The sequence below is a fragment of the Lichenostomus cassidix genome, chromosome Z (genome assembly GCF_008360975.1).
Source record: "Lichenostomus cassidix isolate B80296 chromosome Z, HeHo_3.0, whole genome shotgun sequence".
Taxonomy (NCBI): Eukaryota; Metazoa; Chordata; class Aves; order Passeriformes; family Meliphagidae; genus Lichenostomus; species Lichenostomus cassidix.
Window position 1 is genome coordinate 47275471 of NC_139511.1, and position 72089 is coordinate 47347559.

Consider the following 72089-nt stretch of genomic DNA (forward strand, 5'->3'; position numbering starts at 1 on the left):
TTTAGTCTCCACACATGTTGCTGGAATCTCTCCACCACTTCTGTCCCTCTGATGATGACCCTCCACCTTCAGCTTGGAGTGGGACTTAGACAAGATGAACACTATTCCTGAGATCAGTTATTAAAGAAAACACAACACAGCATTCCTTCTGTTTTCCAGCAGGACATACTGGTCCTTATGGTCCCAGTACAAGAAAGGCATTCAGACTTCACAAAGTATAATTTCAAATGCAATTTTTTATAGCTAACACCATAAGGAAAGAGACAACTGTTATCCTACAGCATTTCAGATTCCACATACCATGACTAGTGCACCACCAAATGAGTCCCTAATGAGGGCACATCACAGAGCCTTGTCTGTGGCAGGGCTACCCATTTTGGTAATTCAAGCTATTAGAGGATTTCCTTAAAAGATCACAACTTTATTCATCACTTCTACCGTCAGAGAGGATATTTGCACAAGGACTTCTTGCTGCACTTTTAGATAGAGGCAAGGTCATAGAGGTGCCAGGACTGCGTGGGAGCTGCTGATAGCTGCTGTAACAGTGCGCTGGCTGTATTTATCCTGTGGGATACGCACAGCACAACCCAGACCTGAAAGCCATCCTGTACGTGGCTACACTCGGGTTAACTGTTGCATGCATCACTACAGTTTCAGTGCACAATGGTCCTTCCAAATAGGTTCCCTTCCTCCAGTCTGGAGGCATTTATTCCTGTCAAGAGAGCTCCTTTGCGAGCTGGGTCTCTGAAGTGATCTCTGCAGAACAAAAATGTCGCTGCAGAAGTTGAGGTTTTTTTCCCTCTGCCTTACTTTCATTCTCTCTCACAGCAGGGCGCCCCGAGCTTTTCGTACAGTTAGGAGTGCGGAAAGTATAAAATGGGAGCCACACACACACGTCTATCTCCAGGTGCTTTGCATTACTGTGGAGACAACTACTGGTGTGGCGTTCCCTGGTGCCCAGGCAATGTCCCTCAGGATCTCGTACACGGACTGGAGGGTGCGTGAGGGCAAACGTGACAGAACTGCAAGTGCACGCCAGGCCAGGTCAGCGTCGTTAGTAGCAGCCTGCCCCGACAAGGCACCAACTCCTGAGGCGAGAGGAGTTCTACTCAGTTCTACACCTGAACCGAGCGCAGAACTGAGCGCTTTTGTGAGCTGCTGCTTCGCTTCGACAGCGGAACACTCGTGGTGGCGCACCTCAGATACGAGAGATCAGACCCGTACCCTGGCGGAAAGCTCTCAGCCGCAGCAGAGCAGCAGAGCTCTAGGGGCCGATGTGCGGTGCCACAGACGCGCACAGCGAGAGCACGCGGCGGCAGCAGCCCCGACAGAGCACTGAGCACTGAGCACACAGCACAGAGCACAGAGCACAGAGCCGCCAGGCCCCGCCCCGCCCCGCCGCCAGGCCCCGCCCCGCCCCGCCGCCAGGCCCCGCCCCGCCCCGCCGCCAGGCCCCGCCCCGCCCCGCCGCCAGGCCCCGCCCCGCCCCGCCGCCAGGCCCCGCCCCGCCCCGCCGCCAGCCGCCCCGCCCCGCCGCCAGGCCCCGCCCCGCCCCGCCGCCAGGCCCCGCCCCTTCCGCGCGCACCAGCGCCCGCCCCTGCCTGGCCCCCACCGCCTCCGAGCCGGGCGCCCTCTGATGACGCCACGTCTCACCCGGCGTACGACGCCACCGCTGGCGCGCCGCCGCCGGCCGGGCGCGAGCATGCGCGCTGGGGTGAGAGGCGCCGCGTCCCTTCCCGGCCGGGGGGACCGCGCCCCCTCCCTCCCCTCCGCTCGCGCCGCCGCGCGCGCCGCCCGTTACCCGACGGCTGCCGCGAGGGGCTGGCACGCGCGGCCCGGGCGGCGGGAGCGCGTGCGCGGCGCGGAGGGAGGGCCCGGCCCGCGTACGGGTGCGCGCGGGGGGCGGGATGCGCCGGTGCCGGCGGCGGCGGTGAGGGGAGAAGGGGGCGGGCCCTGAGGGCGAGGGCGCGGTCCGCGGGCGGGCGGGGCCGCGCGCCAGCCCGGTCGGTGCCTCCCCCGCGGCGGCCGCGTCCCGCCCCCCGGGCAGGGGGCAGGGCTGGGGCCGTGGCGGGGCGGCGCGGCGGGGCGCTGAGCGGTGTCTCTGTGCGCAGGTGAGCCCGGCGCGGATGCGGCGGCCGGGCGAGGCGCAGCGCCGCGGTCCCCGGCCGGTGCCGAAGAGCCGGCCCGGGGCGGGAGACATGGACTCCGGCGAGGATCTCCCGGCAGATCAGCCCTCGGCCCCTGGGAGCGGGATGGAGGAGCCCGAGACGGAGGGAGATGGTGCAGGGGGGAAGAGTGCCTGGCAGCAGAGCCTGACTCCCGAGCTGCAGCAGGGGTACCGCATCCTGCGCGAGTTCCTGCTGGAGAAGTACCGGCCTCTGACGGCGCCGTTCCTGAAGCCCCTCGCGGATCAGGCGTTTTTCGGGGAAGAAGGCGCTGGCTCCCTCTCGGGCCGTAAGAGCAGCCAGTCTTTCCAGCAGTTGCCAGCTGGAATATGGCTATTGAAAATGGAAGAGAAATTTTCCAGTGGGCAGTACACAGGGATAGCAGATTTCGTGTGTGACTTCCGGCTGATGCTGGAGACTTGTTACCGGCTGCACGGTGTAGATCACTGGCTCTCCAAACAGGCCCAGAAGCTGGAGATGATGCTGGAGCAGAAGTTGGCGCTGCTATCCCGGTAGGTGTAGAAAACTCTATAGGGGCCGTTGCGCGTCTTGTTTATGTAAGGTAGAACAGGAGGGTGTGTTTCTTTACCTAAAAAGTTCCGTTAAAAGGAAACATCAAACAAAACCCCCCAAGAGAACACTGGAACTTTCAATACTTTCATGAAGATGAACTTTTCCTACTGGGAACTATTCAAATCTTAATTCAAAACGCTTTGGAAATTCCAAACCTCAAAATGCTAAAATGCCAAATAGAGCACAGCATTTCCTGGCTAAGATTTTCCTTATGAAAGAAGCCTTTTTTGAACATGGAGGAGCACTTGTTTACACAAGATGTCAAATACTTCTTTCTTTATTTTATTCTGTCGTGAAAGTGCCTAGGTTCTGTCTGAATACTTGGCTCTTTGAAATCGTTATTTTTACAATCTGTGAATTTTTTACTGCCCCTTAAAATACGTAGGAATAAAATGTTAAGCCAAAGTTACCTGCTTTGAAATGGTTTATTTTTTGATAATCGTAAAATGAGAGACAATGCTTGGCATACTATAGTCTTAAAAGGCAAAATGGAAATTGTGGTAAGTTGAAATCTAAGTGCCTATCAGGAGCTTGCTTATCAGCCAAAGCAGCTGAAACAGAAAGCTCCCGAGCTGTGTAGTACAAAGTCGAGTTTAAATCACAACTGAAGTAAATGCCTTTTCATGAGCTTGTCATAGGCATAGTTAAGTCATTATCAGAAAACCGTGGTGGTTTCTTACAGTCAAAGGCCCACTGGTCTTCTGAATGACATGTGAAAACCAAGTAAATGTAAAAACCAAGAGGTTTTTTTGGTGAAGGACGATGGTGCAGTGTGGGGAAATGTGGAAAGTTGTGCATGTCCATCAGCTCTGAGTTTGCTAGTGTCACATAAAGCATGAGCAGCCAGCTGGTAAGAACTTTGCTGGTGTAAGAAGTACACTTGTGGAGTGTGGTGCAGAAGTCACCTGAAAGCAGAGTGAATCTATTCAGTGCTGCTCTAGCAACAGTATATTTGAAAGTGTTTTTGTATAACAGCAGTTTTGGGACACTGGTAGTAGAAGGGAAGGAGCTGAACCTTATGGAGCACGAATGTTCCTCATTTGCTTGAGGAAATCCTGATTAAAAAAAAATAACAAACCCAGAATTCCTGACTTAATAGATTTACTGCTGGCAGATAAATAACCAAATGCAACTTGGAAGATTAGTGCTGTGTCCTGTATATTGTGTGACTGTAGTATTTCTACTGTGTTGAAGGGTATTTTATTGAAGGGTCTTTGTTGAATTAAATGGCTACTCACTGGATTCAGTAGGACCTGAGAATTTTCAGTGCCTTTTTATTAGAAACTCTGTTAGAAAGTGTAGTTAGTTTATTCACTGTCTTATCAAATAGGAGTATAGGTATTCACTAAAAAAATTAATTCAGTTGTTCTTTTCATTCTTCCATTTAATGCGAAGTCTTTTTCAAATAAATATTTCAAAGAAAATCTGTCTAAAATAATATTGCCTCAGTATATAGTGAATTTGTCTTATATTAACTCTTCAGAACTTTGTAAAGATTTATTCAATATATCTGTGTGCACTAGTGTAGTAAAAGCTTCTAGGAACTGTAAGTATAAGGGTTATGGAACCTAGAATCTCAACGTTTTTTACAATTTTTGATCAGACAAAGTTTTTTGAAGTGTTTAACATTATTAATTTTATTTGTAAAGTGAAATTGAAGAATTACTTCTTGGAATAATCATTTTTACATCACTACAGAGCAGTGTTTAGCTCAGGGATCTCCTTCAAGTGACTCAAGGCAATCAATTAATATTGGTTGTATAGTTCCTGGATACTACAAGCCACAGAAAATTACCTTAGAATGGAAGTTCTTTTTGAATGGAGGGAGACAGAATTTTTCTCCTCTGTCCATCAAATGTTTTCATAGGTTGTGAGAACTCATACTAGTTTTAATGGAGTCTTTTGAAACAATGTAAGAGGAAAAGTAACTTCACAGACAAATTTGTTGTATTTTGGTTTTCGTATTTTGTAGTTTTAAACAATGACACTGGTGTTTTACATATGCTTCCCCAACCTATACCTTTCCCCCTAGCCCTCTATTTTTAGGTATTTGCTAAAAAGGATACTTTCTTATCTTAGGTCTTGTGGAAATTTTTCTTTCCAAATAGTTATGGATTAAGATATAAAATTAAATCGCCAAATAATATTTGGTAACTCGAGGTAAATATACCCTGGTTTTGACTGGTGTGAAAATATAGGTCATATTAGCACATTGGGTTTAGGTTTAAAATTTCATAAAGGAACTCTAGAAGCGGAAAAAATGGCAGGTGAAAAAATAACTGCTTTTTTCTGAGTAAACGTGCTTGATGCATGATTAGTAGGCTAGGCATTAAAGTGCCACTAGTATGGAAGTACATAATTGTGAATTGGCTTGCTTTTTTCTTCTAGGCATTTAAGAGAGAAAACATCATTAGCTGTAACATCTAGAGGATGCTGTGGGCAGGAAGACGAGAAAGCAACAGCATGCATTTCTACAAGACGTCGTTCCACGTCTCGCAGTTTAGCAGGCTTATCAACAGGCATGTTTGAGTCTGTGATGGTTCAGGTTCTAAGACAAGAGGAGCAACTGAGAGCAAAAGAGGAAAAGAGGTAATAAGAAAAACTGTTTTGTTTTAGTTTTAAATAGTTATGTCTTCCTAGTTTTCTAAAGAGGGTAGCTCCTTATGACTTTTTTAGGTAAATAAATGATGTGCTCTTGTGGTCTGAATTTCATTACTTCAGTACAGTACGTCCACAAAGCAAAAAATTGGTGCCACTCTCTTGAAAAATTGTGGAGGTCATTTAAGCTTTAAATTAAGTTATAGCTGCTCTTATTTTAGTTTTGTGAATCTTTTAATACTAACTAAAAGCATCCAGAGTAATTTCCTGCTAGCCCACTCATGGTTTATCATCCTTGGACTGTTTTTCAGGCAACAATGAGGTTAAGAAGTACCAGAATGCTTAACTACAGTCTAATTCTGTGATCTTGCCACTGCTTCCCTCACTGATAGCCAGAAGCAAATTAGTCTCTGCCAATGCCACTGCTGTTACCTCACTGATGTGGCATTTCAGCTTGTCAGTTAGGTAGCAATTTTAGAATGCACGTATAAATAACGCTGAGGTTTTGTGGTCTTCATACATTTAAGAGGTATATAATTCCAGGCAGTGTTTAATGTTAATATGCTTCACTGTGAGGAAAATGAAGTTTATAAGCTTGTATACTTAAACAGTAATTCAAGTGACTGTGTCTAAACATGGGGCACAATGGTAAGACAGTATTTGCTTTAAGAAGCAAAGCTTTACTAGCTTTTTTCAGAGTTTCAGAGCTTAGTAGACTTTTTCCCGAATTTTGCAGGTAATGTTCATTTTCAAAAGATTTGAAACTAAATGGCTGACTTGACTGTTGGATAGTACTTTTTTCCCTAGAACCTTCTTCATTCTTGAAATCCACCAGTCTTCTAATCACACTTGGCAAAAAAAAAAAAAAGAAGAAACCAAAGATGACTAGGGTTATTGTTTTCCGGTAAAATTCTCTTGATTTTTGCTCAACTCTATGTTCTAGAACTCAGAACTTGGTAACTGTTTTGAAAAAGGACATTTTGATTTGGATTTTAATTAATCTATAGAATCTGTAGAACAGTTTACCTAACTAAGTAAAAATGCATATGCCTGTTTTAAGCACATTCCTGTAAAACTGTAGTAATTAACTGTTAGATCCATGTATCTGGATATACTCAAAAAGTCCCCAATCCTGTGCAAAGGGTAGTTGATTCTACACAATGTTATATGATAATGGAAAAAGACCACAACTTGCTTGCCTCTTTACAACCTAAAATTTTGAACTGTGCCACTTATTAAGAAGCAGTAAAAATCTGTCGGTAGATAGCTGATTTGATATTTCTTTGACTCTATTGGCCTCCTCAAATAATCATGCTTCAGATATCGTCTCTAAGTTGTATTTCCTAATTGCACCATGTTTTCAAAGTAGTTTGGACCTTTCTGTACCAATTGTTTCCCAACTCACCAAAAATGTTCCAAAAGTACCTTTTTTTCAAGCTATTTTATGAAAAAGGCTTGGAAATTGGAAGGCCTATAAAATTAGTCATATATTACCAGTGAAGATCACATTTTATAGTATATATAAATTTTCAAAGTTGTGCCTATATAAATGCACATACTTTCAGCACTGTTTTTATTTAAAAATGTATCACAATTTTCTAAACTTACTTTGGCTTATTGCTAAAGTATATATTATATTATTAAGAGGAGAAAATGGTTCTTCTGCTTCTTGTTTTCTTTTTTTTTTTTTTAGAAATCTGATACACTGAGGTTGGCGCAGAAGAGGTACTTTTTAAACTATAGAAAGTTCACAGCCTTGCATATTTTAGTTGGAGAACAGAGTGCTGGCATGTCAGTTGTGTTTGGATAGGCAGCATCTGGTCTTCACTGACCTTTCAGATGAGTTATCAGGAACACAAAAAAAAGTGCACAATTTCTGGCCATCTAGTGGGACACTCAGTGTGCTTGTACTTACGAGCCATAAATTATCTAAGTTTAGAATGTCTAAGAGTTGCATACTTTCAGTCCCAAATAAGTAAGGCTGTAAATGCAAGGGCTTTTCTACAAAAGTTAGCCTCATATTTAAAGAAATTGACTGCTGAAGTCCAAGTTTATATGTAAATCTTTGCTTTAGGTATTTTGATGCTTTTGTGAGACACAGACATCTTATGACAAGAATTAAATAAAACTAAAATGAAATTTAAAATATTCAAACATATAAATATGATCATGTATATTGTGTAGAGATAAAAATAATATACACATTAAATTAGTATGTTAACTCCTTAAAATAGTTTTTGATTATTTCCCACAAAATCCTTAAAATTGATTTTACAAGCTTTTTTTCAACTGCATATTTTGGAAGAACATTCTGAAGTGAGATTTTTATCTTCTCTCTGTAGTTAACCTCAGGGAAGTCCTGCTCCAGACCCTTTAATTACTTTTGTTATATAAGTATCCTTAGTTGAAAGTTCTCTTTTTCTTGTGATTTATCCATTTCTTGCACACTTGCACAATCAGTTTCAATTTTTCTTTATGTAATGTTTTATAACTTTCCCCAGCTGACACATTCATAATGGTAGACTCAACATATAAAAACTGAGAAGATATCATTGCAAAGCTGATTTCACTATTTTGCAGCTAATAGTTTTTGTACAGCGGCAAAGTGCATATATGACAACATCTGATTTACTTTTTTATTGTCAATATTGTTTATAAGCATTCCTTTTGTTCAGTTGTTGTAATTATCAGAATATTGACTATCTTCTTTGAATTAATAATTACATTTCTGTGAGCTTTTACTCAGCCGCTTTGGTTACATGCTAAATAAGTAACAAATGAATATATTAGTTAACAACAAGTAATTGTGGAATTATTTTATAATGGGATATGCTAGACTAGTTACATACTGAAACATGAAGGTAGATTCCCATTGAAATTTTTAAAACCACCACTGAATAGCAGATAGTTAACTGGTTGATTTCAGTGGAATAAGTGGCGGTATGGCTTTGGTTTGTTGAAAATTGTGCTAGGCAGTTCTGTGTCTTTACCATCTCTGAAAACATGATCCTGGGATAAGTTTCAGACATGTTCATTAAAACATTTAAAGAATTGAATTCTGGCTGCAAGTTAGTAATTTAATTAAGGAAATTGTGGAATAAAGTATGCTTATATAGTCAATATTGCTTTTTATGAGGATGTTAGCATGGAATTAACTGGATCCTATGGAAAAATATAGAGTATGTAATAATATAGAGAATTAATGTTATATGGACATCTCCAAATTTAGTGTCTTCTGACTACTAAATCCTGGCTTAATTTAGAACAATCCCGAATATTGCTAATGTGTATGTAACTTTCTTTTTTATTTTTTAAAAGGAAGTTTGTAGAAAGAAGTTATTGAAGAATTAAAACAGTTCTCTGTGTCTTGTCACAGTTCCAGTGTCTGGCCTTTTTCCTGTGAATCAACACCTAAGTAGGTTGGAAGTAGTAATTAGAAGAACAAAGTAAAATCTAGTCTTTGTCTCCTCTCCCTGCCAAGAAATCTCTTGTTGCAAGTAAGAAGGAATTCGCTGGTGATATGTGTCTGCTGTCTTAAGTAAGGAAGGAAATTATAAGACGAGTAGGGAGCTATGCCTGGACTCTGGTTTAGGTGTTATCTCTACTTGGGTATCTACTTGGGTATCATGTTTGCTGAGTTTGCCACTCAGGAGCTGCAAAACAACTGCTGCAGATGTGTTCTAGCAATATGGCCGTTGTTACTCGAGAAATGTCAGCTTCACCTTAGAATAGTTCTGTTACTGCTGTAAGTCTACATGTCTGCAAACATATTTCTGTTAAATGTAAATAAAAGTATGAAAGAACAGGGCTTTTTACAGTTGCTGTCAGCATAAAAGCAAAATATGTATGTCCAGTGAATTTCTCAGTATAAGAATATTTGTGCCACTGAAGTATCAAATGTCTCTCTTACCCACCCCCAGTTTCTCTTTTCCTTCACCCCTGCTGCCTTGCCCTGTCTCCTATTTCTTTACTCCTCTTTATCCTCTCAAAAAACAGCACCCCAGGAAAACACTGTGCCCTCCAAAAGATGCTAGCAGGAAGACCTCAATAATGATGATATGAGAATATGCTATTATTTACATTTTTTCTTGAATGTCTGCTGAGAATGGAATGACAACAGATACTGCGATAAAACAACAGCTTAAAAACAAGGCAAACTTTTTGCATGTGAAACAACACATTTTTTTTTTTTAAAGAACCTTTTTAAACATTCTTAAAAATGGTCTAATTGTCATTTTATGCAGACAGGTGAATCCAGGGTATTTTATTTATTTTGATAATTCTGCCTTGATTTAAATTATTTCTTGGTAAGAAGTTGAAACTGCTTGCAAAGAATTTTTTGGATCGCCAACAGGATTTTTTAATTAACTGATACTGAAATGCTGTTGTTTCTACATATGTTCCTTCTCACTGTGTGTTCATTATTTAGTCTTATTTCCATACTGTATTAGTAGAGTTCACACCTTTTGGAGGCAGGAGATTATTAGGAAGAATGTTTTACATTTAGGAGGAATGAGGGAGTGGGATCCAAGAGTGCTGTGAAATTTATATTTGAGACCACTTTTTGCTTAGTGTCATTTTTCCTCTGCCTCTCTTGGACATTAGTTATTTTTATTTGTTAGTTTCTGCTGGTTTTATTTATTATATCAATGCAATATTAGCACACTGAAATAGAGCATAAATAATAATAAAAATAATGCTCACTTTACCTATTGTAAAGTAGTAGTATCCTTGAATTTAGTGGTTCATTCACCAAGAATGGCTAATAGAATTTTGTGCTGAAAGGTGGGATTTTGTCTTTGTATTTCATTCTTCATATTTTTTAATTAATGCTGCATTGGGAGACTGATGTTAAGAATTTACCGACCTGTTTGCTTTTACCTTTTATGTTCTACACGAGTATGTCTTTCTGCATTTACTAGATATATAAGTAACCGGAATGCATATATGTGGTGTTAAAATTTTCTCTTAAAATTGTAGTAACAAGTCACTGAACATTTAATTTGGTTATATAAGATAAAGTATTCAGTGGAATCATACTGTGTTTTTTGTTATTTTGCATACACATAGCTTGTTTGTCCCATGCTGGTACTAAAATATGGACTAAGCTAGGTTTGTTGCATTTTTTACATTGTTGAGATAGCTAGTCAATGTTTAATGCTTGTAATACATGCTCTTCAAGCTAGAAGCCACTATTAGCTTCATGTTGTAAAAGAAACATTTTAATTTATCATTACTCTTTTTGAATTTTGGAAGGCATTGATGCTTTGAATGGACATGTGACATTTGTTTGCTACTTGTTTATGAAGAAATAAAATTGGAGGCTAGCAATTTGGAAATAAGGATATGTAAATTCTGGTAGCAGGTCACATTTTTGTTAGAGGCAGGTGATAGTTTCAACCAGTGGTAGAAGCTTCAGAGAAAAAAGACAGGAGAAGCTTAGGATGAGCTCTAAAAGAATTTTCTGTAAGTACAGCTGTGTCCTAATCCTGTCTTTTGGAATCTGGTCATGCCTTCAGGCAAAGATGTTGGTTTATTATTTCAGCATTAAAGAAAAATTCCTTTTGTTAGTAACCTTTGATGTTCATGTGATTCATGCAGGTATCCAATTTTATGCTTTGGAACTAAATTAACTTATCCTGTATCTCAGGTGGTAAACTATGTGCAATAATTACATGAAATGGAAGCATTTCTTTTTCTAACACTTGTTGCCCTTAAATTTCTCAATGAATTTACAAATAAAAGCAAATAGAAGTTCCCAGTCTATCATATGAGGTTTGCATATTGCGATCATGTTTACTCTTGCTGGTATTTTATGTGGACTCTCAAATTACTCAGTCTCTAGTTATTGATAACCTCTTTCTCTGAATATACGTTATTTCTGCTCTATCCTTTTTTTAGATAGGGGACCAGAACTGAATACATTTTTTCAGGTGAGGGCAAACGAATTAATGTAATGACATTGTATTTCTGGTATTATTTTCCATCACATTCTTTGTGCATCCTGATACTTGTTTCTTTTTTGACCACCATTGCGAACAGGCTGCACGCCTCTGGGTGGGAGGGAAGATTACTCTTGTGCCTGTAAGTGAATCACTTAACAATTAGGCATGTACACTTGTGTGCTGAGGAAGGGAGGTACGAGGCAGGTGACACGAGACACAGGAGAACCATTTGAAAACAAGATTTACCTGGAATTTGTTTCAGAGACTTTTGTATGGATAGTTTGTTGGAAATACTTAATTCTGATAAATAGGGATTGGGAAAAGAAATGTGTGGTTTTTTTAAACAAAAAAATCTAAACAACTCAAACTGTTGATACATGCCAGGCTTTCTTCTTACCTTTTCATTTTTTTAAACTAGTGGTGATAGAAACACAAAAACATAATTTCACATTTTGGTCCAGTGATGTGTTGTGCACTGCAAAGTAAGACAAATTGTGTAGAACTTTATGCACTGTCCTCTTTATTACTTCAAGATAAGTATGTTTGTCATACAATAATTCGGTTTATTTTTTCTCCCTCATTTCTTTTTGTTCACCCAATATCTGAATTTTCATGAAATTTCTTTTAATAGGCAGAGAGATCAAGAAAGAAAAGAAGCAGAAGAAGCTAGTCAGAAAGAAATAGAAGAGTGGGAAAAATCACTTTTAGCTCAAGCAGCACCTACAAGGATGGAGACAATGTGGGAGATTCCAGCTATTGGTCATTTTCTTTGTTTAGCACAACAGATTCTAAATTTACCTGAAATAGTATTCTATGAATTGGAGCGTTGTCTTCTGATGCCTCAGTGTAATGTTTTTTTATCTAAAATAATGACTTCTTTATTAAGTCCTCCTCATCGTAGATCTACGTTACATCGCAGGCCTACATTTTCCTACAGGACTTGGGAAGCAGCACTCAGAAAGAAAGTGCAACACTGGTATACCGTTGTAGGGCAGACTGACAATCCTAATGGTGCTGCAGAAAAACTTGGATTGTGTCCCCAGTTTTTCAAAGTGCTTGGAGAAGTTAATCCTTTGGAGGAAAAACCATTTCATGAGCTAACATTCTACCAAAAAGTATGGCTGCTAAAAGGCCTCTGTGACTTTGTGTATGAAACACAGAAGGATGTTCAGGATGCTGTGCTAGGTCAGCCTATCCATGAATGCAGAGAAGTAATTCTTGGTTATGACTGCTTGGAGAATGCATATGTTCACTTTCCGCAGTTCTGTGGTGCAGATGTTCGAATTTACAAACAGAAACCTTTTCAGGCTCCTGAATTCCCATCTCTTCCCATCAAAGTTAAAAAAGTGCCACGTATTAAATCAGAAAGAGTAAAACATGAATATGGAAGCAAAAGCAAGGAGGAGGTCAATTCTGCTGATAGAGAGCTGCTATGTCATTCCAAGGCAGAAGGAGAGAAAAGTATGGACTCCATTGTTATCTGTCCAGAAAAAAAAACATGTTTAGGTAGCTTTAGAGTCACTACAGAGGAGGTGAAGATTGACTGTGAAATAAAAACCTCAGGAGTCTGTGACATTAAGAAACCTGGTTGTTATAAAGAGAACTTCAGGAATTTGATTACTTCAGGAGAGATTGTTGATATGGGTGGTTACCCTAGTTCAGAAGAAATAACAGATGTGGAGAATGGACAAGGTTGCTCTGAAATGGCCAGAGTGAAATCTGAGCCGAGTCTGTTCAGGGAGAGCACATTGAAAGCTTGTCAAGTGCATGTCAATGGCACTTACAGTGACAACCAAGACACAAATTACCAAGAATCTGGTAAAGGAGCAGTGCTAGAGACCTCACTGCAAAATAAGAAACTAAAGATGCTGGCAAAAAAGAAGAAAAAGAAAAAAAAGAAATTCAAGGATATTCTGAACGAAAATCTACAGAGAAAACTTGATGACTTGCAAAGAAAGCGTGAAATTCATCTTCATCCATTCAAATCCTATAAATCTGAGATCCAGAACAAGTTGTTTATAATTAAAAAGAAAGCAAAACATAAGAAGCACAAGTCTGGTAAGTTGACATTTTTACATATAGTAAAAGTCAGGAGGATACAGGTTTTTCTTTTTCAAGTTGTTTTCTTAGTTGATAAGTCCACATTCTGTTTTTTGGAAAAGGAGAGCCTTATTGCCTTAGACATTTTGGATGTTAATTTTAGAGTGAAAGTTACCTGCCTAATAACACAAGCATATAAAACATCAGCTGATTAAACTGTGATTCGTTTTCAGAATGTATCTTTAGAGAACATGATTAATTGGAAGAGTTCATTTGTTCAAAAAAGTATTCAGGACAATGAATGTGGCTGACTAGTTAGCATCAGAGAGTGTCCTTGAAGGCATTTATGGTGTCTTATAGCAATTGTGGAAATGTTTCTTCCCTTTGTGATAACATTGCCTTTTCCAAATTATGAAGAAACATAGAGTAATTACATGAGATCATAAATCTAAAATCATTCACAGTGGAACTGTGCAGTCTTAGGTCACCAAACAGTATTGCTTTGATTGTGGGCCTTATTACACATCTCCTGAGTCCAACGACTGGGATACATAAGCTACAGAATTTATGCTGATGACATTTTTATTACAGAATTGGGCAGCATCTAGTTAAGTGTTTCAGGTAGGTGATATACAACCCAGATGGCAGTTAACTCACTGGAAAATTTCAAAAGTGTTTGCAAACAGTAAAGTTATTAAATCCTTAAGTCTGTTCAAATTGTCAGGTAACTATAGTATTTTTGATGTCATGTGAAGCAGCATAAAAGCTTCATCCCGTTGAGTCCTGGGCAAAGTTATCTGTACTAGATTTTAGCAGACTCCTTCAAACATTACATTTTTTGAAGTCACAGGCTGCTTTTCAGAATAGTGTAGACTGACAGATAATTACTGGATTTCATCTGAAAAGCAGAAAGCCAAAACAAAGAATCTGGGTGACAAAAAAATACCTTCTAAAGTGTAAGAAGCTAGCCAAGGTGTGATGGTAGTGCATTTAGCTAGAAGTTAAAATTTAAAGCTAAGAGAACAAGTCATATTTAGATTATAAATATTTGCACATCACACCCAAAGAGCTGTCTTCCATTTAAATCACAGGTTCCTTCCTCCTAAATATTTCACTACCATATCTAAACAGGAATTTTAAGAGTTGTAGTTGAAGTTTGTGTATGTGGTGTTCAGCAAAACTAATGTATTTTACATTCCCCTTTGTGACTGTTAGTTCTCCAAATGTGTCATTCTTCCTAAAACCAAGCAAACTGAATTGCAACCCAAATGGCAAACAAGGACTCTAGTTTATGGAACTATTGTTCTTTATCTCCTGATATGTTGAGGCATTTCCCATGTTATTCTGCCTACGTCTTCATTTGACCTTGCTGGAGGAAATTTTGCGATAACTTTACAGCATTGCAAGAAAGTGCTTTTCTGCCTATGCTAGTTAAATGACCATTGGTCCTGTAGCTGCTAGGCTGAAATAGATAGGATTGGATTCAATTCATGCTAATACCTTGTTCTTTTGTAACATTTCATAATGTTAAAGGCTAAGTAAGTAGTATTTCTTAAAGATTGTCTGAAATTAAATCTTCTGTTTCAAGATTCCCTTGCAATGTAGAACAGAAAAAGTGATTTAGTAAAGCTTGTTCTGAGTCCACAAAGACACTTAATTTAAATCTGATCCTAGCCATAATAATTCTTCACAATGTTCTTTAAAAGTAAAGTAAGTAGAAGAGAACATCAGGAATGTGAAAGTGAGTACCTTCCCATCCCTTTCCAATACAATTATTTTTTTCCTGCTATTGATTCTCTTTAGCAGCTAAATGTAGCTGATTGACAGTTTGTTTCTGTTGAGATGATTTGCATATTCCTGACTTGCTGTGACAGTGGTACCCATCATGAATATAGACTGGCCATACAGTTTTTCCATCTGAAAACTTCACGGAAATATTATGAGCAAAACTTACTGGAGAGTACAGCTATGTTAATGACCTTTACCATAATGGCAGAGTTTTCTGACAATTTATGAAAAGATGTAACCACTTTACTAAGTCTATGTCTTTGAAACAAGGTGATGGTTATTCCTGTGTTAATGTTCCGAGTCAGTATTATTGACAGAGTAATGCTGAATGCAATGGAAAGACAGAATCAGAGAGAGCTATTCTGTAAACAATTGCATGTTATGCATTCACTTTTAAATGTTATTTTCTTACTGGAGTTAGATAAATAAAAGTTTCAGTGCAAGGCACAGTGCAAGAGCATGACAGTTCTACAACTGCATGTTTGAAGCAGGGATTGGATGAAATTCAGAACATCTGTAGGGCTGGGAAAAAAGGAGGGACCAGAGGCTGCTTGAAATATCTGTGATGTGCCTGAAGCAGAGGTTGAAGTAAGTGTAAATTGAATCTCTTTTTATTCCAATTGGTTTAGAAAACACCAGTAAAACTTTAGAAGAACCGTGATGTAAATTCTATACCGTCTACTCATGATCTGGAAGATTCATACTAGTCTACCTGCTTAAAGTCCATGTTACCGTATATTTTATTTCTTTAGAGTACCATTAAATTTTGTGTATGAAGTCAAGCCTTGCTTGAGTGTGAGAAAATGAATTTAACAGCCTGTCAGCAATTTGGTAGTGTCTGGTTCACTGTCCTTGGGAGTTTAATCTTCAGAAGACTTCTGGAGACTTTTTCCTCAGTGTTCTGAAAAGTTAGTCATCTTGTCTAGCCAGTAGATAAAGGAACAGCCTGTTAATTATGTTGAAAACATTAAGTGAGGTGTTCCAGCCAATTGTAACAGTGTACTCCATGCATTAAGCTTCAGTGCCGCTGTCTTCAGAAACATGTACCACTGAGGTTTTGTAGGGTTTCCTTGCATTGTTCTGTAAATCAGCAATATTAATGCACTTGTTCAGACTGACTTAGCTCTTTTGACTGTATAAAAGTGTGTGCTGTGTCAGTATGGAAGCTCAGAACTCTATAATAATGCTTCATTTTCCAGATTATTTTATGTTTTTTAAAAGAAGCCATTGGGAGCAAGAAAGAAGGTTAGGAGACTAAAAGGAAATAGGACATGCTCAGTAGTTGCCAAATCTTTGAAAGACATGAAGTGTGTCTTAAAAATTTGTTAACAGAAAGATACATGGCCTGTTATTTATTTTGAGAACACTGCAGTTGCTGCTAGGATGTAATGAAAAAACAAATTCTTGCAGTTGGACAGGGCTAACCTAACTGTATTCTACCATGAAAAATACTACTGAGTTAGTGTTTAATGCTAAAAATATCTGTTTCCCCATCTGGGATAATGAGACACTAGATGCAAAAATCAAGTTGCATTTTTATGAAAAGTTATTATTAAAATAAGTTTTTATTCAAAATTGCTCTGTGTTGTCACTTTATAATTTGAAGCACGAATTGACACTGCTTTTGTTCTTCAAGCGGAAGCCACAAGAGCTCAGATACCAGAGTTCATAATAAAAAGTTTTACTAGAGCTGCAAAAACGTCTTCTGTTTTTAAATCAAATTGATCCCAATGTGGAACAAGTTATAAATAGGTTGTACTGTTCTTGCTAAAGTAATTTACAAATGTCAAGAATATTTCTGGGGCTTAGCGTTTTATTAGTCTCATTTTTATGCCTCTGAAGTAGTGCTGGAAGAGATCTGAATTATTTATTTCTTAATTTCCAATTCTTCACCCTGAGATGGCAAGACCAACTTGACGTGGCTTATGCTTTATTTGCATCTAATGTCCCTAATGTGTTTTTTTGGATGATCATAGTTATTATTCAGATCCTAGTTGTTATGTTACTTTGTTGATTGCTTGCGTATCTATTCACTGATATCTGTAGAATTTGTTTTGGCTTGACAGGAAAACTATGGCAGTCAGGTGTCTCCTGGACCTACTGAACTTAGGTTCATAGAGCTGGCTAAGAGGCTCTTGGTTAATAAAATTTTGATTTCCTATGAACTCCTGTTTGTAGTGCAATGCCTCAATTGTCTCTTCCACTGTGAACTGAAACCAAACTGAGATGTGGAGCCTGTTGGAAAAGGACATGTGGAGACATAAGTAATAATTATGTCACAGTAAATTGTTAGTGAATATAAAGTTGCACAGGAACAGCTTTAGATGTGGGAAGGAAGCAGTCTGTGTTGAATTGAGTAGGTGAACTAAACAGATTATGTATATGAGATTCCTGATTGGAAATATTTTCTAATATGGATTTAATAAGGTTCTACCAAGGTTTAATTAGATTGTAAGGTTTTTCTAATTGATTGCTCTTAGTCAGTGATTAAATATATTTGTACATTGAGTATGCTCTGCAAGGTACAGTGGGCCATGATTCAAAATGTACTGATATCTAGCTGCTGTCAGAAGCATTATTTCATCTGCTGAGGAATTAATATAACCATTTGAAATAGTTTCTTCATGCAGGATTATGGACAAAAGAGCTGTAGCAGAACCTGTGGAGTTATTTGAGCTGTTGTCACTCAGTAGTGATTTTGTTATCTCAAGAAAGGGTTAGCAGCTGGGTGTGCTACCAATTACATGGGCAAGATACTTACGTTTATTACACAGTTGCAAGTCTGGGTGCTGGGAGGAAATCCACAAAACCATCATACCCTCTGGGTTATGAAGCTGGCTTTTTATACCCTTTTTAAAAATATATTTCACCTATGTAATACATATGAATTACAGATAACTGCCAGTTGTGACAGATTTGGTTTCTGTTACCGTTGTTTAAAGCTGAGAAATAATTTTTGGAAAACCAGATATAAGCTGCTTTAAAAGGGAGGGATTATCAGTACTACCACTGCACCTTCTTTCTAATACCAGTTTTGTATTTTAAAAGGGTGTTACTGAGGTAGAAGATGAATTTGCCCTAAGTAGTTTGCTGTATATATTAGTTCTCTCCAATTGTGCAAATAGATGTAGTTTTTTTCTTAGTTTTTGATACATGATAACAGAAAATGCCTGCACCATAGGATATCTGGTGTCAAAAAATGGTAAAAAGACTGGTGCTGCTCTGTACAGACACATGCTTAGCTCATGGCAGTTGCCAGCCTGGGAATTGTGTAGGTCTTTTGGTACGTATGTTCCAACAAGTGTGCTTTATATGTCAGATTCTATTTTTAATTTAATGAGGTGAGGCTCATTTCCATTTTTCTTATGCTTCTAGACAGTTTAACTCTTGGTCTGTCGGTCACCCTGTAACTTTCCTACTTCATGCTTTTCAGATGCTGATGTGAAGGAAGAAATGTTTATTTTATTTGGGTTTCTAATTATTTATAACTATTTTAAAACATTTTCCTCCTGTTTTTCATTAGGACATATTGGGGAAAAGAGAATATTTCTGTTTAACTGTTACTTCTTGAATTACACTGCATCATACGTCATATAGCACTGGATGCTGAAAGTAATCAAGTAAATTCTTGTTAAAAAATATGTTGAAAATATTCAAGTAAAATGAAAGTTTAATTTTAAACATATTAGAATTCTCCTTTTTGTAAAGAAGCAAGACAATCTAGCTGCCTAATCTTTTTGTCTTTTAATTTTATTTCCAGATAACATATTTTTACAGGATTGTAACAAGGAGCCACCTTATGACCCAACTTCTTTTTGAGTCAGTTTGTCAAGAAAGCTTCTAAGTGTCTACTTAAGTTCATTCAATGAACAGCACTGTTCTCAGTAGTAGCATACAGCTGTATTCATAAAGTATATAACAAAAAAGCTGACGTTTTTGCCTACTGTCAGAATGATTGGGTTATTGTTCTAATAAATATGCTTTTCTATTTTATGACTTGTTCTTTAATGTGAAAGATGTAGGTGTTTATTTTTTGTAGTTGAGCACTCTTTAAAATTTTTATATGTTTGATATGGGGAGTTTCTAAGTTGTTTTATTGATTTTAATATCATTTGATTTTATGTGGAGTTTCGGTTCTAGATTCTCCAAGCCCTCTGCCTTGTCCCATAAGTGGGTTTATTTCAGAGTCAGGTAAGATGTTCAGGAAACTCACAGTGTAGTAAACTGGAAATATAGAGCCATAGGCATCTATGAATTTGTATGTACGTGTACATAGGCATTTGCGCACACATAAAGCATCTGTTAGGAAGAAGGTTAAGTGCAATTTTTGCCAATATTTTCACTAAAACAAATATTGAATCTACCTGCGCTGATATTACCAAGTGCCAGTAATCATGCTAGGTGACAACAAATTCCACATTGCATGATTATTTTCTTCAAACTCTCTTCTTGTTTAAGGTTTTTATTTATTGTTTAGGACTCCTGAATGTGAACAGGTGATACTGTTAGACTGATGGTTTTGGCCCGGGTGAACAAGTTAAAAGTGATCTTGTTTGAATTTACCATATGAATGCAGAAATAACCATATAAGAAACTTTACTGTCTTGCTTAGTGACATAATTGCTTTATTTGAGAAATGTATATATGATTTGTGAACTCCGATACCGTAGGAAGTAAAGCATTTGCCTTACCTTCAAAGGGATTTTTTGTTCCATCCATGTTAATATATAGCACAGCTGCGTGTGAAGTGCATTACAGGAAGTTGCTTGCATTCTTCTGAAAATGTTTGGTATGGCCGCAGGAAGAAAAAACAAATCAATCTAATTTCCTTAATCTAATAAAATCAGGGATTTCTAGATATTGCTTGTATTTTGAGGGTGTTTTTTAACTACAAGATACAGAGATCCCAGATCCTAATGTGTGATTCTTTACAGTGTCAGAGAAACAAATCTTGAAGGTAAGATGCTGTATTTCTTGAGTCTGTGCCGTAAGTTCTGGATTTCACTTCTTTCACAAGAGTGGTGTGAACATTATTTTTATGACTTAGATTTTTAGGTGCTGTATTATTGAAATTGTAGTAGGCTTTTTCTTTGTCTTCTTTTTATTCCTTCCACCCCACACAAAAGACTGCACTACACAGATACTTGTTTAATGTTTGCTTCTGCTGAGTCTAGTTCTGAGTCATCATGGTTACATGACTTATTGTAAGCCGTCTGTTAGTTGCAGTTTAACTTCAAATCTGTATGTAATTTAATTTTATTAATAAAGTACAACGAACAGCATTATGAAGCTTTTCTCTTTTAATCTTACAAGGAAAAAAATCGCTATCTAAAAAAGCAGTCACAAAGAAGAGGAAAGGTGTCAGAAAGTCTACCATACCAGAATTTCAGGTAAATTATTTTAATTTTTGTGTTAAGCTCTTGAAATCTGAATGTCTATGAAATAAGTCCTTTAGTTTCTGTTAGAGACCTTGGAAATACTAATTGAAGCTGAATTTCCTTCTAGTTTTGGAGGCTTAAACTGATAGTATTTTTAAAAGTACATTTCACCTTCTCTTGGTAGAGAATATTTTACTAGTTTTATTATGTGCGGCTTGAACACTATTTTCAGTGTGGTTTGAGATCCCAGATATATCTGTTACAGTATAAGTCCTATGAAAACTAGGACTTGTTAAAGATATTTTTAAGGTAGATATAAATCTCTGGGATAAAATTACTTGGTTTTGTATGAGGCGTGACAGTGTGGTTCTTGAATTGAAATCAGGCTTGTTTAACTGAAGGATGTGCAAAAAATTTATAGGCAAGTGTGCTCACCCTGCTTGCAACTTTTATTCCTTATCAGCACATGATTTCCGGGCCTCTAGGATCTCTTAGGCTCTAGAAAGCACCAAGAGTATTAATTATGCTAATGTGGTTTTATGGTGGTGCAGTAGAAGTGTTACAGAACTTCAGTTTTAAGTTGCTTTCTATGTGGCTGCTTGGATTGAAGTTCTCCTTTGGGTATCTTTCTTTTTTTTCAGAAAGCAATCTCTGCTAGTTTGGCCAGCAGACTTATGTTGAATCATGGCTGTTTTGTAATATCCTCAGCCTGTGAATCAGTTGATTCCATCATGATCATGTGTTTCAGATGGAGCTAGTAGAATTTCTGTTGCTAAAATTGGCTAGTAACAGTCAATGTTGAGAAACAACCAATATTTAAGTATACTTCTCTATATTGTAATGATGGTGACTAAAATGTTTCGTAACACCTCCAGAAAATAGGTACAGTGTCTAATTTTTTTTTCCAAGCACATTACCTGCATGCCATGGGTATGTACAGTTAGTTTAGAAAAATTTCATACGTAATTAAACTACTGCATTTCAGTAGTTTGTCTAAAACATTGTGTAAAACTTCGCCCAGCCTTTTAGCTTTAGTAGATAAAACATATGTACATTTACCTACCTGTCTAAGTGTATATGTACCTTCTGTAAAATCTTGCATTAAAATGTAACAAAGTACTTCTGATCTTTTGATCAAAGCTAGGACTCATATCAGTTTTAGGTGAGGCTCAAACTGATTAGTATTGAGCAATTTAATCTTATTGAGGAGCTTTTTAACAACTTTCTAAGAACTTAACCTGACTCTTGCAGGAGGTATGACTGTTAGAAGAATTTACAAATATTAAAACATCTATATTTGGGATAACACTAAGACTTTTGGAGTCTAGTAATGTATGCTTGAATATACTCTTCCCCACATACACAAATGGCCAAACTTTATGAAATTATGTAACTGATTAAAGGTACAAGTATATTTTTTAAAATATTTGGTAAAACAGCTTAGAGCATATCCAGGCCCTGTGAAATATGCTGGGAGGGTATAATGACAAGAATGTTGCTGTTCATGTCTACAGATCATCTTGTGGAATGAAAGTTAAAAATGAAGAAGTACACTTTATAAGATTGGATTCTATACCTAAGTATAGATATCTTACCTGAAAATCATGACTTGTCATTAAAGCTGAATAAATGAGTATTAATAAGTCTTTTAATGCGTGCAGTGACACAAATCAATATTATTTATTAACAAAAATTCAGGAGGTAGTAGTGCTACTTCACCTGATGTTTAGAATGCCACTTTTATATAACATTTTGAAAGCATACTGCATAATTTTTCTTGCTCTCTAACATAGTGTGTCATGGACAAATCAGCAAAAGTGAAGGTCAGTGAACGTCATTCCTTGCCTGTATGATTTCAGACTTCGTGTTAGTTTCCTAGCTCAAGGCTGCTTTAAAAAAGACCAAAAAACCCTACAAACAACAAAATAAAGCAAACTCAAAAGCAGATGCAAATTAGATTCTTTTTACCAAATAAAAATGCAGAAAAACAAAGTCTTAGTTTTAGTATTTTGAAAACTAATGGAGAAGTGGGTTTACAGCTTTATAGGTCATGATTTAGTTGTCTCTTGCTTGTTATTCTGAGTTCCAAGCTTGTTATTACTGTTGCTCATTAACATTTTCAAGAAATTAACAGCAATTATACTGCTATGCAGAAGGGCCACTAATGTGTTTTGGGATTTTTTTTTCCAGTTACAGAGTACATTTAGGTTTGGTAAGCAGTGTTTCACTCAGTTGTTTCTCCTTTCACCTCATGTGCATTCATATGTAGCCATATAGACCTATACGTAGGATAACTAAGGAAAAAAGGAGCGTGCACACTGTTTCAGTGTGTCTTTTACAATTTCAGTTTTATCAGCTATAGTCTATATTAAATGCAGATCTCAAAAGGGGACTTCCTTTTCCACATGTGGATTTTCCACATGTAGATGTGAGTGATAAAAGAGCAGCTGCCTAGGAAGTACCATGATAAATAACAGTCATTACACAAATAAACTGTAATAAAGCATGAGGCCCCATTGAAGTGAGTAAAAATTGTGCAAAAAGATTGTCTGAAGTTAAGGGGGCAAGGAAAGAGCATCAGTGATCTGGGAGAATACACTAGGTTTGCATTTATCAATAGATCCAAATTAGATATGGTTTTTATGATGTTAAAGAGTTTGTTTATAGGTTGATAACAGGAGAGTCCCAGGTTGTCATGGAGCTTGGTCCCCCTATTTTTCCTCAAAAAATTCAGGGAAGATTTTTCTTGTCTTTCTTCCTCGAAGTTCTAGGAGTCAGTGAGGGTCTTTGGGAGAGTACCAAAATCTGAGATTGAATCATAACATGAAAGTGGATCACTGAATTTGAAATTTTACTGAATGCTGAGTACTGAAGCTTCCTCTCTATATAATTGAAAAACAGGATGCTTATTGCCTATGAAAAATAAGTCCCTATGTAGTAAGTACTGTGCCAGATGTGATTGTGTCTTTGTTGCAGTTTACATGTACACAACAAATGAGATACTTTGTGCATTAATGTAAATGTTTACAACCTGAACCTTTAAGTCGCCATGGAGTGTTCTAGGGAATAGGGACTAATCATTCACTGTCTCTGATAATTCATAAAGGAAACATTTTTTCACTTCAGATTATTTTTCTCATGATAGGTGATTAGAAGGCATGGCTTCAGGAGCGATATGTGAAACTACCAGTAGGCTATCAGAATGTGATAGAATTATTAGATTGTAACATTAACGCCTTCTTTTTGTCTTCATGTTAATTTACCCATTTTAACATACAAAACAAGTAAGAAAGGCAATGTTTTTTGCAGAAAATTGAATTGCTAAGTTCCACCAATTACCAACCATGAGCAAAGAACACTGAAACCTAAATAAGAATCTCATTGGGAGAAATACCATCTAGAATCTGAATCAAAATGATCATGTGAAATGCATTACACTTTGTTATTTTCATCACAATTCTTTACACCTTTCCTTCAAAACACTTCATTCTATAAGATGGGAAATGTTAACCATGTGAGAGAAGTTTCAGAATTAGCTTCTTCCCAGTCAGTGTGAATCTTTATTTTCTCATCTCAAATCATACTGTGAATGAAAAAGGCTTTTTCTTGAACTCTTTTTATAGTGCTTTTCAGTACAGTATTGGAGTATTTCAAATACTAAACTTATTTTTACTGTATATCCTCCAAGTTCACCTGTTACCCTCCTTGTTTTGCCAGTGGGTAATTGACACACGCTTAAGACCCTCAAATGTACATCTCATCTGATGAAGATTGGGACTTAGAGATTTTATTGTTCTTGCCTGTCACTCCCAGTCCCAAGACAATTAAACTTTGTATATTGGCATTGTTTTTCCCATTGATGTAGCTTGGGTTGGTCTCATAGGACAAAATAAAAAGCATTGATAAAATTTAGTAACTGAATTGTCAGGTGCATAGTCAAAAGAGTGGATTGTAATTGTGTAGGGAAGACCTTTTTACCTGCCTTTACTGACTTTTGTCAGGGACTGTGATGTACATTTTTGCTTAATAACACTGTTATAGATTTCTTCACAGACCAGGTAAAGCCAGTATTTGGTTTCAGTTTGCATTTTATGTATTTGGAACTTCTTTAAATGCAGGACATGCATGTTGAACCTAGTTAGTGTGGCATACACTGTCTGTGGAAAGACACTGCTGATTTCTGTATTAATTTGCTATTCTGAACTTGATGAATGTGAAAACTGTAAACTTTGGTTTGAGTCACTGCATTTCCTCAATATTTCAGATGTTCACAAAGGTTATGAAAATAATGGCATGTGTGCATTAGAGGTTTCTGAAATTTATGTTGCTAGAAGTGTTTTAACAGTGACCAGCAAGGTACTTTTTTTAATATGAATTTGCTGAAAATCTAAAACTGCACATGAATTTGAAGTAAAAATATCTTGTTATAAATTACTGATTTGGGAAAAATACTTAGCATTTGTATGATAAATCATTTTAGTGAGGGTGAGTTTTGTATGGGCTTTTTTAATTTCATTTTCTTCAATTATTTCAACATATTCTCAGTAATAAGGAAAACATGTCCACCTAAGGGTATTCAGAGCAAGCAAGTCTTAAGATAACCCGAAAGAACCTAACACCTTAATAATTTCTGGCTTATTAAGTCTTAACTTGCCCTAGAAGATGGTAAGACATTGTACAGATCACCTTTGTTTGACGATTTTTTCAAGAAAATAGCATATGTTTTCTGAGACGAAAGTAATAAAAAGCTTATTTCTAAAGACAAGAATAAGAAGAATATAATACTTTTTCAAAACATATGTTAAGTAGGTAGATTTGGTGGATGACTAGGTTGCCTTAGAATCATCAAGGTTGGAAAAGTCCTTCAAGATCATCCAATCCAGCCATCCACCCAGCATTACCCCTGTCACCCCTAAACTACCAAACCACATCACCAGATCCAAATGCCTCTTGAACCTGTCCAGGGATGGAACACTCTCTGTAAGCATATAAAGTCATGTTCAGGAAAAGTTGTAATACGTGTACTACATTATAACCACAGTATACTACAAAGCTAGTATACTTTAATGCAGCAGGGAGCTGTTTGGTAGTAATAGCTGTTCTCGTTCTATTTCATTATTGTATTTGAGACTTATTTGGTAGTTGTCATTCACAGAAGTTTTAAGAAAATGCCTACATTTTGAAATGGAAGGTTACAGGTAGAGATACGGTTTATGTCTGAAGAATAGAGTATTTTTATCTTAGATTCTCTTCCTCTCAACAAATCCTGGTTTTTTGTTTGGCTTTTTTTTTTTTTACATTTAAAAATACTATAAGAAAATAAAAATCAGATGGTGGCACTAAGTAATAATGTGCTTTTAAATTTTATTTAATTTCACTGTATGTTTTCCAAATCCCACATCACCATGTGTTTGTGTTCATTTGTTTTTTAGCTTATTTGCACTAATCTTGATGAACTCAGGGAATTAATCACAAAGATTGAGAATGAACTCAAAGATCTGGAGGACATTAAAAAGAAATCGGTATGTGACATTAAAAGCTTTCTCTTGTATGGATATAAAACACTGCAAGTTACTTGGTGAGGCCTGTCAACTGAATTTTTTTATGCTGTTCAGTAACTGCATGAAACCTGCTAAAGTTGATTCATGAGGACTGTAATCTTAATCTTTCGTGTATGTATGCTCTGTTCTCAATGTTTTTATGATAAGTGAATTCAGTAACTGTGTTAGCACTTCTTCCTGCCAAAACAAAATGTGGATAGTGGTAATGCCTTAGAATTAGAATAGTTAATTTCCTTTACACATGTGACCATTTTGCCCTGAGGACAAGTTATTACCAACAAATAATTAATTAGAGGATAGAATTACTGTATCTGCCTATGCAGTGCTGATCTGATCTTCTAGTGAGCTAGAATTCTTAATTCCCTTTTTTAGTGTGTAAGTTATTAAAATTTACTTTGTTTAATGTTTATTGAAGGTGTTTATACCAGAAAGCATGCTACCTGGCTTTTGATACCAGATTGAGACACAAATTTTACCAATATACACTGGATCACTCAGTCTGTGCAACTGAAAACCTCAAAAGAGTAACGGTTAGACAAGAGAGTCCAGCATGTTTGGGCTTTTGTAGGAGTCAGTGATTCTAATTAGGATGGTGAATGGGTTTAAATATATGAATAGTATTCATTTAAATGGCCCTCTACAGTGAACTCTTCTTCCTTTTTTCATTGTTCTGTTTATTGAACCTTTGGTAGGCACCTCTGTGTTGGCATTTCTATGAAAAAGAAGTAGTTAGAAGTGTTGGTTTCTCTATATGTTGGAAATTAGGCTGCTTCAAATTCAAGTGAACGTTTATAGTCTCGTGCAGGATCAATATATTCTTAATATATTTAAATAGGGGGGGAGAGATGTAGTAGGAGAGTGGTAGTGTACATTAGGATTTTGAAAGACAAGTATCAGGGCAGACAGCATAATGATTGTTAATACAGACAAAGGAATAATATGAGCCTAATCTTGAAGGTATTTTGTAGTTGCTAAATTGCAAACTGGTTTTATCATAAGAATGCCAAGAGGTTGTCAGAAAGGGTGTGTTAGCAACAGGATAAAAAGCCAAAAATGAGAGTATGCTACAGCCTATCAATAATCTTAGTATAGGTGAGACTTTCAGTCTGCTAGTAAAACTGTAGGAACAAGACTTCTACAAGGGTGAACAAATGCTAAATATGTCATAATTGCTCTTTAAACTGAAATCTGATAATGTCATTATGTAAGTAAGTTGCATGACTTCAGCAGGAATACTATGTTTAGTTCTAATTGCACCGTCTTAAAAAGCCCAAGCACTTAAGTACAGGGGAGTTAAGATACAGCTCATTCAGCGTTCAGAAGTTGTGAGGTAAGGACAGTCTTTCTTTGTCCTTTTAAAAACCTATTGGATCATGATTCTGGATCTCTAAACACTTGTGTTGTTAGAAATGTAATGTAAAGAAAAAGGGCTAAGATTAATTGCTGAAGAAGTAATTATGAGGAAACAGTAAAGTGAGATACAGATTTTGAAAAAAGTAATTATGAGGGAAATTTCATGTTTTCCTTTTAAACACACAAATAGAAAGGTGTTGAATTAGGTGAATAATCATAAATTTAACTTGTTAAAGTGAGGTTTTGCTTTGGAAAGAAAGTCTTTAGGATTTCATTTTTGATGTCTAACATTTTGATGTCTAATAGCTGAAAAACTGGAGAAAGTGCAGTTTTCATTCTTCAGCTCTAACCACATGATAGTGGCAGTTTCAGAAGCATCCAGAACTGAGTTTTTCTGAAGTGCATAGTGTATTAAGTAAAATATTTTTTCTAATTTGATAATGGAAATTTGACCTAATGTGAAAGTTTATTTTAATATGATGGACTTCTTTCTTGTTTTGATTGAAAGATGATGACGTTCTTACTACTTCATGGTAATTTAATACTGATTTTTGTTTTCAATAATGATCTGGGTGAAACTGTAGGAATCTTTCTTCTTCACAACTAACTTCCTTGGTAATTTCAGTTGTAGTAGTTGATAGCACATGTTACTGAGAAAAACCCTCACAGCAAACTTTACTATTATGTTAAATACTAACACATATTAGAAGTACAACTTATTTAACTTTATAGTAAGACTTTCAAGTGTAACCTTTTCTTAGTCATAACCTCCCTTTTGTTACGTAGAAGACTGTTCTAAGTAGATAAAAGGAATTCCTGCTTGAGAACTTGGAAGTAGTGGAGGTTATAATGAAGAGCTGAGCTACAGGACCTTTTTAATATTAATAAACTTACACTGTTTTCCCTCATTTTTTGTAGGTAGTTGGACTGGTTATATCTGGTACTTTTCACAACATCAACTTGAGACAACAAATGACATGACAGATTTTTTTTTTTTTTTTGCAAGTTAAAAGAAAATTAGAATAGGGTTATGTAATGGAAAGTCATGGATAATTTTAAGTTTTGAGACTTCTACAAGTTTCTTTTACAACAATGAAATAATAAACCTGTTGGAAAGGATTTTCACTGTTTGTTTGATTAGAACAGTTTGGTTCTCTACTCTTGTACACCTGTATTGTCTTTTGAATTAGCTATGAGTAGTATTTTTCCTTTTAAAGTCTTGCGCTTTTTCTTGATTACTGGTGAATTTGTTACACTCACAGTGAGATTTGCTTTGTGCTAGTTTGCTGTGACTGTTTAGAGTGGAAAATCAACTTTGACTTCAATTCTTTAATTTTCAGCAGAGTTCAACTCTACTTGTGAACTCTAGCCATAGTTCTGAAGCAACGCTGCAATTTCACATATGCTTTCAACTGACATAAGCCAAAACTGGTGCCAAATAAATAGTTCCTACTCCCTGTGTCTCTGGAAGCTTCTATTTTCTGTGCCATCCCATGAGAGAGGCTAGCAAGATTATTTGTTCAGCTGCATGGTGAGAGTTAGATTGTGATAAACCTAACTACCTACTTCTGCTGGTGATTTGTTTCTAAGCCAGACCAGTTTTCTAATGCAGCTTATCATGCAGTTGCACAAATAACTGTGCTTGTATTCTGCCACAAGTTGGGTGGTCATTCCAAGAACAGAAATGGCCATCTATGGGCTAAAGAAAATGGGACTGATTTTGACAGGAAGGGTGCTTTTGTGTGGCAGGTGTAGTTGTATGTGATATTACTAGTAGGGGTGCTCTAAAAAGTCTACGTCTTCAGCTACTGAACAGTTCCTCTCCTTTACCACATATTATATATCCAGAGGGATAGGAGAAATCAGTCAGATTTACTATTTATTTAATTACCTGACTGGAAATAAAAATGTGAAATGTGCGGAAAAGGTACTTAAAGGACTTGAGTTTAATGTTTTGTGCACTGCCTAGTGAAAGGCTGATACCCTAAGGAATGTCTAAGCTAGAATGTCTTCTAGGTCTTGTACATTCCTTAGGACATGCAAAGCAGCATCCTTTAATTTTAAAACAGTGTGACTAAAAACTGGAGTAAAATTTGAATCAATAGAAAAAACACAGAATTTACAGCAACAAAAATTATATGCTAGTAGAAATTAGATCTCTTTTGTTGCTAATACATAGGTAAAATGTGGGTGAAATTACAAGCAGTCAGTAGACAGTTATAAACCTGAAGTAGAAAAACATACTAGCTAAAAATTACATCGATACTTTATTGCATTTTTATTTCTTGTTTGTTGTTTGAGAATTTAGACTGTACATATAATATGTATGGCCATTTTGTTGAATGTGAGCTTCTAGAAGTTTGCTATAACTAGCAAATTGACCAAGACATGCAAAGTAGCTTAATTTCACACTTGCAGTGGTACTGCTGAAAAAATAATTTTGACAAACACATGTGATAGGGAATCATTTTGCTAGTGTATTTAGGATCACATGAAGACCTCTGTCTAATATATGAAATTTGTTTTATGAGAAGGGACAGTAAAGTAGCACATTCTGTCTGGATCAGTATGCAGGATAACAACTAACAGTTTCTGGCATTTTGGATCCTATTTTTCCCTAGGTCTTCTCTGTTTGGTCAAATCAGTGGGATTTGCAGTGTGAAGGGAAATCTTCTTACTGCCTTTCAGATAATCAGCTTATCTTGTGATCTGAAGTAATTTTTTTTGTGTGTAAGTGAAACTGTTAATTAAACTACTTAGTAGATCAGCTGTATGTACTAAACTGTTGCATATCATAGCAGAATTTTTAAAAAAAATTTTTTTTCAAACCCTTCTTGACATCGTGTAGTATGAAAGTGGAGAGAGCTGCAGGTACTTGTATAATATAATGAACTTAGGGCTTTTTTGCAAGTGCTAGCTGAACTTGCAGTAAAATGAATGGGGTTTTTAACATCAACATGGAAAGTTTTCTTGTTTACTGAAGTGCAAGACTTTATTCTGGTAGCACCACTGGATTTGAATCATTCCTTTTAAGTGATGGATAAATGCATAGCTGTCTAGGGAGTGAGAAGGGAGGCTCACAGGATTCCCACAGGTAAGCTGAGAAGGTTAAAATGAATAAAAGTCAATATATTCATGAGAAGGAGACCACACTTCCCTTACAGAGAGAGCAAAGTCAGACAAGAGTTAAGGGAAGGAAAATTACTTAGCCAAAGGACACCAGCCAAGGTAACAACTAATTACGGTTTGGAGAAAAGACTTCTAAGATGTTATTGTTTGCAGAGGTCTGTAACACCCTGATGTTCTTGACTTAGTAGCCAAAAAAGTAAAATTCTTCCATTAAAATGTTTTGGGTTCTGCTGTTGTTCCTGAAAGTTGTAATGAGACAGTCCCAGGAGGTTGTATGCCTTTGTCTATCTTTGAAAGTGGGTATTTGTTTTAGGCACATGAGTCAGAAGGGCTGAAAGAACACTGAGGTTTTCTGCAGCTTTAAGTCCACATCACCTACAAAAGTGTGTATTTCAGAGTGCACCTGAAAATTTAAAATTAAAAATCCCCTGGTTTAGGTGAGAAATATTTAGAACCTCAGACAGGAAGTTAATTTGTGAGGCTAATCAAAGGAATATATCGATCCAGGGTGGAACATATTTCTGCTGTCTGTTTTTTTGGGGGTTTTTTGAGATTCCAAATAAGCTGCTGTTACATTTGTTCATAGGAGATGTAAATATCTAAATTAAGAGACTGCTTTTTGAGGCTTTTCATTGATTTGCTACATTTTATCTTAAAAAATGTTAATATGTGAAAAAAATGCAAAATGGTTCATTTTAAAACTTTATAAATTATTCCCTCTCTGTTCAGTGAAGAAATGGGAAATATGTTTGAAAATGTTTGGCAGGGAAACTGTGTTTAGACAAGACTGTACAGGGACTTTGGCAGAACTTTCCTTCAGCAGAAACTCGTGTAACCATCAGAAACAGCTTAGGGCTCTTACTAATATTTTAGTCCATCAGACCTCAACTTTACAAACAATGAAGTGAAGAAACCTACAGTGTCTTCTCATCTGGGTCCCAGGAAAACATTTTTATTACTGGGTTAAATCTTACTCAGTTTCTATTCAGAGGTTGACTTCCTTCTCCCCATTCTTGCCTGATCACTTTCTCCCTCCCCGGTAAAATATATACCATGCCTGAGACTTTTGCATGTAAAGAGTTTTCAGTTATACCTGTTTTCGTCAGCAGTACTGTATTTAAATAAATGTACACACAAACAGAAAATACTATAGTCTGAGAAATCTGTGTACTGCACACCCATTTGCAGGTTTAAACTGCATGTAAAAAGAGCTGCAATAAAAGGGATGCCAATGAATACTTAGGGTACCAGGGTATCAATAGATGCACTTCAAGTCTTGCAGCTGAAACATTTTCTTTTCATTTAAGCCTAGGTTCTCTGTTACTATGTAGCTTCATCTATAACATAGCTAACAAACTCTCTTTTTCCATTCTTAGCCAGAACGCTTCATTTGTAGTCACTTCGAAATACTGTTCTTTCTTCTTTATGTCTTGCCTGCACTTCTTGGATACATTAATATGAGCCCAAAATACTGAATTTTGAGACAGAAAGTTACGCATTTACATCCATGCAGCTTTGTGTACTTCTGAGGACAAATTAAAGATGTGGAGCATTTGTGACATTTAGTATGTTACGAGTGAATAAAACCAATTTCAGGCTTCAGTTTTTGAAATCTTCTCTACAATATTAAATTTGTCTTCTCTGATATTTCTAACTTCGTCTTATCTCACTAGCATTCAATATTTTTGTCACAGTCTTCAGTTTTTCTTAGCTTCTCCAGTTTTCTGTTGTCTGCTTTTTTCACAACTATTTTCTCCTGATCTTTCATGCCTCTCATCATGTGACTGAATAAACCTCCAGTAAATGTATGCTAATGAGCTTTCTTTAAGCCACTTTTACCACATACCTTTCTACAGCTCCAAATGTGAAACTGTGGGTTCTGCATCAGAGATGAATATGTACTCATACGTTCTTGTCACAGAAATACTGCTGTGTATTCAGAACATTTCACAGTGTTTTGGATTTTGGTCAGTTAGTATGTTGTTTTGAAGAAATAACTCAAGGCTTTCCTATCAGCACACAGTGCTAGCAAAACAGCTGATGTTAACATACTGAGCTGAAGAATAGAGAAACACTTGTATATCCAGAGTTAGGAAGATAAAATATTCAGATATGTGAGAGGGAGTTAGTTAAGATCATAACAACTGAAAAGACCTAGCTTTTTTGTGAATAGTTTAAGATAGTACATACATCAGATTTCTTCATAAGTTGCAGAAGGGTAAGTTAGTTAACAACCTCGAAGTTCTTCTAATGGAGGAGTAAAATGTGACAATTCAGTGCTGGATAATTTCACTGTTCTGAGTTCAATAGTGAGTTCATGATGATAATACACTTTCTCCTGCATTTTTGTGGCTTTATATCTTTAAAAAAAAGTAGTATATTCATCAACACAATGATGATTGTGTAGTAATTTTGCCTAAGGAAAATTAAAACATGTGGCTAAATATCTGAATGAAAAACTATTTCATAGTAATGAACTAAATCAGGAGACAAAGACAGTCTTGGTAGCAAGAATTTTTTTTTACTTTATTTGGTGGTGTTTTTTGTTTGTTTTACTTTGTTTACTTGTAGTGTATAAGAAGAGAGTGTGAGATACCATTTTAGGATATAACTTGGTGTGATCAGATATCTAGATCAAGGAGGTACAAGCTGGAGTCAGGATTTTCCATTAGTTGCTGTAAATGCTCAAAGATAAAATTGATTAAGTGATATCATAAGTGAATTTGTTTTGTAATTTACTACAAGTCATCCTTTCTGACTCTTCTTAATTCCAGTCTTCAAACAATATCAGAGGTTAGCTGTTGATGCATATTTATAATGTTCAAAATTATGTTGCTGAAGGTAAAATACAAGATACTGACTTTCAGGAACTTTTACCGTAGAAGACAGCTCTAAGCATTTTCAAAATTAAAATACTTTCAATAATAGATGAGTTTGCATGGTATGAATACACGACCTTATTAAGCATTCTTACTCAATCAAAATTGGAAGTGAATGTCTGAAATTGTAGTATTTGGCCCATAAATTAGCTATTAAGAACATTCAACATTAATCCATATATGATTTGAAAAAGTTACTGGTCTCTTTTCTCTAGGTATCTGGTGTCCAAAGCAGCTGGAGATCGCCAACTCCCTCTCTGTGTGAGATCACTAGAAAACCCTAGACTGGTGATGTCACACATACCACAGAACCCCGCAGCAGAATGGAGCAGGCCTGTTAAGGGTAAGTTTTCTCCCTCCACCACCACCCTTTTCAACAATATTGCATGGTTTTATAAGATTACTAATTTTCTTTACTTTATGTCCCTGGGATATAAAGTAAAGATTACAGACAATCTTATAAAACTGCATAATATTGTGGTGTTGTGTGTGTGTGTTTATTTAAAAGCAAAACAAAAACACCTTTAAAAAGTTCAGTCCTTACCCCATGTATCAATATCCCAGCTCCAGTCTGCTTTGGGGTTCCATGATAAGTATGCCAGAAATAGTGTATGTTGGGGCATCAATCACAGAGAGTGGAGTCAGCATTTCCTGGCTGCTCTGGATGTCAGAAACCTTGTTTAAAAGGTAAGTTTCTAGTTGAATGTGTTGAATGTCTCTCTGCATTTGTAAGAAAACACTTAGATTCAGCGCATTTCTAAAATATGTTTTTATTGTGTTTTCGTTTTTAAAATTTACTTGTAGCTTGACACAGCCCAGAGTCATATTTTATACTTCTCTGTCTAGTCCTGGTTTTGTCTTTTATTTTCCTGTGTTAATACTGTATATTGTTTCCACAAAAAAAAAAAGTGTCATGTTCGCCACTCCTTGGAACAAGATGGTAACTTAATTCTGTTTAATATCATTCTCAAGTACCTGGACAAAGGGGTCAAGGGCACCCTCAGTCAGTTCACAGACAACACCAAGTTGGGTGGGAATGTTGATCTGCTGGAGGGCAGGAAGGCTCTGCAGAGGGATCTGGACAGGCTGGATCAATCAGCCAAGGCCAAGGCTGTGAGGTTCAACAAGCCCAGGGCCAGGTCCTGCCCTTGGGTCACAACAACCCCAGGCAGTGCCACAGGCTGGAGCAGAGTGTCTGGAAAGCTGCCCACAGGAAAAGGACCTGGGGGTGCTGGTGACAGCAGCTGAACATGAGCCAGGCTGTGCCCAGGTGGCCAAGAAGGCCAATGGCATCCTGGCCTGGATCAGCAACTGTGTGGCCAGTGGGACCAGGGTAGGGATTGTCCCCCTGGACTCAGCAATGCTGAGGCCACATCTCATATCCTGTGTTCAGTTCTCGGCCCCTCACTGCAAGAAGGACATGGAGGTGCTGGAGCATGACCAGAGAAGGACACTGGAGCTCGTGAGGGGTCTGAAACATAAATCCTGTGAGAAGCAGCTGAGGGAGCTGGGGGTGTTGAGCCTCGAGAAACGGAGGCTCCGGGGAGACCTTGTTGCTGTCCACAACTGCCTGAAAGGAGGTTATAGCCAGGTGGGATTGGCCTCTTTTCCCAGACAAGTGCTGTATATTGCTGATGAAAATACATCTTTGGAGGTCCAGCCTGAAACTCTAAAGCTTCAGTTTGTAGCTGAGCACTATCTCTGATATTATATCATTTGGTATTTCTGAGAATTTGCAACACAGACATTTGTGAAAACAAGTTTATTATCTGTAGAAATTAGTAGACAGCTATGTAATAAGGAGTTTGTAGGCAGCTGTGTAGTAGGGAGTTAAGTCATAGCTTTATCAGTTATTGATTTGCCTTCTTCCCCTGCCCGAATAAAAGACAAACGCAAGACTCTTATAGAGAATAAAGTTGCATAGGAATGTAAATGCTAAATTTTGTAGTAAGGGTCTTAAGTTTATATAACTTTTTTCAATGTTTCTTTTTACTATTTAATATTTAAGGAATAATAACATCTAGCTTTTGTGTGTTGGCACAGAAAAACAACTGAACTGCAATAATTTAAAAGATAAGGATTTTTTTTTATTCCAGTCTTTTTTGGGCTATATTTTTTTCTGTCCTGAGTACTTCTGAGGAAAAAAGACTCTTCTCGTGGCTTAAATTTGTCCATGCTTACATTAACAGGTTTGTTGTTAATTCCAAAACCCCTCTAAGAAAAATAAATAATTGGGATAAAGGGAAATAATTAAGTTTTTAAAAACTATGTTGCTTTCAAATTTTCATTAAAATTAATCGGAAATATGGTTCCTATTTTGCCCATTTCTCCACCCTGTTGTGGTCTTTCTGAAGGGTTGCACAGCTCTGTGGGGTATTGGCCACTCCTTCCAGCTTTGTGTCGTCGATGAACTTGCTGAGGAGGCATCTGCCCCTTCCAAGTCACTGATGTTTAACAAGTTAAGCAAAACCAGTATTGACCCCTTGGGGACACCGCCAGAGACAAGCCTCCAGCTAGAGCCAGGTGTAGAATTAGGGAGCAGGAATTCGTTAGGTTTTTGGGTTAGTTTTTGTAAGCAGGGAGAAAAGTAACGTGTTTGTTCTTCTGTGAAGTATTGATGAAATCAGCAATGTCTTTAAGTCTGTTCTTGACTAAACACTGTATGTGTGCTGGCTGCATAACAATTGCCACTTCAGATTTATTCAGTGGCCAGCTGATACTTAACCCTTCTCATAAATACTCTTTTTTTTTCCTACTGAAGCCAAGATCTTAGCCTTATTTAAAGACAAATTAGTCTCAGAAATTATTAGTTTCTTGGGTTTTTTACTTTGTAGCAATTTTTGATATCTTTTTAAAATTGTATTTTCACACATCTCCTTAGCTATATCAGCTGCATGTTCAGCATTTCTATGTCACAATAGTAGTAGCATTGTTAATTTTTGCTATTGATTCTTTTTTTGACACAATGCACTAATACGCTGTAGTATATAAATTCATTCTTTTAAAACAGTCTGTGAAATGTTTTGTTTGTCTTCAAGAAAAACAAATCTGTGCACGTAATATTCTTTCATGTGTTAATTTGTCAATCCAGTTGATTGCTGACATTGAGAGATGGTACTAAATGCCCTGGGAGGCTACAGTATGTACAAGGTCTGTTTTTCATTGTAGTGGTTAGTTACAGGTTTTATGTGTGTGACTGGCCACAAGTGAAGAAAATTATAATACAGTTTACTGGCTTGTCTGTGTGTTCCACACTGATCATTATGTGGTAATGTGACATAATTTCCTGCTTAAAATCTTTGCTTCTGTGCTTTTGTAATTTTAATTGAAGAATGAAGGAGCAACTATTTGTTTTGTTGTGTAACATGTAAATGATTATCCATAAAAAAATAGATACCTGGTCTTCAAACAAACATTCAGCCTGAGGCATCTTGCTGTACATTGGAGAGGTCTGCTGAAATGTGTAGAGAGAAATTGTTCCAGAGTCCTTAGGAAGATCATTATTGCAGACTGATGAAAGGCAGTTGTGTCAAGCTTTGTCCAGATTTTCCTGCCTTACATTTCTTGGTGCGCTAGACCACAGGAAGCTGCGAAGGATATGTGTGCTATCAAGATCTAAATATATATATATGAAATAAGTAAGTTTCTGAGTCTTATTTCATTTTCTTGCAGAACCATAGTGTCTTTACTATTTTATGTCTTCTCTTGACAAGTCAAAAGCTAAAATCCTCATTTACATAAAAATCACAAAGTTGTTAGAATGGCAAAAGTATTATACCACGTCTGTTTTATAACAGTTACATATATACGCATTGTTCAGTCTTCTATGCAATGAACTACAGAAAAGAAGTTTTGGGAAGAAACATGTACAAGGGGCATCTGTGAGTATTAAGGGGTATGTTCTGCAGCGCCATGGCCAGCATGGCTGTCATTTCCCGGTGTCTTCTCTCCTTATTCAGACTTTGTAGATTTATGAAGGCATGAACATAAGATTACATATGTCAGGTTTGAAAATAACACTATCTTTAATTATACATTTGAATTAAAAGCTTAAAGGATTTAATGATGGAAAACTGGTCTTTGCTGCATGGTGTGTTGCTTCACAAAAGACCAATTTGCTAAATTTCTCTTCTAAAAAACTTTGTTCTAAAACTTAAATAAAATGTAGTAGAAAAACTGGGATTTCTATCCTTGAAAATTGTAGTAGGTTTTTTTTCATATAATAATGCTATAATTTATACCACTTCTCTTAAACGAGATTGTGACGAGAGTTTCTGTAAAAAAATTATCTCTAACTCAGAAAAGTGAACATACATGGTTTATTTCTGTGATCTGAGTAGAATACTACCTATGTTAGTTACTCATTTAAGTAATTTAAAACATGTGTATTTGTAGAATCCTGTTTCAGTTTTAAATTTGGTCTGTAAGAAGTGAGTGTCCTTGCAGTATTACTTTTCTAACTAGCACATTATCTGTCTGTAGAATTAAAAAAAAAAAGCAGTAGTGGCTCACATAGGTTAAGGGTAGATGTAACTCTGAAAGTTTCTAATATTTTCTTCCAGTTATTCTCCTCATATGCTGTATTAATGTACCAGGATTGTTGTAGTACTAATACCGTCTAACAAGATTTAAGTCTAACACAGTGATAAATAAATGGAATTTGTGTTTTCAGGGAAGATGGTACCACCGGAAGCAAGCAGTAAAGGAATTGCATGGTACATTGTTACGACTGCTTAATGAACTGTTACCATGGGAACCAAAGCTAATTAAAGCATTTCAAAGAAACAGGTAATTACCTGCTCTTTTTTATTTCAACTGTGGTGGATGGGATAAAAAAGGAACAAAATTCACTTATAAAAACTGATCAATAAGTTGGCTTCTTAAGTAAATTAAGTTAAAATAGTTTGAGGAGAGGAGTGAAGCGCTGGCAGTACTTCAGTTGAAAGAAGTATTTTATATTCTAGAGTTACTGTCTCTAAAAATGTTGAGCTCAACCCCCTAATATTTTTTCCTCTAAAACACTCCAGAATCCTTACGTGTGTTGATCAATAGTATATCACAATACAGCAAAGATTTGTATTGCTGCTTATTTGGTTAAGAAATAATAACCTTTCTCCAGAAAACTGTACAAGGGCTTCTTAGAATACTCTGACTACTTACTATCTAAAGGTACCTAAAGTAGCTGTTAATGAATTCTCTGCAGAGCAATTTTTGAAGCATTGTTTTGAGGTCTTTGTGACCCAGTAAATTAGAAGAGCATCTAGAAACATGTCAGAGCAATACCAGTGAAGCAGTGACAGGTTTAAATCTGGTAAAGCACAAGTATTAGTAACAGTGAAGATGCTACCCTGATTATAAATCATGGAGAGATTAGATACTGTTTTGAAGCTCAGTGCCATTCTTGTGTGTTAGCCATACAGCTGTTGCTATAATCGTACCTTAGTTTTTCCACTATGACAATTAAAAAGCAAGGAGGAATGATTAGAGGATTGAACTCTGTGGCAAAGGGTAGGAAAAGAAGCTGCTTGTTAAATGTTGAATGTGGAGGAAGCACGTTGCAGAGTGATGTGTTGCAGAGCTAATGCTGAAAATTGTAAAAGGTATTATGTTTAGAAAAACTCAACAACGTAATGCCAAAGACATTAAAGTGGTTTCTCAGTAGCTCAGTAGTAATTCATGCATGAATTAAAATTTTTATTGGGAAATTTGGAATATTGTTGAATATTTTGCTTTAAATAAATATTTTGCTTTAAAAAACCAAGTACAGGTTTTGGGTTTTTTTCCTATTCCTTTCTATTCTCGTTTCTGTTCATTTCCATTTGGTGTTCATTTCTTCCTGTCTTTTGCAATTCAGAATCTTTCTGGAAACGTGGCAGATAGTATTACTGTCAGGAAGAATTTCATTTTCCAGTATGTGGACTTTACAGTTTTATCCTTTTTGTAAATTCTGATGTGGAATAGTTTGGTGCCAAGTATTACTTCTTGTTTGTCGAATCACAGAAAATCATAGAATGGTTTGGGTTAGAAGGGACCTGAAAAATCATGTGGTTCCAATTCCCCTACCATGGGCAGGGACACCTTTGATAGACCAACTTGCTCAGAACCTCATCCAGTCTAGCCTTCCAGAGATGGAGCTTCAACAACTTCTCTGGAAAACCTGTTCCTGTGCCTCACCACCCTCACACTTCAGAATTTCTTCGTAATTTTTAATCTAAACCTACTCTTTCAATTTGAAGCCATTGCCCCTTGTGCTGTCACAGCAAACTCTAGTACAAGTCACTCCAGCTTTTTAGAAGGCTCCCTTCAAGTCCTGAAAGGCTGCAATTAGTTCTTCCCAAAGCTGCCTCTTTTCCAAGCTGACCAATTCCTCTCAGTCTTTCTTCACGGGAGAGGGGTTCCATCCCTCTGATCATCTTCATGGCCTCCTCTGGACTCAGCTCCAACAGGTTCATGTCCTTCCTGTGCTGGGACCCCAGAGCTGATGCAGCACTGCAGGTGGGGTCTCACCAGAGCAGTGAACCCCCTCCCTGGCCCTGCTGGCCACAATGCTTTGGATGCAGCCCAGGACACGTTTGGCTTTCTGGGCTGTGAGTGCACATGGCTGGGTCATGTCCAGCCTCTCACCCACCAGCACCCCCACGTCCTTCTCAGCAGGACTGCTCTCCATCTGTTTGATACCAGGGGTTGCTCTGACCCAGGTGCAGCACCTTACACTTGGCCTTGTTAAACCTCATGAGGTTCCCATGGATCAACTTCTCGAGCTTGTCTAGGTCCCTCTGGGAAGCATCCCATACTTAGATGTGTCAGCTGCACCACTCAGCTTGGTGTCATCTGCAATATTGCTGAGGTTGCACTCAATCCCTTTGTCTATGTCGTAAATGAAATATTCAACTCTGGTCTCAGTATAGATACTGTTTGTCCCTGGTGTCCATCAGGATTCTGTGTCATTGATCATTACCCTCTGGATGCCACCATCCAAGTACTTATACATCTAACAGTCTACTTATCAAATCCCAGTGTCTCCAGTTTAAGAGAGAAGGATGTTTTGGGGGACCATGTAAAAGGCTTTACAGAGGTCCAGATAAATGTCATCCATAGTTCTTGTCTTGTCTACTGATATAGTCAGTCCATCATAGAAAGCCACTTTCAGGCAGGACTTGTCCTTGGTGGAGCCATGCTGGCTGTCGCAAATCACCTCCCTGTGCCTTAGCACAGCTTCTAGGAGGTCTGTTCCATGATCTTCCCAGGCACAGAGGTGAGGCTGACAGTTCAGTAGTTTCCAGGGTCCTCCTTCCTACCCTTCTTTTATGATGGATACAATGTTTGCCTTTTTCCTATCACCTGAGACTTCACCTGTGTGCTAGTTTGAAAGCAAACCAGCACAGGAATTAACCCCACACAAATATGTTGGGAGAGATTCCAAGTCAGAACTACAATTTAATAGAAAAAAATTAAAGGCAGTAATACAGAAACACCAGCTTAAACTGGCAAAGTCAGAATACAACCTGCCACCCTGTTGGTCAGGGTGGTGGTAGCAGTCCAATTAAATGGTGGCTGCAGTCCCGTTGGAGTGATGGATGTGGCCTTGTTGAAGTGGTGATCCTGAAGGAAAGTCTGGTCCATCTCTGGAGGTCTAGTGGTGGTTCTCGAGTGCTTCTCCTCTGGGAATCCAGTGGAAGTAGTGCCCCGTAGTGTTCCAAGCTTCAGCTTATATGCAGGTAGGAATGTTTAGTTCCTCCCCTCTGGGTGGGGCATTTCACAATGGAATGATGTAATTCTATTAGTCATTTCAGGAGACTTTGATGGCCCATTAGCAGAGATGGCCCCCCACAGAGTAGCTGCTGCTTCCCAAGAGAGTGTTGTGAGGGCTGAGTCACCAAGAGGATAAAGAACACTGCTCCACCTTATCCTAACAGCTTATGGAGATGGAACTAGAATACATATGTTTAGTTACACCTTCAGTGTAACCCAAGATAACGTGATTGCCTAGATTTTTTCAAATATCATGGAGAGTGGCTTACCAAATACATTGGCCAGTTCCCTCTCTTCTGTATGTTCAGGTTCTTCAGGTTATCATGAACCTGGTCTTTACTTACAGTGGGAGGGACTTTATTCCCTCAGTCCCCAAGCTGCTGTCCATCCACTCAAGAGGTGTTGGAAGAAATGTTGCCTTTGAAGATGGAGGCAAAAAGTTGCTGTCTGCCTCAACCTTCTCTATATTCATTGTGTACCAGTTTTCCACCCTTGTTTATCAGAGGGGTTCACCTTCTTAGACCTTCTTTTCTGGTTAATGTGCCTGTAGAAGCCCTTCCTGCTATTCTTTGCATTCTTTGGCAAGTTCAATTCCAGCTTTGCCTTGGACTTCCTCACCCTGACCCTATGCAATCCAGCTTCATCTCAATGCTTTTCCTGGGCCCCCCATTGTAGCTTGAACTACCTCTGCATTTGCTTCTTTCCCTTCAGACTGACCAGTGGTTCCCTACTCAGCCATGACATTCTCTTTCCTTTCTTGTCCAATTTCTTGCTCCTGGGGATTGCCAGCTCTTATGCTCCATGGAAGACTTCCTTAGAAATCTGACAGCTCTGTTCTGCTCCCTTGTCCCTGAGAGAAGTCTCCCATTGGATCCCACTGACTATCATCTTGAAGAGCTCGAAGTTTGCTTTCTCAAAGTTCAGGGGCCTAACTTTGTTCCTCACCTGACCTATATCCCTCAGAACTGCACACTCCACCAATGCATGATCACTGCAGCCCAGGTTCCCTCCAATCTTGACATTCAAGATTAGCTCATTTATGTTGGTGCCTATCAGATCCAGTATTGCATCCCCTCTGGCAGAACTGCTGTCTGTTCCCTGGCTCTCAGTTATCCCCCATGCTTTCCACAAGTCTCCTGGAGTGACTGCAGTTTGCTATGCTGCTTTCCCAGCGGATGTTGGGATGGTTGAAGTGCCCCAGAAGGACAGGCACCTGAGAGCATGATGCTTCCTGTAGCTGGAGCAAGAAGGCTTCATCAATAGGCTCCCTTTAATCAGGGTTCTGTACTTAAAACCATCCACAAGGTTCCTTTTGTTGCCTTGGTCCCTGATTCTTACTCACAGGCTTTTGGCCTGCTCATGGCTGTTGTTCAGAGACAGCTCTTCACTCTCAGTCTCCCTCCTGATGTAGAGGGCAACCCCTCTGTCTCTCTTTCCTCACCTGTCTCTTCTGGAGAGCCTGTAGGCATCGATAGTCACATCCCACCAAATTTCAATAATGTCCAGGAGGTCATGACTTTCTAGCAGCACAGTGGTTTCCAACTTCTGTTTATTGCCTGTGCTGTGTCAATATGGTTGTAGAATACAGAGCTGTCATGCAAAGTGTATTAAGTGCTATGTATGAGCAGTGACAGATAGGAGTAAATTTTAGTCTGGAATAGGGTAGTTGAGATGTTATGTATGTGTGTGCTGGTAGCTAGAGAAGCATGCCCTTGGAGTGCAAAATAACTTCTGGAATTAACTTAATTGAACTCATAATTTTAGTATGTGTGTTTTAGGCTGTAGTTTATTCAACTAGGAGAGCCTGAGTGTTTCCATGACACAACTGTTTGGACATACACACAGCATACCAGGGACCCGGTCCATCTGAAGAACAGTGTTTACAAATCATGGGGAAGAAAGAAAGATGGGTGGGGGATTCTAGGTCACTGTCTTGGTCTGGTTCATTATGCAGCTGCTAGGCAGTTGTGTAGCACCAATGACAGTGGTGAAGAGCAACGTCATGTAAAAGGGGAAAAGCAATTGAGTAAAATTTGCTTATGGTGGTGTGAACATCAGTTCTTCCGTAAGTCTCACTGCAGTTGCTGCATCTGTAAGGTGTCTCAGCAAGGTACTAACATCTACTAATTCAACAACAGTGTTTCACTTCTAAGCTGTGACGGCTGGGCAGCACTTCTTCCTCTATATGCCACAGTGTGGAATAAGAGTCTGGAGTTTTCCTTCCTTCCTTTGTTACTGTCTTTAACTAGTAGGAGCAGACTTTATGATCCATAGTCTTTTCTTTAGTTTCTTGAAGGTCCTCTGGTCTTTTCAAAATTATGACAGAATATAAAGTTGAATTGTATTTGAATGGCAACAAGGTTTAAAAGGGAAAGTTACTTGTGCTGCTGATTACAGTTGCTCACTGCCCTCAGAGCAGAAGTTCCTCAAAAGAAAAAAGGAAACTCCATCCAAAAGCTTTATTACAGTAGTGGTTCCCTGGTGTCCTTCTATAGTTCTTCCACACCTAGACTTCAAGCTCAAAATCCTGATGACAGAATTGAAGCATTGTCCACACTGCATCTTCATACTGGCTTCAATGTTGTCTGCTGTCAATGAGAGTGTTAAAGCTGGGAGTAAAGGACTAGCTGTCTCTGACTCTTAGCAGTGCCACCTGGCTGTCCACCTATGGCACCTGGGCCCAGGATCCCCATTTCAGGTCATTCTGCAGCCTTCAATCTCTGCTGTTGCTATGCCACTTTCCAGCTCAACTTCCAGCACTTACTGTGCCTGGCCATGCGTCCTACAGATCTCGACTGACCCTCAGTCTGACCTACATGCATCATCGCTGTGGAGCTGCCCAGAAATGACTCAACTGGGTCCTGACCCTGGCTGCCATCACTGGACCTGGTTCTGTCCTTAAACTTCAAATTGACTTCCCAGCTTGATCTCAGACCTGCCTTAGCACCAGAAACTTGCTCGTTGATCTGGGCTCTTGGTTGAACCCAATTACCATCCCTAGGCCTGCCTTCCTGCCTCATTCAGGGGCAGTGGGATGGCTTGCTGACTGGTGAGGCTCATGCCCCACCAGCTGTGACATCATTCTTGGCTCCTCCCTCTCCATCTCATAGAGAGCAGCTGGACAATACTGCGTTCAACACAAACAGCTGTTACATCAATGCAAAGGAATGAGTAAATTTAAGATGTTATTCTTACTGTCATAAGGGTTAGGTCCAGAATAGTCTAGATTCTATTCCACGCAAGATATTAATTGATACAATCTATTTATTCATTTGGTGAATAATCCTTCTGGGCATTGTGTTGGTTATGACCAGCTTAATCTTGAAGTTCAATGTATTTGTACACTAAAATAGCCACTACATCCTGTCTAAACAGTGGTTTAGAAGAAGGGACAATGAAAACATGCAGCAGGTTAGCAGTATCAAGGTAAGTGGATGTGTTTCTGAATAGTGTTCAAATGAGTGAAGTACCTGTGTATTTCATGCACAGATCACATGCACATTCTTCAGTGGAGTGTGAACCTATGGAAATTATATCAGCAGCTGTTCTAATGGGCCAGAGATAAGAAAGTGTTCTTAAGGAGAAAGTTGTATTACAGTCCCATAGCGAAGCCAAAAGGATGATGTGTTTAAGAAAAACAAGATTTACTTAGTTTTCTACTTGGGGTTGCTTTCAAAGTAAGGAGTAGACTTGTTACAGTTGATACTCAAGTCTGTTCAGGTATATTTGTCACATGAAAGGTGAAGGAGGAAATGGAAGATGGATGCAGTAAAACGGTGATTTCATATTTGACTCCGTCTTTTTGCCTATTGTTAGAGGACTTAATGACATAGCATTCCATTTTGGTAAAGTAAGGGATATTGCTGTCATTTCACATTTTCTGGGTTTTAGAGATTTGCAGGCTGAATTTTTTGAAGGGCACAGGCAATTAAATCTACACCAACTCTTTTGTTCAGCAGCAGTACAAATAAAAATAATGTTTAAAACACTGTGGTTTTTTAGTAAAGTTAGTTTTGTTATTTTTAAGGTCTAGATTGAAGAAGGACTATGATGACTTTAAAAGACATCCAGACCATGATAAATTTACCAGAGAATTGTGGAGTAATGATGAAAGCGAAGTTGATTCTGGCAGAGAATCTTTTGCAGTAGTATGCGGTAAATCATCAGAGTCTGCAGAACATATAGAAGTTCCCAAAAAAGATCACTCAGACAATGGTAAGCATTTACTGGAATTCAGGAGCTAAATTGAGTTGATTTGGGAACCTAATTTTTCCATGTGAGCTTGTGTCCTCCTTTTTACCTTAACTACTACTGTGATAATAGGTATATTATCACAGTAATTTGATAATATAATCAAAGTAGGTTATGGTTCATATCTGTCAGATGTAGACTTGAAGAGGGCAGCCATGACTAAGATGAAAATTCTACTTTATTCAAGTGTTTGCCATTATTTTTTGTGTTTAACTATTTCTGTGATAACTTAGTAGATCTGTGTGGAATTTACTTGTATGGTGGGTTGACCTTGGCTGGCTGCCAGATATTTACCAAGCCACTCTGTCATCCCCCTTCCTTAACAGAATAGGGAGAGACAATGATATGGAAAAGCTTGGGGGTCAAGATGCAAACAAGGCAAATCACTCACCAGTTACTGTCACAGTCAAAACAGACTCACTTGAGGAGAATTAATTCAATTTCTTGTCAAGTAGACTAGGATGGTGAGAAACAAATTCAAAAGCTAGACGTCCTCCCTTTTACATATCCACCTTCTTAAAAGGCTCATCTTCATTCCCAATTCTTCCACGTCCTCCCTTGTCAAGTGGCACAGGAGGGATTGAGGACAGTTCGTAAGTTAGTCTCTTCTGCTCCTTTCTCATCCCTGCTCCAGTGTGGGTCCCTCCTATGGAATAGAGTCCTTCACAAATTGCTTCAGTGTGGGTCCTCTCCATAGGCTAGAGTTTTTCAGCAGAAGACTGTGCCAGTGTGGGTCCCCCATAAGCCACTGTTCCTGTCAGGAACCTGCTCCATTGTGGGCTCCTCATGAGCTGCAACTTCCTTGAAGGCATACTCACCTGCTGTACAATGGGGTCCTCAAGTGTCTGCAGTGTACATACCTGTTCCAGCATGGTCCTACATGGGAGCAGGTCAACCTGCTTGATAGGGGGGCTTGCTGGATCATATGGGGAATCCATTCCAGTGCCTCGAGCACCTCTTTCCCCTCTTTCTTCACTGACCTTGGTGTCTACAGGATTGTGTCTCTACATTTTTTCCTCACTTCACTCTGTCACATTCTTCTGCAAAGCATTATCCATGAAACATCACCAGCTTGGCTGCCATGCTCAGCCATGTCCTGCAGTGGATCTGTTTTGAAGCCAGCTCTGTCTGGCACAAGGCAGTTCCTGACCTCTCTCCTCACAGAGGGCCTCTTGCAGCCCCATGCAACCAAAACTTCAATGCGTGGCCCCTCTGTCCACCTGGCACTCCTGCCTGCATCCTCAGCCCTCTCACCACTTCATGTGTCCCCTGCTCACCGGCTAGGCAGATTGATGCTTAGTATGAAACGTGGCATTCACATCTTTGTCACACAGGCATCCCTGACTCACAAGTTAGGCCAGCCCAGACCCCCAGGCCCTCCTGCTCACCAGCTAGTCCAGCCTGAAGTTTATCAGTGAATACAAACACACTGGATTTGGGGAGGATACAGACACGCCCCAGCAGCTGGCACCAGGCCCACAGGCTGTGACCTTTTGCAGGGGTCCTTGCAGCTCCGCTTACCTCTACACATCACTTCATGGGTTTGTATAGCTATACCAATTCCCTCACCCCTCCCAGCCCCATCTCCAGGATCTCCCTTGGTTTATAATAATATTAGGTGCAAAAAGTTGATCTTCCTGCAAAAGGCATCTGCAGTTTCCTGATAAGCCATCAACTGGTGTGGTTGGTGAAGTTGTTTCTTGTCATTGTCTCTATTTTTGTTTTGTTAGATCTGTGTCTGTATATATTTTTTCCTGGCTTTTCCCTCTTTCCCCCTCAAGATAACCTTGGTGGAATATATATTCTCATGCTCTCCCATACCATTATCAATTAATGTGAATGACCAGGTATGGTTTCCTTTGCTGTCTCCCATTGCTGGTTAGGTTTCAGTCCCTGTATGTTCTTGTTTGTTACTTCCTCCTTTCCTTATTCCCCCCTTTTTGCATTGAAAAGGTCCTTGACCAGATACCCTTAAAAAATTAAGAGATTTCCCTCCACACAACCTTTACTGTTGCAAACTAGCGTATTGTCTTTAGCTAGACACCATTAAACTGTTTTATAGGGATATCTGTTGCAAATATGTAAAACACAGTTTCTGTTTTAATATTCTTGCAGATGAAATGAAACTATTAGAGATGAATTTACCTGCAGGAAAAAACAGAATTCTGAAAAAAGAATCAGCTTCTAAAGAAATACAGAAGACACTGCCTAAATGCATTAAACGACAGTTCAAGCAAAATAGTTGTCTGGATCAAAGCAGTAATGAGCTTTCATCAAGGAAGAAAGCTAAGCTAAGTACTAATGAGGCTGTGGTCCAGAGTTCAGAAAATAGCCTGCAGTCGGATAGTTGTTTGGCTGAGCTGAAACAATTTGAAGGGTCAACTCTAGAGCTGTTTTCCTTGACAGAGCCTGCAACATCAGAATCAAACTTCCTGAAAGGGACCAAACCCATCCAGGCCTTGCTTGCCAAGAATACTGGGAACAAAGTGACCTTAACAAATCAACTGTTGCCTCCTGCAGGCATGAAGGTACCTACTTCTGAAAAGTCAGTTTTACCAACTTCGGAATCATCACTGATCAAACCAGCATTGCCCTGCCAGGCCAGTTCAAAGACCCCTTTACAAATGGTATACAAAATGCCAAATGGCCACTGTGTGCCAATAGACGTTCCCAATAGCTCAGTGAAAATTCAAATGCAAGCTATGATTGACCCTAAAACTGGAGAAAAGGTCATGCAACAAGTTCTTATTTTACCTAAGAATTTTCTTCTTCAGCAGAAGGAAGAAAAAGTTGTGTCCAAGGACATTCAGTCACTACAAAAAAAATCGTTTGAGATGCACTGTACATCTTTACCAAAAATGCCAAATGTCAATGTTTCTTTAACACCTGTTCTGGTAACAGGCCCTGCAAATGTCACTCAGTCACCCACTACAATTTTTAGCAAGAATACTACCTGCTTGTCACAAGTGACTGGTCCCACGAACACTACACAACCATTGCCTGATGTCACTTCAGCAGATACCTTACTCTCATCAGCAATTAAGGTAAGCCAAACTGAAAGTGATAAAATCAAGACCATTGTTTCAACCGCTGCATTGCCTGTGTCTCTGGCTTCACCTACTCTTTCCACAGCTAGCCAGTCCTTGACACCAGCAACAATATTAGGTGCATCTACAAACACTGATTCTGCCTGTCATAGTCTTGCACCACAACAGCAAACTGACTCCTGTGAAACTAAGCAAGAACTGAAGACGATGTGTGTAAGAGAATCACAGTCTATTCTGGTCACAACACGAGGTGGAAACACCGGAATTGTTAAAGTGCAAACAAACCCAGACCAGATTTCACCTAGTAGTTTATGTTCTAGTTCAGTTTTCACTTACGCATCTCAACTTCAGGCCTTTCTTGTGCCAAAAACCACAGCAGTGTCATACTCTAGTCTTCCATCCGTTGCAACAACCACATCTGATCTCCCACATATTGGACAACCATCTCCTTCTGGATTTGCCCCCTCAACAGCTTTTTCTGTTAACATTCCAGCTTTCCGTGCTGATTGTACCCAGGCAATGGAGAAAAATACCAAATTCACACCACAGCAGCCAGCTGTTCAGGACACTTCGAATCAAGTAAGAGAGAACTCCCACCATGTGTCTTCTTTATCCTCCATTTCATTAGCTAGCAATTTGGTGTCTGCAACTCCAAACAGTCCTGTTAGTATGACTAGCATTGGACAAAGTAATACTGTGAAAACTTTGAATTCTTCTGTGCAGCATCAAGGGGATACTAAAACCAAAACAAAACCTGTTACACAATCTGAGTCTAATTCTGCAACAAATGGAAATTTAATCAGTGGTACTCCAATCCAGAAATTGACATTAATCACAAATTCACCAATTTTATCTCCTTCTGGGCCATCAGGGGTCGGTATTATACCCTCTCCCGCATCCACTGCTGTTAATGCTCAGAAGCTGGTTTTCTTTAACACACAAGTTGCCAATGGCCCATCAACCACCAATCTAGTTGCAGAGTCATTGAAACAGAACCTTCCTTCTTCTCTAACAAAAACCTTTGTTAATGCCACAGAGCAACCTCAGTTGGTTTTGATCCCATCTACAATAGGAGCACCAATAAGAATAAATTCATCGCCAACTATTGCTCAAGTAAAAGATGTGAAAATTGGACTAAATATAGGTCAAACTATTGTAAATACGAAAGGCAGTACACAGGAAGTCCTACCAGTTAATATATTGCACTCTGGCATTTCTAAGGGAGAAGACAAAAAGAGCACAGCCTTGGCCCCATCCTTGACAAGTAGTACTGTGGTTCCTGTTCCAAGTTTTGCTGTGTCAGCTAATGAATCTGTATGTGTTGCAACAAAAGCTGAAAATGCTTTTACAGTAACAGCAGCAAATGCACATGTGGAATTTGTTTCAGTATCATCAAGTTGGACTTCCTCTGGGACACAGCCTACTGTCTTGATTGGTGGCAATGATCCCTCAAGAATAAGGCCAGTTCTGAGTAATAGACTTTGTACATCAAATATTGGAAATACTGTGGGTATATCAACTGTGAAAACAGGACATCTTGCTTCATCTGTGCTGATTTCAACACAGCCAACAGTATCTCCACAAAACTTAGCATCTGCTCTGCAATTTCCAGTCATTAGCTCCCATGGATCTGCAGCCACCCCTGCCAAGGTGTTACATACAGTTCCTCAGTTGGCAGCAGTTCCAGCTCCTCTTCCAGTACCAAAAAGCCAGTTGCCCACACTGGTTCAGTTTCAGTCATCAGGAATTTCAGCTGCTATGTCAGGCCGTGCAGGTATTCACAAACCTCAGAGTGTGTTGCCCCCTCCATCACCAAATATAGGTGAAGTCATTAGTTTTTCCAATTTTTCTGCCCTACAATGCCAGCAGGTGCCTCCCAGTACAGAGAAACAAAACCATGCTTATACTTGTGCTTCTACCATTGGGGTGTCTGAAGCTTCACCATCTGTAACAAGCAAAACAGGAGATCAGTTGAATGAACCTCCCATTCAACAGAAAATAGTCATTAACACCTGTATGCCTTTGGCACCTGGGACTCAGATAATGATTAATGGTACTCGTTTTGTTGTTCCACTACAAGGCCTTGGAGCTGGCAGCCATGTTCTTCTTCTCTCCTGTAATACAAAACAGACTCCTTTAACTACCAACCATGGTCAAGAGCCTCAAGGTGTACCAGCTGTTAATCCAATAACCTCAAAAATCATCCTAGCACCAAGTAATTCATTAAGTTGGCAAATACCAAAACATCCTTTGAAAAGCTCTACAAAAATTGTGAACTCTTTTGGAGCTGCAGATGCTTTACCCGTCGTACATGCAACACCCCAGATATTTAATACTCCAGCTAGCTCATGTACTCCACTGTCTGTAGGAACTCGGTCTGTATCTTCAGTGACAAAATCTCTTGTTAATGTAGCTACATCTCCTGTTTCTGCTATTCATCCTCCAAATTCTCATTTACCAAGCAATGCATCAGTGTTTCACTTAGACGGTTCTATCAAAAAACTGTTGGTCAGTCCAGAGGGAGCCATATTGAATGCTCTAAATACTCCAGCACCAAAAGTTTCTTCCTTGTCTTCATCACTGCTTCCTGTTGTTGTTTCCACAAACAGAAATCCTACCACTGTCTTCCCTACATCTCAGTCATCTTTCCTTGATAAACCTGACAAAGCTGCATCTTGAATTTACTGCAAATGAGCCACTTTGAAATTCTGGGGCATTCTTCAAACCTTGGAAGTTGTAACTATTGAATAATTTCTTACAATGTTTTAAACAGTTGATTTACTCCATATTACTAAGGTCACAGTCCTTACCTGTTTACCTATGGGGATTTGGAGGAAGAAAAATTTTAGTTTGTCATAGAAGTTTTTAGAAGTTTTCAGAAAGTTCTCTAGTAAAAGGCTCAAAAATGACCAATGAGTTCATTAAACACGTTGGAGAAATCTCGCGTTTTGCACATGTTCCATCTTACATTATGGACTGTTTGCCAGTGTGATTACGATAGTATGTATCTCCTTTTTATTTGTCAAATTTAATTTTGACTTGTTTCTTTTAAAAAAAAAATTATGCATTATAAAAATGCAATCTATAGTACAGGATTGTACATGTTCCTGAACTCCTGAAAGCCTGTACTAAACAATATGTACAAAGAATTATGCTGTCTTATTTATGTTTTGTATACATTATGTAAAGTTTTTTAAGTATTTTAGTAACTTTGGACCAGTGTACTGTTTAGCAACAATGCAGAAGATTCTGCATGTAATAAATCAAGTTGCTGTACTGCTTTGTGTTGGCAGTAGTTAAACATATGTGTATCTGTTATACCATGGGAGAATACCTGTGTGTGTGTATACATATATATATATATATTTATATGTGTGTGTGTATATATATATGTACACACACACACACATACATATATATATATATATTTATATGTGTGTGTGTATATATATGTACACACACACACACATACATCTTTTGATGCGTGGTATTTTATTTAATCTCTTCCATTCTTCTCTGATTTTACATTTCACATGATTTGACAAGATTTGAAAGGAAGGCCTACTTATTGTTCCTCATGATGTAGGGCAAGTTAACCTATACTTCATCTATTCTTAATGAATTGGTTGTATTGCCTAAATAACTCCAGTAAAGGGGTAAGTCTACAAATGGCTTCCTAGACACCAGTCTAAGTCACACTGATTGCTGTTAAGGACTACCATGCTTTGTCTTAAAGCTCAAAGCTCTGTTGACCAGTTCATTTTTCTCTATTTTACAGCCTTGTATGAATTCCACTTATCTGGTAACTGAAACAAGGTCACGCACTAATATTCCGTCTAGCTGTAACAAACTACCCATTTGTTTCACTGGTTGTGCTTTCTAGATATGTGTTTTTTCTTTAGCTTACAAGTGGTCTGTCTGGAAGGAGAATGCTAAAACATCATACAGTATTAAAAGAAGCTTTATTAGTGCTTTGAATGGGGATAATTCATATATTGCATAAACCTTCCTTTTTTATACGGTGTATTCAGTATTTGTTGGCTTAGTTTCAGCATTTTATATGATGAAACCTTTGGGTTATTTTTTGCAGATATGCTGAATTCACAGCTTCTTGTTGCAGTTCTCATGGAGATATGTCTTTTGATATCTTGTGATTTTGCATATAGAGAAAGGGTGCCCATCTTATGGAAGATGATGATTGTAGAATTGCTGTCTTCGTGTGTGTTGGATTCTTTGTGGAGTTTGTTGGTTTGGGTTTTTTTGGAAACTAGAAGTAAAGATTTCAGAAGAGCTTATGAATTATAGTTGCCTTTTAAATAGCTATGACTTCAAAGGGGATAAAAGCTTACATGTCTGTATTTAGCAGTATTAGATAAGTTTCATAAAGATGAAACTTCAACTTTTGCTCCTCATCCTTTTGAATTTTCTACTTCCCTTCCCCTTTTGCTGTACACAGTTTGGCAGTTCAGATGTTGGGTTGAACAGCAGGACCACATCTTACTCCCTCTGTGTCGGCTGCCCTTTAAATTGTTCTGAAATATGACCTAGTAACTATTTAGCTAAAGTTCTGGGAAAGCTGGGGGGAAAAGAAAGGCTTGTGCCTCCTGTAGGGACCCTTCCTTTTGCACTAACTAAAAAAAATTGCATTGGGAGATTACATCTTTCTTGATCTGAAGTCACCATCTTATCTCAGGGCTGAGAAAGGTGGAAGCTGTCAGTTTTGGTATGGAAGAAGGTTTGTTTAAATTTAGGAAAAGCTACCTGCTACACTTTTCCCACTTCTCATTAAAGCTGTTTTGTAACTGATTTTATAGACACCTGGTAGTAAGGGTGTCTGCCTGCTGGAGTTTACAGTACTAAGGATTTTTAAGTCTGACTGCATTTTACTGTTGAATGCCGCAGGTGACTTTTCCAACAGAGGGAGATAGCAGAGAATTGCAGTTTCTTCATGGACCTTTTACATGTTCTAAAACCATATATATGGTTTAACTGTATACCAGCAACTAATTTTATTCCCATTTCATTTGTTGAACCTTGGGACTCTCTTGGATTTTTCTCTTTTCTTGCAGTGGTTGTTTTTCCTTTTTTTTTTTTTTTTCTAATTTATATTTACTGTAGAGTGAGTTGCTACATTGTTTGGAAAGCTCAAGACTAGGTTCTAGTATTGGAGTTGTTCTTGATGGAGAAAAAATTCTTGCATGACATTTTTCTGTGTGCTAATGTAGTAGAAGTATTTATGCTATACTTGATTCTAATAAAAAGTTAGAAAAGCTGAACTTAGGAACTCAGGAGTCAAGTAACTTGCTTGAATGATTTCCAATAAATTTTATGAATTAATATGATAATGTTTTTCTGAATTAATATGATAATGTTTTATGATTTTCATAAATACTTTTTAATTTGGCAGACATAAACTTCACAACATGAAAAGTTTGATTCAGTTTGATTAGAGTTCTCATGGAGTTTTATTCTCTACTAGGCATATGTTCACATTCCAGATCCTGTTGGAGAAAGACTTGAGACTACCATGTAATGGGCTTGCAACATTCATTGTGTAAAACCAAATTTTTGTTAATAAAATTCTAATTCCAGTACTGTTATCTGATAATATAAATGTCAGTCAGAGGTAAGGCTTTTTTTCAAATGGAAGTAAATACCAATTGACAATTTGCTATGTACCTGTTGCTCTCTACTAAGTGTATACTGCTACCAGGAGCATGAAATGAACTGTAAAAAAGTAGATTATATTCAGACACAATGAAAAAGCAGAATGGCCTGCATCTCAACTTGAAGTTAAAAAGACATTTAATGAAACATACAAACATACAAATCAGCTTTTTAAGAAAACATGTTCAACTTTTCAGAGCTTGTAAAATGCCTTGTTTTTAGACACCCTCAGATATTGTACACAGGTATTCATACACTGTATTATGTGCAAAACTTCAGGTTTATTAATGACTTCAAGTATTTTGAATTACATCCTTTATTTACCTGGATGGAAATGTTCTGCACAATAATCTTGCTTTGCTATGAGTAGAAAACTAATATTGCTTCACTGTTCAAACCCCCATGTGTGTTGGTATTTTCTTGTAGGGATTCAGCCAGACTAGAAGCAATTAAATTTCACAATTCTTAGGCATCATAGAAGTATCTATTCAAACCAAGTGTGTTACTATGAAGTCATTCAAACCTGTGCTGGTTTCACTGTGTGACATACCAAAGGGTTCAATGCAAAAAGGGAAAGAAAAATTCTTCTAGTGAGTGAAGAGAAACTAATTTGTCTCATGGGAGTAGGTCAGAAAATCAGTAAAAGTTAGCATTTGAAGGGTGTATATAGCTGCCAGTGTGTGTTTCATAGTTGGTTTTGCTTATACTTTGTGATAGTACAGCATTGTAGTAGCCCAAATTAATTTTAAAGTAAATTAATTATTTTTATTAAAACATACATGTTTAAGGACTGTTTCCTTTAAACAGAATCGCCAGAGATGATTACAAAGACTTAAACTCATGTAGACTGCTCCCTGTAAGATGCACCTCAAATGAGCTTACTGACTTAAAATAAGATTAATAAGAAAAATAAGATTAATAATGCTGCATCAGACATAAGTACCAGCTATCCTATTATCATGGCCATCTATCCCAGCATCACCTAGTCTCTTGAAGTAGTCAACAGTAGCATTCCAAAAGAGCACAATAACAGGCCTGAATACTCTTAGTATCCACTAATCTGTGAGCCAATAACAGGCCTGAATACTCGTAGTATCCACTAATCTGTGAGATCAGCTGTGATCTTTTTCAGTTTAATAGCTTTCAGTGTATTTCTCTTGATGAAATACACCAATCCTTTCAAGAATTCATGGAAGCATGCAAACAAACTACTACCATTCACAGCATCCAGTGGTAAAGTTTGTAAATAAATCTCCTTTTTTGGTTGCCAAACCTGGCACCTGCTCTTTTCATTTGATGCAAATAATGTTTATATTGTAAGATACAATAAGCCTTTGCTCTTTGTTAATTTTTCCATGTGGTCTATGTAGACCTTTGCCATGTTGGTTGTCTCTTTTCTAGAATAAAGAGAAATCATGAATTCAATTATTTCTTTCATGGAAGTAATCAGTTGCTGTCATTGCTGTGTATACCTTTTCAATTTTAATATATCCTGGAGATGTGGTATCAGAAGAATGCATGTTCTAAAAGCACTATGATGTATTCAGCAGTGTGTTGATGATTTTTCTTTCATAATAGTTATTTCAGTGTTTGTGGGTTGGTTTCTGACTATTATTTAGCCTCATACTAACTTTTTCATAGAAATACCAAATGTAAACCAACTTCAAATCGGTGTCAACTCAATTTATCCTATAAAACTATACCACTTGCAGAATATTGTAGCTGTAATGACATGATCTTTAAACCAGATTATTGAAACCACTGCAAGTCTGGCACTCTCTATTCCTATTTTTGCTTGATTTAGCTCTCTAGAATAAGTAAATGGACAAACTGCTGTAATGATTTTGAACATGCTGCTTTTTAAATTTCATTATTTTTGTGCATAGGATACAAGATAAAATCTTTATAGGGTCATTTTATACACATTGGCATCTGGATAAAGATTTTTTTAGTTGTTGAAGAAGCCACTTTGTGAATGTGACATAGAGCAATATTATTTTAAAATATTTTCCTTGAAACTACTGTGGCATAAAAGCAAACTTTAAGATCTTGATAAATCTTGATGTATTTTTTTCTTTTCTCAAAATATGGAATTGTCTGGTCAGTAATCACACCTGGATGTCTTGCATAAACTTGGAAACCAGGATACTTCATTGTTTCATATGTGACTGGTCCAGAAGTTCTTCAGAAAGTTGGTGTTCTTTTATTACAATCTCAGCTGAACTAAACACATTAAATGAAAATGGTATGTAAAAGCAATGTAAAGTAAGTGTAATTAATTGCTTATATTATTTCTTGAAATCATGTTTGTTACACAGAAGGTCTATTAAAATGTGCATAAATATGATTTTCCACCTTTTTGCAGATAAAACAATGAAGTTCTGAGTTCCCATAGCAACATGGAGGAACTGGGAATATAATCCTTGGTCCCCTGACTCCTTCCAGCACCCCATCCATAACTAAAGGTTAGACATCTAGATTACTGCTTTATCTTCCCCTAGTCCCACTTTTTATAATGAAGAAAAAATTATTTGGAAAATGTAATTATTTTCAAGAATGTGAGGAGCATTGACAAATAACATTTATAAAAAATAGCAAAGGGAAGCAAGATAGTAAAGAAGCAACTGTGATTTTTGTGATTGTCTTCAGGCTTTAGAGCTTTGCTTGTCAATGCCAATGTCATTAAAAGAAGACAATATACCTCTTTAATTAGTTGTTCATATTGATTCCATCTCGTAAATAAACAAGTATAAAATCAGACTATTTTCGCTCATTGGCATCTGGTACCAGCATATGCATTGAGATCTGTCAATCTCAATAACATACTGTTATTTGTAGAGTCATTCCTCACTTCTGCTATTTGTAGAGTCGTTCCTTACTCTTTTTTTTTTAATCGCATGCAGTAGTGAAATTGCATATCGGAGAGGGATTAGTGACTGGGTATTACTTTGTAGCCACAGGATGTCTTCCTTATAATAAAGGATGAGTAGCATCATGTGGATTACATTTACACAGTATAAAAAGCAAGTATTTTTAGTATTACAATGAATTTTAGCCACTGGGAAGGAGGAATTTCTAATACCTTTTAAAACCTTTTAAAAAAACCGTGTCAATTCATACTAGCAACACACCAATACTAGAGTAGTTTGTTTGAGGCTTGTCTGGACAGTATTCTAGAGTTCAACTACAAGTTACGCCTTCAAAATATTGTTCTTGCCAGTAGAGTGCTTTTTTGCAGTGTGATCTTAGAAGAACAAAAAGTGTGAGAGGCCTGTCTGAAGTATTTGCTTCCTTCCATGGCCTAAGAAATCAATGGAAAATCAAAACCTTTTAGTTAAAAGACAGCCCATGTCTGAAAGTGAATTTCTTACTTATGCACATGAAATGCAAGTGATGCAGCTGGTGCAGCTGTTCTGTCCTTGTATGAGCTGCACCTTGAACTGCATGTCTCACTCACTGTACTGGCCAGTAGAGAATGCTTAGCGGAAAAAATTAAGAAATAGGTCAAGTATGAGTTAATTTTCCCAGTATGTATACACAGCCTCAAACAGTAATTCCAGGACAATTGTGTGAACTCAACCTGAGCTTTTCTGTGCCATGAGAGGGTGGGCTTTGCAACCAAAGAATCAGATACTGGAAAAAGGTGAACAGTAATTCAGAGAAGCAGAGCAGAAAAAACAGTGATATAAAAGCATAAAATTGCTTCTCCATTTTAAGAAGTGGTAAGATCCTGTTAAACAGCAGTAGTTTTGAATTAAGACTTGACCAGAATTGTTGTTGGGGCCAAAATCCAGGAAGTGAAGATGATATGGGCTGCATATCCTGGGAATTAAAAATTTGAGAAAGACAAGCTTCTTAAATCTGTGTCAGGTTTATGTGACAAATGTTCAGGTTGAGTTTCCTGGAGATAGAGAAATAGGAGTAATTTATTACAAGACAGGCATCTGACACATTCTAATCCTTGCAAGGATATCTCTACTGGAGATTAATGTCAGGGAATGTTCACACTTACCATGTGATTTTGTTGTTTTAATGCAAATTCTGAAGCAGTTCCAAGGTTTTTCTGAGTATGGGTACAGATGACAATTCTAAAATTCCTCCTGAAAACAGCTGCAGAATCAAACCTAGCACTGAACAGTGTTTAAAAAGGGCAAGTGTTTTGCTCCAGAGTGTCAGGAGCAATGATTTACTTGGTGTGTATGGTATACATGGTGCTGTGGTGTATACATGGTGCTACGGAGAAATAGAAATCAATTACTTTTGTCAAGGTAAGTGGGAAAGGACAAGTTAATAGAACTTGGAGGATTATACCTTTTTCTTAAGAAAATTCTTTTCAACAAAAATGAGTCCAATATTTCCCTTTATAGCTACAAGAATGCAGCAGGTGGTAAGGTAAATTGAAAAAAGGAGCTGTGAAGAAGGAAGGCTGCTTTTCTGTGTAAGCAGAAAACATAGCAAATGTGCAGCAGAGAATTCTGTTTTCTGTTCTTCCAGAGGTGGAAGCTAGTGGAGTTGGAAATGCCTTAACAAAATTAGTATTGAAAGACTGAAGTATTTATATTAGGCCATCACGCTTTTTTTTGTACTGATTTGAACTCATCTCAGGTGGTCTATCTCTCAGGAAAGAAAGAAATAAAGCATGTGGTCCAAACATGTAATTGGGGCTATACTAGAATGGTTTGGAAATGCAAAGGTACACGTGCTGCTCAAGCATTGTTCAGATTTTCACCCATGTGAGTCCACCAGGACTGGAGTTTGCAGCTATCCCATGCAAAGAGCTCTCTGGGGGAACAAGGGAGACAATAACTGTGTGTTGTATTTCTGACGTTTAATGTCAATAGTGTTGCCACAATGGATTATACATTCTGCCCCTTTTTCTCTAGTTAAATAGAACCCAATAGTCTCTCGTTCTTTTTTTTTTTTTTTTTTTAACCTTTTAATGAATAAACATCATAGAATCACAGAATCAGAGAATGAGTCAGGTTGGAAGGGACCACAGCAGGTCACCTGGTCCAATCTCCCTGCTCAGGCAGGGTCACCCCAGAGCACATGGCACAGGATTGCTCCACATGGTTCTTGAATATTTCCAGTGAGGGAGACTGCACAACCTCTCTGGGCAATCCGTTCCAGTGTGAGAGATGGGATCCAGTGTGGTTTAGGAGATGATTCAGGGTGGATGAGGATGAGATGGCTGAGCCTTTCGTATTTCTGTGAGCACAAGGCAGTTAGGAACACTGCTATCCCCAAAAATACAGTCTTTTTATTGGAGCAAAAGTGGAATCTATGTGGACAAACATCTAGAAGACCTAGATTTTGGCAGCAATGGAAGCAATAGCTTATTCTGTTCATTCGAAACCTAAGGCAGCTTCCTTTGAGTCAAGGATTTTTTGGGGAAAGGAAGTAAAGTGAAAATTGGAGTTTCTCTAAGGATGCAAAATACGGATTCCAAAAAGGGCACAAATGCTGGATTTTAGCAGGCAGCCTGTATGTGATGTGTAGATAGTAGCTGTAGATAGCTTTTTGAACTTTATATTGCTGCTAGTTTACATTTATTATTGTATGTAAAGTTCAGTGCAGATGTGTGTCCGAAAGACAACACTGGAAATTTTCAAACACTTTTCAGTTCTAATGGGCAGTAAAATATGTTTCATGAAATGGCATGAACACACAACAACCCTTCAGTTTTGTTGCACAGTTTAATAAGCAGTCAACAGAAAAGTACTAGTGAAAAATGCTACTTCTTCAAAGATCAAGAAACTCATTAACCTTTTCCTTTATGTAAGAAGTGAAAAGAAGTTTGCTTTTAAGGACAAAAAAATATATTCTTATATCATGTGCGTACATGGACATAACACCAACAAAGAAATGGACATTTTACCAGTATTACACATAAATATGAATCAAAATATTTCATTGAAAAATTACAAGCAATATGGTTAATATTAACACAGTTCTTAGGGCAAGATAGTATACATATATCCCCAACTGTAGCATGAGTTAAGCCAAAAGAGACTGCTGAGGTAAATGTTAGTGGATTGTCCTAGCAGCCAGCTGCAAATGCCACTTGTGTTACACTGGGCTAGTGAGACTCTAAAAAAGCAAGTGCTTCCTATGGAAAGTTCATGGTTTTTTCTTTTATCATAGCTCTCTGATATGTGTAGAATATACCCTTTGGCTCTTGGCTGAGCAACTGTTTTGCTACATGGTGCAGTATGCTAGGAGGATTGAACTCATGCTGCATTTTACCTTTGTTCAGTGGCTGGGATGGCTGCCCAATACTCTAGAATCTTGGAAGTCTACACTGAGGCTTGTAACTGCATTACAAAGCAGATGATCCAACAGGCTCGTACTGGGAATCCAAACACAGCCAATGCAATTGCTATTGCCATTCTAATTTACCAATCTGACCAAAACATGCTATGTTAGCAAGGCATCTGTTTTTGAAGTATTCATTGCATCTATGGAAGGGTTGCATGCATAGCTATGGAGAAGTTCCTAAGATCCACTTGGGCAGATAAGCTTTAATAGTGTGTGTGCTGCTCTGATAGGAGCAGTTTAGTGCAGATGAGCAGCAAGCAGAGCTTCATTCTCCAGCTATGACTAGCCACCTCTTCATCAGCATCCTGGGGAAAAACTCAAATTGCCCATGAATTTCTTCATTCGCTTTTTTGATGGAAGAAAATAAAGCACAAATATCATGTTTGTTCAGAATTATAGTTGTAATACAAGGCATCTGATTGAAGCCTGATTGCAAAGAGGGTGAAAACCAGAAGAACAGGTCTTCAATTTTTACATCTTCTCTGTTACATACATGACCAAAGTAAAGAAATCAATAATCCAAATTTTTAGATTATTGCTACTCTGGGGTCATATAACTGTGTAATGTGAAAGATTTTCCAGGAAGTTTTAACACACTATAACATGTTCTCCATGTGTGGTAGTTGAGACATTTCTGTGCATTTCCCTTTCTCTTTAAAGGAACAGTTGTCCTGGAATATTTTAACTTGCTTTTGGTGAATTGCAGTGTTATTGAATGTAATACAGAAACTACCAGTTCTTGCAGCATGCAACTTTGGCATTTACTGGTCTCTTGCTTTCAAGGTCTGACCTGTCTTGTATCACTGTTTTTTTTAATGAGTCATCAGCCAGACTCTGCAGTGTACCATCAGTGGGTATAGAGCCAGGTTTGAAAAATGGAGTTTGCAATGGTGTTCAGCATGAGTGATTAAGTTCACACCCATTTAATGGAGTGCTCTGTGAAGCTCTATTTCATGCTCTTATTTTAATGCACTAAAATCTTAGACCACTGTCTAACTGCATCTATAAAGCAAAAATACTGCTTTCACAGGGGAAAAAAGGGAGAGGACTTTCTGAAAACTAAGGATAAATTTCCAGGAGGGTTTATCTATCCTTTAAGTATATGCAAGTTCAGGTCAAAGTTCAATTGTTCCAGCTGCTGAGGAGTTCTAACAATTTGGCCTTATGTAACTGTACAAATAAATTAATATTTCTACTTCATCAATGTTAACTTTCTCATGAGCTTTTGCAACAGCTGGTAATATATTTAATTCTGACACTACTAAAAATGTGTGCAATGAGGTAAAGGCTTTTGAACTCTAAGCACTTCTTTATAGTAAATTATAGAAATTAACTTTTTTCTTAGATATGAATGCATGTGTCAGTTCTATTCCACTCTAGCACTGCAGTCTTTAGAAAGGATGCTGCCCTAGAGTAAAGAAATGCAGAGCACAGAGTTGCTAAAGATATCAGCCTCAAGCTTTAGCTTATCTGTCCTGCATTTGTCAGCCATTGTGTTCTACATCTCTAGTGCTTAGCAGCTATAAACTGGCAATTTTTTTATATTTTCCTGTGTATTTTTCTTCCTGTTGCTAAACAATTCCACAGGTTTTTTTTCTGACAGGAAGATATTGGAAGTGACACAGGTAAGACAGCATTTTAGGTTGAAGTACCTCTCTAAGTTTCTAAATAAATGTATCAACTAAATTTATAAAAATATATGGATGGATTATAACCTTTCACAGCGATTGAAAGTTTTATTACCTGATATTTATTACCTTCCAACAATTTTACTAATCTAGATAAACATTTTATTACAAAAGAAGTATTTTTTAAAAATTATCCCGTATTATTTATCAACATATATGAGGTTTATGTTAAACAAGTAAATATGCCTTGCATTTAAAACATTTTTTTTGTGTTAAGGTGTTTGTATTTGCATATTTGATGACAAAGAACTAGATTCTTTTCTAATAGCAGCTAATAATTGCTTTATGACATGAGTTTTCTTCTGTAACTACTTTTGGTTTTAATGAATGTTGTACAGTTTTAGCTGCCTCCTGCTGTGAGATATCAGGCCTTGTGTATAAATTTGTTGATCTGCATATTATCTTAAGTACTAATCTGGCAAGTAAGCAATAACAAAAAGGCTAAGTAAACAATAACTATAAAATGTATGTAGCAAATATATGCATATCAAAGTTCTTTGGTTTTTATTACTGCTAGTATTCTGGCAAGCTGGGAAAATGAACATCTTGGAGTTGACTGTCTTTTGTACTCTTCACGAGAAATGGTTTTCATGCATTTTCTTATATAGTTCCATCATGTTAGAAACAAGTAACACACAAAGCTTTATATTTATAAAGTTCTTTTGCTCTCTCATATGACTGCCACAAGGAAACTATAGTGATGTCATTATGCCAATTCATAGGTAGCTTGATCATGTTTTATAAGGGATCAATTCATTACTGGTACATGAACAAGTGATGTGAGGTAAAAGCGTATTGTAAAACAGTCACTTTTTGGAAGTTAATCTTAAAACTGCTGGTAAGGAAAACAGTCTGTAGCAGGACATGGTTTTGTTCATTTTGTGAAAGATGCTTGTCCATCACATTCTAAGGAATAGTTAGGGGTTTTTGTTTGTTTTGAAAAAGGGGAGACTAAATGAGGAAGATGAAAACAACTGTGCCATCACATTTTACTCTGACTGATACTGAATAGTATGTAATTACAGATCTGTGTGGACCTATGAAGGATTCAAGATGACCAGAGCATAATGTATTCATCTGACCACAAGAAGTGAAAAACTTAAAACAAAAGCACATTCAGATTTATTAAGGCACTTCAAGGACCAGTTCTGTAAATTAAGTGGGAATACTTTTCAGCAACTGCTAATGAAAACATGTTATTTTCTTTTGTATGATTTTAGCTTTAAGAAGGTTAGGCATGTACATGAAATTAAGAGCAAGCACGAAGAAAGGAAATCAGTATGTTTAGGGTTTAAAATTTCATGTTATCATGGTGAATAAGGTGGTGGTGACTGATCTGCAGCAATTTTGTCATAAGCTGGTGGAGCATCAGGTACCTATGGTAAGGAAAATGGGTGTGAAACATAAAAAAAACCAACCAATTGAGGTACAAGAAAAATGGCAAGAAAATTACATTAAACATGCAGCAATCTATTTACCGCCATATTAGATACAGGTCTATGGCTTAAAGTAGCTGAGCTCATTCATTAGGTCTCTTTTTTGAAGGTTACTTTTTTGGTACTCTGTTTTCTGGTTTTGCATCACATTCACTTCATTGCTGTTGTTCAACTAAAGAGAGAATTTTCAGTGTTGTGTAGGCAGGAGTGTTTTTCTTATATAGATAGAGTGTTTTTATATTCATAATTCAAATAAACATGGAAGCTTTTCTTTAAGAGTCTTGGTAGAGGCACTTTGCTTTTTTCTAGTTTTAAAAATTTGAGCAGCTTATTTAAAATTGTTAGCCTTTTCTGAATTCTAAAGCAATTTAAACACACCCATTTACATACACTTATCACTTAATTTTTCTTTTTGAAAATTGAAAAGTTTAAATCCTCATCTTTCCATAATGATTAGAAGACCTAACACCTTGAAGTTTTGTATGTTCCCTGACAATGCTTGCCAGAGTATAGTATAAGAGACACAATCCATTTGTTGTCAGAATGGCAGAAAATCTATTAGGGAGATGTTTGGGGTTTTTTCCACTGTATTTCAGCATTCAGGTGTTGCATCATTCTAATAGATTACATAATGATCATACAACCTAAGAATAGATGTAAATGAAAGAAAATAATTTTAAAAATAAAAATTCTAAATAGCAGATTTTAAAAATTTTTCACAGTACAAATTTTTCAAAATACTACTTTCTAAGTTGATGTTGAGGCATTGATATGAGAGCACACACCAAGGGAGAAATCATCAGGTGCCTATTTAACAATATTGTCTTACCATGTCTTACTAAGTTTTAAGTAAGTAAGATCTTGTGTTGCAACTTACCACAGAATTAAAGTCTCTGTACTCCTGCAGAGCCATTTTGCAATCCAGGGTTGCTCCCTCACCTACCACGTTTCGTATTGTGCTCACACTAGAGCTTTTGCTCTGTGACAGATCACAAAGAAATATGGGGAAGGTAAAAGGAAGAAGAGACTGTGAATTTGGAGCAAATTATGCATAATTTAAAATTTGACAGCACATTTACAGCATGTATTAGAGTTTGGGATTAGGGCCAGACGCATTTCAAGTCAGAAAGATACTTTACCTGTAGGACACTTTTTGCTGTCTCTGCTGAGATGTACTCTCTCTCCTATGTAATCCAATTACATTGCCAGAAAAATAAGTATCACATTTTTTTAGGTCCAAGACTGATGCAGGAACTGACATCTCATGTACCTGAATGCCCCCTCCTCTTTATGCCACCCACTTCTTTCTTTAATTTCCCACCTTTTTGTTTTCCATTTTTCTAGCATTTGTTTTGTACACATTCTGTAGCAGTTGTCCCCTAGCCAGAAAAAGCCTAAGAAAAATGTGATTTTCAAAACCAGAAAGTAGCAATCTGCAATGAGAAGGAACTGAACAATGGATTGTGCCTTTTGCCAGGATGTACAAAGCAGGCATTTGGTTCAATTTTTGAGGGTTTTTTGGGGTTTTTTTGTTGTTTTTGTTTTGGGTTTTTTTTTGTTTTTTTTTTTTTAGTACAACCTTAATTTTTGCAACATTTCACTATAAAAGTTCAGATTTTATGTATCTATCAATACATGTATCTGCCAATTGATACATGTATTGGATAGATAACTGGAAAGGGAACGGGACAAAGTTATCAGAAACAGCAAAGAAATGGATTTGCTGACTTGGACGAGAGCTTTGCTGAGTTTTTTAATCCCAAGTAGTTACTTATATCTTCTTTGAAATATTAGAATAACTAAAAGATACTGTAAAACACCTGTTTGGAAAAACTTTGTCCTGGTTTCAGCTGGAGTAGAGTTCATTTTCTTTTTAACAGCTGGTACAGTGCTTTGTTTTGGATTCATTGTGAGACTAGTGCTGATAACACCATGATGATTTGGTTGTTGCTTAGTAGCTCTTGCTCTAAGTCAAGGATTTTCAGTGGCTCATGCTCTGCCACTGAGCAGGTGTGCAAGAAACTGGTAGGGCTCATGCCTGGGACACCTGACCTGAACTAGCCAAACGAATATTCCATACTAGAGAACATCAGGTCCAGAGTATAAATGAGGGAGTTGGCTGGGTGGGGCCAATTGCTGCTCAGCAATGAGATGGGCATCAGTTGCAGGTGGTGGGAAACTTCGGTGGTGGGTATTGTGCACCACTTGTTCCTTTTGGGTTTCACTCCTCTCTCTCTCCTTTTTGTTACTATAATTAGCAGTAGTAGTAGTAGATGACTATATTTTGTTTCAACTGTTGAACTATTCTTATCTCAATCCATTAAGTTCACCTTTTGTTTCCAATTTTCCTCCACACCAGGCTGGCAGTGGGAAGTAGGCAAGTGGCTACATTGTGCTTAGTTGCTGTCTGGTGTTAAACCGCAACAAGCTTTCAGTTTAAAGGATTAAGAAAGACCTCGCTTTCATAGGAGAGAGGGCAAAACTTCAAAAATAAACCTTTGAGCTTCTAACAGCAGATCTTATGAGAAGGATTGTACATTTTATATTTTGTAAGAAGACACAAATTAAAATATTCATAAAATAGTGTTTAGAAAACAAATCTCAAACCTGCCCCACTTTTGTTTGTAAATCCTAAAACTGCGAGTCAAAGTTTATACAGATAAATCACACATCACCCATATGTGAGCATATTTACTTACTTGTAAAAGTTATTTTTCTTTTCTGCTTCCTAGATTTATTCTAACGATATCTGTCCTTATTTAGGGGTAAATCTTAATAATAGTGACTATGCTACTTGTATTTAAATGAAAGGACAAAGAATACCTCTTGGTTTTGTGGAAATATTAAATATAATACTTCCTAGAAATAATTTTTTCTACCAATGTGTTGTGCAATGTTGGGCAACTGGTTTCATGTCCTTTTGCTTCTGGTTCCTCATACACTCTTGATTTGCAAGTTCTTCAGGACAGATTGTATTTCATATTGTGTGGTTTTGCCTGTGACATATATCAGTGCAAATACTGCCTGAGATAATGATGTCTTGTTACAGATTTGATGTTCTCTGCACTAATGTCCTGCAAATCATGTCAATGTATTGTCAAAATAATAGCATGATAGAAAATGAATGCCACACTTACCCGCAGACTTTTGTAGCCACTACGTCTTTTGTAATACCAGCAGCCAAAAGCAAGTAAAATTGCCAGCACCAAAATGAAAAGTCCAATACCCAGAGCTCTGTTGGGAAAGCAAAACAAAATAGTTAGCACCACTAGATGCATTCTCGCAGGAACAGCAATGGTTAGAACAAAAGTTTATGTCAATGTCTTTTTATGAGAGGAAAGTGTGGAGCAGAATTTACCTCAGAAAATAGGCAAAGTATCAGTAAATCTTCAGCCAGTTTCTGTAGATTTAATAGTTAGTTAATTTCTCTGCCAAGTCCTTAAGCATTTGAAAAAAAATATTTCTTTGAACATAATGATCTAGCAGTGACTACTGATTCCAAAAAGATAACCTGCTTGTAAATCTAGCAGACAGCATTGTGATATTGCAAGTGAATGTGAAATAAATTAAATGCCACACTGCAGTGATGCAGCTCATGTTTATTTGTTAAATTTCTCTAGACAGCAAGTATTGAAAAATGTATCCTAATTGCATAATATTGTGACAACTACTAGTGCCAGAAGGGGTTTTGGATACATAAAACTCTATACAACCTTAAAACATGACTAAGAAACTTTGAATTATTCATAAAGAGCTCTATAAGGATTTAGTTCCTGTGTGACATACTAGGCACAGTATTGGTATCACTGGGTCATCTTAGGGAATATATGCTTTGCAAACTGTGCTGTAAAACATCCTTGCCACTGCTCACTGTGGACTTGGCAGAAGCAGCACAGTTCCACTCTGTGTCAGAAAGCAAGCTGACCAAATAATTGCAAATTGCAATTTCTTTGCTAATATCCTCCTTCTTGAGACATACAGAATTAATTCTCAATTTTTTTCTTCTTTGCCTGTTCAGGAACAGAAGAATGTGTGAAATGGTTAAAGGGAAAAGCATGGAGGAAAAAATTACTATGTGAATCAGGATAAACCCATTCTAACATACTTCTGTGTATCTTATGCCCAGTTGCTCTGCAGTAATTACCCCAGGCTTTTCCTCTGGGACTGAGTAGTGGTGTACGTGACGTCAGAGAGGTTTTATATCTATTTGCTATCATTTTTTATATCATTGCTATCATATACTGATCCCAAGTCTCATGAAGGAGTGTTTCCGTATGAACTAAGAAGCCTGAAAGGAGATGCAGGCAGATTTGTGTGGCAGAACAGGCTGCCTTTTTGTCTGAACTGCCTGTGTGCTGTCTGAAACATGAAGCCCCTTGGAAACGAAGGGATTTTCTTTATCATAAGTACACGTATCCTGTAAGTTGCTTCTGTCCCTTGATGACTTTGTGTGGCCTGGAGGCCTGTTTAACTGAAGAACACAGCTCACAGCAGTCACTTGCTTTCTGATGCAGCCAAAGTTATGGGATGGCTCCACTGGTTTTGCTGCTCTCGCTCAGGCGGTTAAAACTTGGAGAGGCTACTTCTCCAGGCAGCTGCTGCCCTCTACATTTTTAGACTTTCTGCTTTTCACGTTACATAGTTTTAGCTGTCCATTCACCTGTATGTCACCAGAATGTATGTAATTTCTGGAGCTGGTGCTTCTGACTATGTTTGCCATCTAACCCCTAACTACTCAGAGGCTATTTCTTGCAATTGTGTGCAATTTCTTGCAATTCCAGTTAAAGCTGAAGCTCTGCTACTAGGAATCTGGGTTTATATCTAGAATACTCCTGGTCCTGAAAGGAGAGTGTCACATTTGTGTGTCTAGAAAAACTACTTATAATTACAGCCACTAGGATTCACAGTAGGTAGAGGTGAGTGTGCTTAGTTTCAAGTGCTGAAACAGGACTAGCCAGCTGTTTTTTTAAGAACTGTACTGCTTTGGGTGGACTGTGAGAGAGCCTTCTCCTTTGTTCTTTTTGCCAGGGCTGATCATGGCAAAGCAGCTATCTTGCAGTATGAGTGTCTGCAACAAGTCATTAAGTTTGGGGCTGAGTACCCAAAGCACAAGCCACATACAGATTTTCCAAGTACATTGGCAGTATTTGTCTAATGCAATAAAACATTGCCAGTTGGGTGGTGTCTCTAATAATCCAAGACCAAATATATTTTACTGTAATCCAAATATAACAAAATATTAGCCAGAAACAATTTACTGAGAGTCACAGTTGTATGGCATTGATGTCTTCATCCACTTTTTTTTTACCTTTTCTCTGGAAGTTTCCCATGTTCTTAAGGGTGAAACAATGTCCTTTTTAAGTTCCTAAGAAAGGTCTGTGGAGCTAGTGATAAATTTAGTGTACAGATCACCTTGCAACAACCCCAAAAGAAAATTCTAAATAAGCCTCAGTAAACCTGGCAAATACTAATAACTTGTGATCATATGATATAACTCTAGATTCTTGGATTCTGCAGTTCTGATTTTTATTAACATTGAGGACTCAATGTTAAGAAAAAACTTAAAGTTTTTGCAATGACAAACATTAGAGACAGCTACAGGACAGTTAAAATGCACTCAATCTATATACTACAGTGACTTTTTTATACTATTTTCTGTATTTGTTTCAATGCAATTTGTTTTACTTGCTTATATGCTAACATAGATTTTGATTTATGCTTACTCTTCTGCTGCAAAATAGGTATGTCCTTTCCCTCTGAAATAGTTGCCATCCTGGTGGTTATATCTTCTGGGCATTTTGTGAGGGTGGTCCTGCTCAAACCTACAAAGTAGAAACACAGTGTGTCAGTGTGATAATGTGGTATCTTTAAAGCATAGTATTATCAGGTTCCTTATTTTAATGGGAGCATTTTAAGGAGGCAGGACAAACTGACACCTTCATAATCAAGTAGATCCATATTTATGCAACCATCCAAATTTAAGACAAAATTTAAAACCATAACTATAGTCCACGTATCTCTACTGTCATCAAAGTGTTTGCGACTGAGTGCAGCAGAGTTTGCAGAATTGGATGTGACCTTTTTAGGTACCAAGTGACGGCAGACTTCTGAACTAAAATCTAGAATATAGAAGGGCAATTTACCTGGACAATTAAAACTATTGAGAAGAAAAACTAATATTGTCCTTACAAGTAGTTGTTTTTCTATTCTGTTATTCCCTGTAAAATACTCAAGAGCAGGTTTTCAGTCACTGGAGACTCTGAGAGATCTTCTGAATTTCGGATGGGACTACTGATTTATGTCTGCTAATACAATCTGAACTCAGATGTGCAGGGAATTTATATTACAATCTTAATTCCCACTTTTAAGGTGATAATCATAGCTGTCTCAACAATTAAAAATCTAATCAATCAAATATAGTGAAGAAGAAATACACAAGTAATCATGTTTCTGTAGAACACAATAGATCCTGCTTGATAGTATCCAGCTAATCTACCTACCCTATACAAGTAAAGTATTAAATACAACGACTTTACTGAAGAGAATTCTAGCCAAGGAAAGAAATCATGAGTTCACTTAGAGACAGTCAAGCCTCTTCTGAAGCGTAATTTTAAAGCAAAAAATTTCATGTAGGATAAAAAAAATATAAACCTTACCTCCTTCAGACCTGTATTCTGTCTGTTAACTGAAAGGCATGTGCAGCTTTCTTTGACTTGGTCTGTTTTTTTCTTCTTTGATCTGGTCTCTTATGACTATCACGAGTTTAAATTCCTTTCAGTACAGCTTCTGAGTGCATTAATTAGCATGAAAGGGGCAAGGAGACAACTCCTTATTTTCTTCGGCATCCTTCACCTCTTAACAAGCAGCAGAAAAATCTGTTATTTCTTCATTTATTACGTATGCTCTGAGAGACAACCCAACACCTTTTTACCTGCCCGATCAGTACAGACTGCTAGAGTGGGCAGACTGTTTCTAACTGCAAACATGTTTTGACCTAAGGCTGATTATTTTGTGACAGAGGACTGGTATTTTTGCATATATTTACTATGGCTTTGTTTGTGTATGCTTTTTGCACCATTTTAACACCGTGCAAACTGGAATATATGGACCCAAACTCATAGGTGGATGCTGTTAGGCTGTGACAGAAGTGTCTTAGATGAGGGCAAATACAGTTAAATTCTATACTGAGAAGCAAATATTACAACAAAAAGAGGGTCTCTCCCATGGGCTGCAGAACTAATGAAGCCTGGACTTTGCCTGTGCCAACACTGTAGTAATTCCATTTACAAGATCACACAAGAAATAGCAGTCTGTGATTGATTCAGAGGTCTGGGTACTGTGATAAATCAGCAGTCTTAGTTACTGCCAGAAGAGAGAGAAGATACAAGAATCACGTTCTGTTTGTAATTTGTCCTAATAGATCACTAATCTGAGCCTCTCTGTCATTCCACAGATTTTTTCAAGTTTGAAGGATTAAACACTTTTAAGTTTTCACTTGTCTTTGAAGCTGTGAACCAGACTCTAAATGTGGGGAAAATGGCTGACAGACTCAAAAGATAATAGGAAAGAACAGATAATGTGAGCAACCAACATCCATTTCATTACAAAGTCAGATGAAAAGTATTAACATCATTATCTTTTACCTAGTGCAGGTTTCGGAAGTCACCATTTTTTTTTTCCTTTGTGCTTTTCCTAATTATGGTAAAAATCTGACCTGTCTTTAGATATTTTTCCATGGTGGTGCCCAGAGAAAGGACCAGAGGCAGTGGGCACAGACTGAAACACAGGCCATGCTCTCTGAACATCAGGAAACCTTTTTTTCTGTGAAGGTGACTGGAGAGTTGCCTAGAGAGTTTGTTGAGTCTCCCACATTGGAGATCTGCAAAGCCATCTGGACACAGTCATGGGCAACCAGCTCCTGGTGGCCCTGCTGCAGCTGGGGGTTAGACCACAGGACCTCCAGAGGTGCTTTCCAAGCTCAGTCATTCTGTGATTAACACAAGAAGGATCTAGTTGGCTTTACTAGATCCATTAAAGTTTGAAACAACACAGTTTTTACCGTGGGGAAAATAAAGGGTACAAGAATGAGCAGTGAGGCACATAAACTGCTAATTTGGCCAAGTTATCTGGATGAACTCAATATGAGTTTCAAAGGTGAAAGAGGTGCAGGGAAATTTCTGTAAATATCCACATGTGTAAAACTGTAAGTGGATGCTGTAACAATCTGTCAAGTTCCCAAGAAACCTGCCAGCCCTTGTGCACTGTGAAAATGTAGATCTCCTTACTAAATCATGTGTTTTCCTGAAGAAAAGCTTCACTTCTGGAAGAGGATGATAATTGAAGGGTGCTGTTTGGTCTTGTGAGAATCAAAACACTAATAAAATCCATGTGATTTCTTTATCTAGCAAAACCAGTCTCTGACCCTTACTTGCCTCAAGTCATTTATGGGGCAAAATGTCAACTGCTTGAATATTTTGTGTTCTGAACAAATCTCTTGTTAATAGTACAACAAGAAAGGAGA

General features: G+C 37.8%; 2 protein-coding genes and 1 long non-coding RNA gene across 8 annotated transcripts in view; 2 read left to right on the top strand and 1 right to left on the bottom strand.

The window, feature by feature from the left end:
* Positions 1–1694: 1694 nt before the first annotated feature.
* On the top strand, positions 1695–51735 carry BRD10 (bromodomain containing 10). Of its 6 annotated transcripts, XM_085042580.1 has the most exons (10): positions 1695–1714; positions 2112–2677; positions 5127–5327; positions 11913–13339; positions 19238–19300; positions 20423–20499; positions 25920–26009; positions 38082–38197; positions 45189–45376; positions 47528–51735. In XM_085042580.1, the coding sequence occupies exons 1-10, from the start codon at positions 1703–1705 to the stop codon at positions 51136–51138; spliced, it is 6351 nt and encodes a 2116-aa protein (XP_084898706.1). In that variant the 5' UTR covers positions 1695–1702; the 3' UTR covers positions 51139–51735. The 6 variants fall into 6 exon arrangements, with proteins under 6 accessions (XP_084898706.1, XP_084898709.1, XP_084898708.1 ...); XM_085042583.1 differs by lacking the exon at positions 25920–26009; XM_085042582.1 differs by lacking the exon at positions 19238–19300.
* Positions 51736–63231: 11496 nt separating this feature from the next.
* On the bottom strand, positions 63232–70455 carry MLANA (melan-A). Its single transcript, XM_085042588.1, has 5 exons — positions 70225–70455; positions 69292–69390; positions 66706–66802; positions 64446–64547; positions 63232–63508 (listed from the first exon to the last, which is right to left on the bottom strand). Exons 2-5 carry the CDS (start codon positions 69363–69365, stop codon positions 63440–63442), a joined length of 342 nt encoding a protein of 113 aa, XP_084898714.1. The 5' UTR covers positions 69366–69390; positions 70225–70455; the 3' UTR covers positions 63232–63439.
* LOC146424813 (uncharacterized) overlaps positions 66796–72089 on the top strand; it is a 7457-nt gene continuing 2163 nt past the window's right edge. The window contains exons 1-2 of the long non-coding RNA XR_014846818.1: positions 66796–67987; positions 71022–72089. The exon at positions 71022–72089 is cut by the window's right edge and continues 2163 nt beyond it. This is a non-coding gene — a long non-coding RNA (uncharacterized LOC146424813). The remainder of the gene's footprint in view (positions 67988–71021) is intronic.

Coding starts and splice junctions, on each gene's coding strand:
- BRD10 (XM_085042580.1), top strand. Junction 2,678..5,126: donor AAGTTGGCGCTGCTATCCCG/GTAGGTGTAGAA, acceptor TTTTTCTTCTAG/GCATTTAAGAGAGAAAACAT. Junction 26,010..38,081: donor AGGACATTAAAAAGAAATCG/GTATGTGACATT, acceptor TTGTGTTTTCAG/GGAAGATGGTACCACCGGAA.
- MLANA (XM_085042588.1), bottom strand. CDS start 69,365: ATGCCCAGAAGATATAACCACCAGGATGGCAACTATTTCAGAGGGAAA. Junction 66,803..69,291: donor ACCTATTTTGCAGCAGAAGA/GTAAGCATAAAT, acceptor CTTTCCCAACAG/AGCTCTGGGTATTGGACTTT. Junction 64,548..66,705: donor GTGGCTACAAAAGTCTGCGG/GTAAGTGTGGCA, acceptor GATCTGTCACAG/AGCAAAAGCTCTAGTGTGAG.